Below are 70,677 nucleotides of genomic sequence, written 5' to 3'. Positions count from 1 at the left end.
AACTGATTCAGGCTCCCTCAGAGCCAGTGCACTGGGTTTTGGGTGACTTCTTAGGATGAATAAAATTGGAGATGACGGGAGTTGGAATGCTTTTTCCTACATTTTTCTCAAATAAAAGAAGCTGATGTAATAACATGTTGGTTGAACCATCATTTGAACCAGCAACTTAGTTTTTTTCCAGGTTGTTCTGGAATGGGTTACAGTATTTGGACAAAATAATGAGTTGAAATGATCTTCAAGTTAAATTGTTTCCCTAGTTTGGAAATAGGTTCTGTATCATTTTTCCATTGTTGCATAGCAAACCTCTCCAAAATATGGTGACTTAAAAAAATTAGTTATTTGCTTATAATTTTTGTGGGTTGGTAGTTTGGATTAGACTGTGCTGGGATATCTCACATAATATTGGCTACACTTATTCATATGTCTGGGACCTCAGCTAGGATGGCCAGGTCTCTTTCTCCTTATGCTCTTTTATCCTCCAGAAACCACTTGTATTCCAAGAGGGTGATAGCAGAAACTGTAAGGCCACTTGAGACCCAAGCTCAGAATCATAATGTCACTTAGCCACATTCTATTGGGCAAAGGAAATCACAAAGGGAGGCCAGGTTCAAGTAGTGGAGAAATAGACTCAACCTCTCGTGAGGAAGAACTGCAAAGAATCTGTGGTTATTTTAAGTCTACCATGAACTTCCAACCTAAAGGCAACAAACACAGAGGAGTCAATAGAACTGAAAGCTTCATAAACTGATTTCCCAATCTCCAAGCCATGGCCTGTGCGAGCTGTGACTATTTCCTGGTAGGAGTTCCCTACATATCCCTTTCTATGTTCTAACAGAATGTCAATAAATTACTTGGCTACTAAGACATTAACCGAGCAATGTTGACTTCCTTAGATTTTTTTAGCTCTTAGAAATAAAACCCTGACTCAAGAAAGTTCCGAAGTAAAACTCAGGGGGGTAGTCAATTCATCAGCTTAGCAGTGTCATAAAAAACTCTAGATTCCTTCCATCTTTCCATCCTGCCATCCTTGATAGGTTTCATTTTTGGCTAGTATCCCTTATGTTTGGTTCCAAAGTGTCTGACACAGTTTTAGCCCTTATATAAAGATGTGACAATGTCTGTCTCTTCTTTGGGTCATTTATTTATCTTTTGAGTGAAGGAAACTTTCTTTGAAGCCTTGCCAGCAGGCTTTCCCTACATCTTACTGACACCAGATGTATTGCATGATCTTGTCTGGATCAGTCAGTGGCAGTGGGATTACCTGGGTTGGCTTAGATCAGTCAGAACCCACCTCATGGAGCAGGGAATGGGCCCAGACTTCCCTGAAGCCTAAGATCATATCTAAATAAAATTAGGGTTCTCTTGGGAAAGAGGAAGGATGAGGCTGTTGGGAGGCAGATAGAACAGTACCTGATAGCACAGTGTAAGCCTGATATGTTTGGGGAATTTGCTTTGTTCTTGGGCATTTTGAGGAATAAATCTGTCATGATAGAATTTCAGGTAATGTATTATGTACTTGCAATACTATAGGTGGTGAGGGGAAAAAAAGAAAACAAAGTCCTCATTCTCCAGAAGTTCATACTGAACTCTGCGTGGGGATGCCTGGGTGGCACAGTTGGTTGAGCGACCGACTCTTGGTTTTTGCTTGGGTCGTGATCCCAGGGTCATGAGATCGAGCCCAGTGTTGGGCTCTGCACTCAGTGGGGAATCTGCTGCAGATTCTCTCTTCTCTCCCTCTGCCCCTCCCACTTGTGCTCACTCTCTCTCAAATAAATAAATCAATCTTAAAAAATAATGGAGCCTCTGTGTGGATACATAGAAAAGCCAACCAGCATTACTGGTCTTGAAATGAGGGGTACAGGGAAGACATTCTGTAACTCAGGTCCAAGTGAAGTCACCTTTCTTAGGGAGTTAAACACAATTAGGTCCAGCCTCCAACTTGTGGAAAATCCAAAGCACTTCTATTCCCATCATCAATTTCTGTGAATTCTGTCCTGGACAGGGTACAGGGGTTTATGGCCTATGGACATGTCTGGCTCTGGATTCTTGCTTCCTCTGAACTCCGTTGCATGGTGTCTTAATCTTCTGGCTGTTTCCTTTTGTGCAGCACTGACCCAGATGTATGACCCAGTCCTTTCCTTTGGTTTTCCTTCTCACCTTTCAAACTAGTCAAAAAAAAACATCTGTGTGTGTGGAAGACTCAACCTTAGATTGAGTCTTGGGGGACCATGAAGGGGGGTTGATATAAGGCAAAGCAAACACTTTAATATTGAATAGACATTCTTGTTCTTAAAAGTAATTCATCTTCTAAGGATTATCTCACTGGTTCTAGTCCTCCCTAAGCCCCAGCCTCTGCCCTCATGCCTCACCGTTTCCATAATCTTTTCTGTTTCCCCTTGCCAATACCTATTCATCCCATGAAGAGCAGTTTGGCCTTTACTGGTTTGTTTCTTAGTTTCATTGTAAGCCTGACCTTAGGATCCCAAGTATTTTCCTCCATGAAGAGGGTTACCTCCCTAAGAGAAACTCTGGGGCCAGCTGTTAGAAAAGTAAAGATTTCACCTTGGTTCAGGTGATTATAATAGGGAAATCAGAGAAGATTCATGGAGTGGAGATGATCTTGGCCTCAAAAAGAGGGGGCACAGGTGAGAGGAGCATCATGTGTACCAGGACCAGGGAAGGCTGAGTGGTTGAAGCTGACCATTTGTATTTGCAAACAGTGGGAGATGAATTTGGAATTGAGGATGTGATGGGCCATTACAGAGAGCTTCAGAAGCTTGGCTCTGTAGGTAATAAGAGCTTCTGAAAGATTCGGGCAGATGAGTGACATGAGAGCTTATGGTTCAGAGAGAGCATTTACCAATGGTGTTTGGATGGGCTCTGTGGCAGAAGTCAAGCTGTCCATCAATGTCCATTCTCCCTTTTTAAACTAACACTGCTTCTGAGCTTTCATTGGACACATGACCACTTACCTGAAGATATGCCAGGCTCTCTGGCAGCTGTGTGTGATCATGTGACCAAATTATGCCCAAAGGGATGCTATGGAAAAAATGTGTGCCCCTCCAGGCTATGCCCTTATCCAAAAATGTACATCATTCTCCATTAGAAGGAAACAGGGCTTTTTGGAAAAATAAATGATTCTAAGTTTGGGGCAGGAGAAGTGCAAGGTGAGCCTGACCCTTTTGCTATCCAGAAAGTAAGGAAATGCTCTAAGAGTGGCAGGGGTATGTTAAAAGGACACAGGAATCAGCTGAAAGGGCTCTCCTTGGTCAAATCTGGAATAATTTGAGCAATAAAATAAATAATGAGAGTATAGGAAATATAACACATAGAATAAAAAGAATACATGAACCAGTTTGAATATAGATAAATAAAATAATAAAGTGGGAGGAGGGGAAGGAAAATCCCTATAGTAGTATTCCATCTATCAACACGGAAGGAGTGATGGAATTAGAAAAATCACCATTTGACAGCCACCATTGTAGTAAGTGTTTTAGGCAAGATTCAACAATGGGTGCTCAACTAGTGGGTGAAAGTAGAAAACCAAGCAGGATATATACATGGTCTCAAAACATCTTCCCACAAGACACCTATCAATTACAAAGGGGACACCTATTTCAGTGGAGAAACCTGGCAGACCCCACCTTAACCAAATGATCAAAGGTCACATCACCGACATTGGGGCAGTTGGATATCAAGTGCCTCCTGATAAGATATGATGAGGACACACCACTTCTGCTGTATTCCTGCCCAGAATGCATATCCTAAGTCTAGTTGTGTAGAAGCATCAGACAAACCCAAACTGAGGATGTTCTACAAAATAACTGACCTTCATTCTTCAAAAATGTCAGGGTCATGAAAGACAAAGACTGAAGAAGTGTCCCAGGTTTAAAGAGACTCAAAAGGCAGGACAATTAGATGCAATGAGTTATACTGGATTGGATCCTGGATCAAGAAAACAATTTTTATTTTGCTATAAATGACATTAGAGAGATAAATGATGGACTTCGAATACAGTCCACAAATTAGACAGTAGTATTATACCATGTTAATTTCCTTATTTTGATCATTGTATTGAGCTTATATAAGAATATATCCCAGTTTGGGGGAAATGTGGAAGTTAGGGGAGACAAAGTGGTAAGGGGGTAAAGAGGTAAATCGTGTCTTTGACTCTCAAATGTTTTAGAAAAAAAATATATAGGGAGAATGAGTGATTAAACCAAAATGGTTAAATGTTAACATTTGGAAAATGTGGGTGAAAGTTTATTGTAGATTCTTTGTAATACTTTTGCAATTTTTCAGCAAGTCTGAAACAATTATAGAATAAAAAGGTTTTGTTTTTGTTTTTAAGGAATGCGCATGCACTTCTTCTGTCTTTATTTCTTTACTCTTCCCTCTGGCTGGGAGATAGTCCTGGAGAGAGGTGGCCTGCACTATGGATGGTGGTGCTGCCCTACCAGGCCCAGGTGGCCTCTGTTATGTGAGAGGGAAATCATCTTCCATCTTGTTGAGCTATTTGCATTGGGTGGGAGAGCTCTTTGTTATAGCTACTCATCCTGCATCTAACTCATACAAGCTAGAGGAGGGAAAGGCTGAGGAAGGTGGCCTCTTAGGAGCCTGTTGCATTGGTTTAGTTATTCCTATTTAAGGCATGGAAGATGGGGTAATGGAGAGAGTTGGTGAAGATCACTCATTTGAGAATTAACAAAAGGAAATTAAGAGACTAGGAGAGCAATGTGAGCAGACTGCAGGGTCTTAGGAGCCTCTAGGGGATACTTCGCTATTTAAGAAGCAGAGAAAAAATATCCAGGGGAGAAGAGAAGTGTTTGGGGGCAAGGGGATTTTCTGGTGACCCCTAACTCACACCACAATGAATATACCACCTCTGTGTATTGCTGGTCTCGATTCCAGGGGCAGAGAGTAGGGCTACTTATGGTTTTGAGTAAAGAAGTTCAGAGAACTCTGAACCCATCTAGACTGAGGTGGGGATTATCAAAGACTACTTAGTGAGGTATGCAAGAAGAATCTTTAAAATGATAATAACGACAACAATAATAACAACTAACATTTATTGAGTCCTCATTTTGTCCCTGGGACTTAGTCAAAATTCTCTACACATATTCATTCCTTTAATCCTCACCATAACCATATTCTTCTTCTTTTAGAGATGAGTAAACCCAGGCAGGAAGAGGTTAAGTCAAAGGTCACTTGCAAGTAGCAGACACAAACTTCAGATACAGGCAACCTGATTCTGGACACACCCTCACACTTCTGAGGCAACTCCTCCATCCCGTCTCTCCTGTTCTCCTTCTTTCCTTCCAGCAACATTCAATGCCAACACAGGTAAGCGGAAACATATCAGCTCCTTCCACTGTGTTGTAGATCTGCATTCTAGAACCTTCTTCAGGCAGGGCAGAAGTGGGGTAGAGGGTAGAAAGGACAGTGAGTGTCAGCCATGAACCCATTGGAATAGCTCTGGTTCACAGAATTAAGATCTGTCCATCTGATGGCAGAAGAGGAAGGGGCGGCAGGAAAGGACCACCACTTTGCCTTCCTGGTGATGGAGCTCTTCTGTGGCTGGTGTGGGAGAGGCTTCTGGAAAGGGGTAGGCCAGAGCCGGCAGTGGAGTTGAATGCCCTGGACCTACTGTTCTTGCTCCTGGAGTCCTCAGAGCCCTGCCATTCAGAGCTGTGAATTGATGGAAGGAGGAGATAGGAGGTTGCAAGAGGTTCCACTGCTGAGGGTCTCTGCTCATTTCTTTCAGTGCCGAAAGTCTTCTCCTATTTAAAAAATGGTAGGCAATTAAGCCCCAGGGTGCTTGAGACAGAAAAAAGAGAAAGAGACTTTATAAAATCTCTTTCAAACCCAAAGACCCAGCTCCTGGCCAGGAGACATGCAAACTCTTTTAATAACCTTATTCTGGATCCACTTAAATGGAAACAGTCTCCAGTATTTTTAGCTGCTGCGTAATGGATGTAAAAAAGAAGGGGGAAATGTGTATGGTTTTTCTTCCCTAGTTAGAATAAGAAGGAATTGCTCATTATCTCTTAACTGAGTCTCTGCCGGGAAGAAGGAAACACCCAAGAGTCCCCATTGGCTCCTCCTCTGGCCTGGACTGGATTTAAACCCAGGGAGGGAAGCTGAGGAGAGGAGAGAAGGCTGGACAGAGCAGCACCGTGTTCTGCAGCCCAAGGGGCCCAGTTCCTGGGTGACAGAAGTGTTGGAAGTGCTGCCCAGCAGCCTCTGAGGTAAGAGCACCAGTCTCTGAAGGCTTTACCTGCGACAGGGAGGAAGGTGGACAGGTGGGAATAAGCTCCTGAGCCTGAAAATCCAGGCAGTGTAACCGGTGTCCTATCACCTCCAGCAGGAGGGAAAACCTAATTAGGAAATATTTCCCAGGACCCAAGTAACATGTCCTTAGCTAGCAATATCCTTGACACTCCGACGGGACTGAGTGCAATCATCTTCTTACTTGGCCACACTCAGTCTGTGTTGTAGGAAAGTTCTGCCTGGAGTAAAAATAGATTTTTACATACGATGTTTCCTTTAAGTTTGGCATGTCCTTCAGTGCTATTTCTTTGTTGGCTTTTAAAAATTATTATTACAATGTCAAAGTCCTCCTTTTTTTTTTTTTTGGTAATTTTTCTTACATCTCACTTTAAAAAAAATCCTAAAATGAAACTTTGATTTTAGATGTGATCAGGAAACTGTTCTAACTTTCCCCTTTTCTGGATTTTGCATATGCCAAGTCAGATAATGTTTGCAAATGCACTTAAAGAGCTTTGAAGTTTTTTCAAACATTTAATTTCATAGGTTCTGTCTTTTACTTGTAAGAGAACAACTTCTTTCCCCAAAACTCCCAGCCACGACCCTTGTAATGCCTCAAGAACACCCACTGGGAAACATTTCAAGAAACGATGTTGTGGACTAGTTCTTGGGCGTCTTTTTATTTACTTATCTATTTATTTTTGTGGTCGGGAGAGAGCTGAGGGAATGGAGAGAGAAAGAATGAGTGAGAACAGTCACCTAAAAACACGAAACAGGAGTTGCTGATATAAGCATTAAAAAAAGAACAAATCCTAGTGTGAAAATAACAAACTAGGCTAGCCGCAGTGCCTAATGTCCATGGGCTCTTTGAGGAGCCAGAGTATCACCGAGGCAACACCGCTCAGCAAGGACTACAGACTGATGACCAGCTGAGCACAGGATCTGCATGGGAAGAATCAGTGTTTTTTGGCATTTAGATGTGTGTTGGAGACTCAGAGTCAAGGTGATGATTCTGGGCAGACTCTGGAGAGAATAGAAAGTATTAACAGCAGTTACCATTTTTCCCAGGGGAGGAGGGAACTCCCCTTCTCCCCCAAACCAGACATTCTTTCATGCAACTTGGAGTCCTGCTATGTCCCCAAGTTTGTGGCGATAGCTGAGTCTTTAAGGAGGGAAAATTGGGCAGGATGACTTCAAATCACCTTGTGGCTTCTGGTTTCTATTCCAGCACTGTTCTGTGGTTTGAAATGTAGGGTAGACTGAGAAGATGCCTGTAGAAATCATGCCAGTGGAAACTCTTGTCCATCCACTGCTCATTCCAGAGCCTTGGCTCCTGTAGGGTCTGGATACAGACATGAGATTGTGGTTTAGGTTCTGGAGCAGCATCTGGAGCCCCCAGTCTCTGAACTGATGACTCTAAGATGTCAAGCCTGGCCCCTGAATGGGTAGGGGCTTTGTAGGGTTTCACCACAGTTAGACTCACTGCTAATGTCAACCAGCCACCATCTGAGTATGTACTGTTGGTCTCAAGGAGAGACCCAGAGAGTGCGGATGGGACCCAGCCTCTTTGGAAGAAGGCTGGAACTTTAAAATTATTTCAATATGTGGAAAACCACACATTAAACTAAGGAAAGGAAATGCAACATTTTCATCATATGCCTCTCTTCATTATCATTCAGCTGAAACAGAGGTTGTCATCAGAAGCCCCTCACACCTGTGTGTCTAAAGTGATGCTTTAAAGTCATTCTGGAGATTGGGTATGTGGTTGGATGTGGGGGAGGCAGGTCCCGAATTTATGCCCTGTGCCTGTTTTATCTTCTTACGGTGCATGAGCCCATGTATTCCCATGAAAGCAAAAGGAAGGGCTTTTTGTGAGAAGGGGTTTCATTCCCATGGTGTAAACAGACATCTTTGCCTGATGCTCAGGAAAATCTTTAAAAGAGCTTAGCACAGAGCCTGGCACATCATAAGAGCTGAGAAAATGGGAACTACCATCGTCATCGCCCATTTGAGCCCCCATAAGGTAGATCAATATTTGGTTGACGGGACAAAACAGCCACACCAGCTTGTGACCACCCATGAAAAGGTGATTGAGTGCTGAGGCTGGACCAGAGACACCATGTGTTAGCGCTTCTAGCTTGTGGTGCATGGGCGGATGTGGTAGAAAGAGCTCTTCCGGAAAAGGGGTCTTGCATGGCGGTGTGAGTCATCTATAAGGTCTTCTTGGGTACTCACTGGGTGTGGTCCGCTAGACCTAGAAGAGGAGGGGACTGAATGATGCCTGGGATGCCCCTGTATTAAGTCTTATCACATGAAGCCAATTTTTCATTCTCACCCACCCTTGGTATCTCATATCCTGTATGGTATACCTGTGCGGAGGGTTCAGTGCCACAGGGACCAGAAATAAAAGTCTTCCTATGTATTTGGTTTGTCTGGAGTGTGACCTAGCTGAAAGACGACTGGTTTCTGCATCTCCCATACAAGAGAAAGAGATCCAGAGGCAAAATCAGCAGGCTGAGGTGTCCAACCCAGGAAGAGTTGAGCCAGGCACCCAAGAACTTGCTCTCCTGGACCAAGTACTTGGGTCAGAAAACCTTGGGGTCACCCAGGGCCTAGGTTGTAGACCACTGACAGAATATGCCCAAGAGAGTTTGGGGAAGGAGTGACAAGTTTGCCAGGTGATATTTGTGACATCATTGCATCCCTAGCCACCATCTGCCTCACTTCCCTTCATAGCTCAGTGATGTCCACCATGTCATTTAGGGGCAGAATATTAAAAAATATTTTTTTAACTGTACTGGAAATGGATGATACATTTTTTCTAAAACCCAAAGCAGTGTTCTCATTTGCTTGTGGTTAATTGTAAAGGCAGGATGAGGTAATGAGGGAACCAAAGAAAGCCCTGAATTTAAGTAGAAAGATCTGTAATGGTGGCTAGAAATTGGCTGCCACTCTCTTTGTTGTAAGTGGTGTTTTTTATTTCTGACCAGGGTGTGTGTCCTTCTTTGGGGAAAATGAGGTGACGTGGAGACCATCTGCCCTAGGATAGGAGAGGACTATCTGGGACTCAGGGTCCACCCTTCTCCTCTGGCCCAGCCTTGGTTGACATCTGCCCCTCCAGACAGAAGTCTTGGTCTGCTTTGTGTCTCTTGGGAAGGCACTTCTCCACATCTCATGAGAAGCGAGCAGGATTTAACCTCCTTGTTGGGGGAAAACTAATTATCTTTCTAGGAGATCATACTTGGCACTGCTCAGAGGAAGTATAGGCATAGGATTTAGTTATAGAGCAATTCAGATTGAATTGAGCACCCAGTAAGCCTTGAGTTTCTTTTATTTTCAGGAGAACCCCTCTCTTAAATATGATAGGCAAGAAGACGTTGGTTTCTTATTCACATGTTGTAATCTCACTGGCTTTTTGAAATCTGGGGCAGTACATATAGTAGAGAGATGAAGAACACAGATAAGGAGAGTGGACAGACCTGGTGTTTGGTCTCAGCTCTGCTGCTTATTAACTGTGTGCCCTTGGGCAAGCTCCTTAACCTCTCTGAACACCTGTAACAACTAATGATATCAATGGACTCTCAGGATTGTGAGGACTAAGGGAGAATAACATTTATAAAGTGCCTAGCACAGTCCCCATCATCTGATAAACACACGCGAAAAACTTAGGTGCTATTATTAATGTCCCAAATATTACCTTGGCCAGGATTGTGCTATGAGACTGGAGACACAGAGGGGATCCACATATTCACGGCCGCTGCCATGCCTGAGATGACAGGGATGTCTGGGTGAGGAACCCACAGATAAATTCTGGGGCTATCAGTGTGTGGCTGGAAATTGAAGCTACAAGGGTGGATGTGGCCATCAAGAGAGAATGAATGGAGCACCGATGTAGAGCCCTGTGACATCAGTGTGTCTTTCAGGGCAGAACTAGGGGGACCAGCCGTCCAGCTGATGATCAGGAGCACACACCTCAAAGAGCCTTTCTCGAAAAGGCCATGCCAGGCAGCCTTTGTCCTGAGTCCTAATATGCCTCTGCCCCCCACCTCCCCACATCCCCTTCCTGCAGTCAGAATTAAAGACAAGATCGGAGTTAATGAGACTGCTTCTGGGGGACACCTGGTTTCCTGTGGCTTCCCACAGGCACATTCCACGCAAGTAAATACCCTTTGTCTCAAACATTCCCACAGCATTTACTAAGTGATTCCTCAACAGAAAAATCATGCCCACTTGGGAAGTTCTCCTGCATTTTCCTGGGTGACATTTATTGCCCTGTCCGCCCCCTCTGTGACGGACTCTGTCTGCGGTCAGACGGCTATGTGTCCCAGTGGCGTTGCTGAGGTCATCCCTTCCCTATGCTCTTCCACCAGGCAAGTCTCTCCTGCCACGTGTTGGAAGGAAAGCCAGCAGGCTTCTCCTCTCGCTCATTACACTTGACAGAAGTGCTAGGTCGAGGATGCCTCCCTCCCATCTTCTTTCGAACAATCACCCTGCCCAGGGAAATCTGAGCTCAACTCAGGTAATCCAAGAGGCTGCAATTAGCGAGGACATCTTGTTACGAGCGACAGGCGGCAGAAGGACGGGTGGCCCTGAGGGCTCCTACGAGGGCTTCTGGGGTTTCTCATATTCTAGGCTTCCAAAAACAAACACAGTGAGACTGGGCTTCGTGCAGCCTTGCTGCAGTTTATGGCAGGAGTCTGCAGCTGTTTTGCATTCGTGCAGAACTTCTTCAAAAAGCCATCTGTACTCCATTTGCATCTCAGAAGAGAGGGAGCCATAGGGTGGGGGCGGGGTTTGGATGGCAGGAATGGGCAGAGAAGTCCGAGCCCATTTTCCTAGCTCCACTGTTGCCTGGGAAGGGGATTTGGGACAGTGAAAACTCCATACAAAGAAGTTGCCTTTGAGATCAGTGTGTGTGGCTATTGGGGGTGACAGAAGTGCTGGAGTGGGGGAGGTTAAGGGCTCAGTTAGTGGACACTGTGCAGACTGAGTTTGCAGCTTTGTACTTTTGCTGCATAACCAAGGACATATTGCTTGATGCCCCTGAGTCTCAGTTCCCGCTTTGGGGAAGGAACAGAGCTATGTGTGACTGTGTTATCATGGGGTTGAACTTCTGAGGACAGCAACTGTGAACTATCATTATTTTTACCCTATATCTGTCTTCCAACTCGCTGTACTGGCCCTCCTCAATCTCCCCCTCCAGCTGCCCCCCCTCCTTTGACAAAAATCCCAAGCAGATTCTAGAGCTTCCTGGTCACTTTTAGTATTGGAAGAGAACCCTTCTGTGAAGGGCATTTCTATCCCAATAGGAGAGCCTCGGTCTTCTATCCCGGCCCCATGTTTTCTTCCTATCCAGCTCAGACCTGATCTGGGATCAGGGATCTGCAGGTGAGCAGGAGGGCAGGGGCCCTAGTGGGCCTGGTGCCTTCCTTCCCCCACTACCTCCCTCAACTTGCCTGGCTGCTTCTGGCTTCCCCAGGTTGTTGACTGAGGCAGGGAGGGGAGTCAGAAGGGAAGGGAAAAGGGATTTTTTTCTAGTTAGAGCTATTACAGTTCCTTCTAGTTATCGGATACCCTTGTTTCGTTAGCTGCTCCCATTGCTGGCTCCACACATCCCCTCTTGTGGGAATCTGTTGTGGGTTTTTCAGACAGTCTGCTTTCTACCCCCTGGGCACTTCCTCCCGTGGGTTGCCCACTGGGGAAGCACACTCCTGCGGAGCCACGGGGCTGCACCTCAGCTCTGGCCCCCAGCTGCCCTATATATGTGGCATTGACCTATGGCAGGACTTCCATATTCTCGTCTCCCCAAACTCTGGGGTGCACCATACCCTCCCTCCAATCTCTGCTATGCAGGCTGTTCCAGGCAAACTCCCACATCTGAATTCCTCTGGGCAAGAGGCAGGTACTGGTCTCTTTGCCCTCCACCTTCTATTCAAACCAACATCCTCCCAGAAAAGCTTCAGTAAAGCATCTCTCTTTAGAATGTGTGGGCCCTTATTACCCACTATCCAAATCCCATGACAAGAAATGGCTCACTGACCATTCCATTATATCTGCAAGATGTTGAGTCCAGTTCCTGGGGCATAGTAAGTGCTCAGAAAAGGTGAGATATTATAATTTTTTAAAAAAAGATTGATTTATTGATCTATCTATCTATTGTACATGAACGGTGGGGAGGAACAGGGGGGAGGGAGAAGGAAAGAACCTCAAGCCGACTCCACACTGAGTGTGGAGGCTGACCTGGGGCTCCTTCTCATGACTCTGAGATCATGACCTGACCCAAAATTAAGGCTCAGCTGCTTAACAGACTGAGCCACCCAGGAGCCCCAGTTATTATCATCAATAATGCATGCTTTGGATTATAGGAAGAACTAAGAAGGAGTGAGCAAAGGGGTAACCTGAAGAAGAATTCTCCTTAGGTGCTGCATGGTTTAGTTCAGAGTGGTAGCACATCCCTTGGGTAAAACACCCAGGGCGTCTGCCCAAAGGAAGGAATGACATAGAAAAGGTATATATACTGTGCTCATGTGTTATTTGTATCAGAAGGTCATATGGATGCAGAGCCAGCACAGGTTTGCAATCAGTCGGACCTAGTTTTAAATCCCGACTGTGACACTTACTAGTTGGACAGCCCCTGGTAAGTGACTTTGCCTTGCACATCTGTTTGCTCACCCAGGATAAGCAAAGTAGCACTAATCTATCTCACTTGGCAGTGATGAAGATTAAGTATGAGGGTTAACGCCCCTGGGCAATGCCTGGCACAAAGCAGCAACTTGATAAATAACAGGTAATGTTATAATAATATTATTATTGTTATCTTTAATGATAATTCTGCCAGGGACCTTCATCCTCTACTTCTTCATACTAAATAAATCTTGACTCTTAGAAATCAAAGATTTTACAAAATATTAAAACTGGGTTTAATGATGCTTTCTTCCTTTTCATGACCAACAGAGTTATTTGCTCCGGTCCACTCCTTTTGATGGTGTTCTGCTGACTCTGACTACCGAGTTGGAAAAGAGGCAGCATCAGATGAGGGCCTGTGGAGGCTTCTAGGATGTTGGCAACATTCTAGTTCTGAAGCTGGGTGGTGGTTCCATGGTGGTTGCCTTTATAACAATTCATTAAAATGATACCATTTTTGTCATGTGCTCTTTTCAGGATAAATGTCATCCTTCACAATAAAAAAAATGAGAAGGAAAAGGAAAGCATACTCAGTAGTTGATTAAAACCAAAACCTCAAGCATTTAGTGAGCACCTCCTGTGTCCCTGGCATGGTATGAAGTGCTGTCCACATATAATGCGGTGAAACAGGTGTGACCATTCCCACTTGACGAGAGGAGGCTAACGCCAGGATAAGCAGCCTTCACAAGGCTAGACACCTAGGACCTGACTTGTCTTTCCAGCACATTGTCGCTGCCTCTCACAGTGGAGAGGTCTCTATGTGCAGTTGTTCTCTAGGTGGTCTTGATGGGATAATATTAGGAGTGTGGTATAGATTAGGGATGGGGGGATTGAAGCCTGGTCACAGTAGGCCTTTCATAGGAGACAGTTGTTTTTATTAGTCAGGTGAGTATAGAATAAGAGGTGAAGAGGCAGGTCTCCCAGGTACCGAACAGTATAAGCAAAGACAGGAGGCAGGAATGGGCAATGTGTGAGAAGGAACAAAACATTTGGTTTGGATCCTCAGGACCTACAGGATGAAATATTTCTGCTGGTTTCTCAGCCTCCTGTGGGCTCCTAGAATCCATTCAAAAGGCCAGCTTCCATCAGCAAGTCTCCATGGCTTGTCTTTTGCATCTTTTCTGGATACAGGTCTCCTACAGGTTCTGCTCCCTGTCTCTCCGAGATGGGTCTCCAGGGGACATTGTGCTTCCCCCTGGGGCTCCTATTGGGCTCTGTGCTTTTGGTGGCATCAGCCCCAGCCACCCTTGAACCTCACGGCTGCAGTGACAAGGAGCAACAGGTCACTGTCAGCCACACCTACAAGATTGACGTGCCCAAGTCTGCCCTGGTCCAGGTGGAGACTGACCCTCAGCCCCTTAGTGATGATGGGGCCTCACTCCTGGCCCCAGGGGAGGCTGAGGAACAGAACATCATCTTCAGGCACAACATCCGCCTGCAGACGCCACAGAAGGACTGTGAACTAACAAGCAGCGTCCAAGAGCTCCTGGCCCGGGTGAAGAAGCTGGAGGAGGAGATGGTGGAGATGAAGGACAAGTGTGATGTCCAGCGCTGCTGCCAAGGGGCTGCTGGTGAGTTTGCCACTCATTCAACAAACCATGCTACGTGCCAGGCGCTCTCTGTGAGTCTGGTGCGCTCCCACCTCACTCTTGGGGCGGGTGGGGGGTCTTGTCCTTGGCACTAGCTCCAGGCAGTATCTGCAAGCCTCGGTAGACAGGGCCCGGCAACGCTTACCGTGAGTCTGGACTCCTGGGTTTACGCTCCTGGGTGCTCTTTGACCTGTGAATCCAATCTCCACCAGAAGAGGGAGCAGTGGGAAGGAGAGGAAAGATGGTCGGCCTTGGAGCTAGACGAGACGGGGTACAAATGCCCCAGTTTCGTCACTATTTAGTGGTGTGACTCTGGGTAAAATCCTGAAGTTTTCTAAACCGCCCAATTAGGATAATTCTATCAACTTGTCCAGGTCTGAGGACTACAGGTGCTATACAGAAGTTTCCAGGCCCATAGTAGATATTTAGCAAAGCGGATCCAAATCATAATGAGGGGTATGTTGGCATACCTGTTTATGCTGGAGGAAGTGCTACCGTTGAGAGCATTTCCTGTACACCAGAGGGACAACTGGGCACCAGGGCCACAGCCATGAATGACACAGCACGGACTGCTGCGGAGGAGCCTCCAGGGCAAAAATGTCTAGGAAGGAAAGAGGGTGTTCTGAGAAGCAGGAGCTGGGCTGCTGACGGCCAGGGGGTTAGAGAGGGGAGCCTGGGGGATCCCTTTTCCCACCCCTCCCCATAGTGTGACTGGGCTATTGGGTAGCTTCTGCAGGCCCACTTTTCCAGGATCCAGTTTGGGCTCATTTCCCAAGGACCCAGCCTTGCTAAGGTCCAGCCTGCTCCCAGAGAGCCTGGATCTCACCTGCCAGCCGGCCCCCCACCCCCACCCCCGGAACCCTGCCCCTCAGCACAAGCTGGCGCGCTGACCCCGAGCTGCAGCAGTCCAGGCGTCTTCATTGTTAGGTCCTAAATACTTAACCACCATTTAGAACGGAGGGAACCAGAATTCACCTGAGCGCTTGGATGAGATGGGAAAGGGGAGAGACTTCACGTGGCGTTTGGGGGCGTAAAAGCAGGACACGTTTGTAGCTGTCACAGGTCAGAGTCTGGCCCAGGTTGGAAAGGGCAGACCTCCATCTTCGTCCTGGGCCCTGCCCTCCGAAGAACGCGCTGTGCGGGGCCCAGGCCGGGCCAGCCCGCTCGCCGGCCCTGCCCCCAGCCTGCTTTCCTCTTGCTGGTAGGTGGGAGCCTCCACTGCAGCGGCCACGGGACCTTCTCGCCGGAGACCTGCACCTGCCGCTGCGAGCAGGGCTGGGAGGGTGCCGCGTGCGAGCGGCCCGCCTGCCCCGGGGCGTGCAGTGGCCACGGGCGTTGCGCCGCCGGCCTCTGCGAGTGCGAGCCGCCCTACGTGGGCGCCGACTGCGCCTACACCGCCTGCCCCGACGACTGCAGCGGGCACGGCGCGTGCGTGCGCGGCGTCTGCCGGTGCCACGAGGACTTCACGTCCGAGGACTGCAGCGAGCGCCGCTGCCCGGGTGACTGCAGCGGCCACGGCTTCTGCGACGCGGGCGAGTGTTACTGCGAGGAGGGCTTCCGAGGCTTCGACTGCGCCCAGGGTGAGAGCCGAGAGGCCCGACTCCCTCCTTTCCCTGCCCCGCGCGGGCGCCATTTAGCCATCATGACACCCGGTCCTGCGCGGGGCCGCGGCCTCTAGTCCACCTCGGAAGCCCTGGGGGGGCTTGTGAAACACAGATTGCTGGGTCAGCCGAAGTTTCTGAGGCAGGGGGTCTGGGGTGAGGCCCGAGGATTTGCATCAATAACCAGTTCCAGATGATCCTGATGCTGCTGGTTTGAGAACCGGTGGTCTTCTGTGATCTGCTGGCGCTGTGTGTGTGTGTGTGAGTGTGTGTGTCTGGGGGTGTGTGAGTCGGTGTTAACTCCCAACCACATAACTTCCCGCGGGGGTGGGGGGGGGGTGTCCAGAGTGGTGCTCTACGCAGGCGCTGTGTGCTCTAACCTGCCGCCAGTGTTAAGGATATAGTAGGTGCTCGGTGACCACACGTTGGTTATGCATTTCCACCCGTTTCCTCACCCTCTCCTCTCCTCTTCCTGTTCTGCATAGTGGTGGCTCCCCAGGGCCTACAGCTGCTCAAGAGCAGGGAGGATTCCCTGCTGGTGAGCTGGGAGCCCTCTAGCGAGGTGGACCACTACCTCCTCAGCTACTACCCTCTGGGGACGGAGCTCTCTGGGAAGCAGATCCAAGTGCCCAAGGAGCAGCACACCTATGACATCGCTGGTTTGCAGCCTGGAACCAAGTACATAGTTACCCTGCGCAACGTGAAGAAAGCGGTTTCCAGCGGCCCACAGCATCTACTTGCTACCACGGGTGAGGAAGCAGTGGGGTGCCTCGGTTTCCCAGGAAAGGCCCCATCTTAAATGTTTTCTTCCATTGTTCCCACAAATACCCTTCGACTACTCAGAACATTGCCCTCATTTGGCAGTTGAAAAACGTAGCTGTTGCAATCCTGGTTTCTGGAGAAAAATCTCAGTTCTTGCTCCCTTTTCTCGGCTCCTGCAAGTCAGTAATAGAGCCTGCTGGACTGGGGCTCAAGGGGTCTCTCCGCGCCTAAGATTAGTAAGGTCTGATTGCCCTGCAGCCACACACAAGCAGCCAAGGAGTATACCTGTACACCCAGGCCCTCACTGACGCTTTGAGGCCATTAAGCAAGTTGGAGGTGGGATGATGGCTGGAGATTTGCTGAAGCCGCCTGTATCAGATTCATCTTAGCAGGAAAGAGAGAGAGTAAACAGCGTAATTGAAGACAGTTTAGTGAAGAGGCATGGATGGGTAGGATTTGGCTGGTGAAGTACTCTAGGACTAGCATCAGTGGGGATCCACCCCATTCTGAAGGGGGAGGGATGGAAATTGGTAGTGGGACCCAAAAAGAGCTGTAGGAGAGGGTTGCCTGCAGAGGCACTTTGGGTAGAGATGCAGGCGGTCCACCATGGCCTCACTGGGAGGGAGGGAAGCAGATCAGTTGCTAAATTCTCTATCCTGCCCTCTGATATTCTGGTAACTTACTGGCTGAACGTAACAAGAAGCCAGAGGGCAAGGGGATCTGATTTAACACAATTCATACAGGTCATAATCTGGGATACACAGCAGGACAAAAGATGGATCTGGAGGGACAGAGTCTCCAGTGTACCACCAAATGTTACCAAAATGTTTGGAGAGACAAGCCTCACTGCTTACTGTTTAGAAATTCTTGTTTTCTCATGAAAGTTCTTCAAGCAACTTAGATCTTCAAGAGCTTGGAAAAACCTAGTTATTTGAGTGATTCTGATCCCTTCATTCACTCATCTTATTTTACTGAACATCTCCTGTGTACCAGGCACTATTCTAGATGCTGATAAAAATCAGCTGCCTCCACCCTTCACTAAACTCCTGGGGAGAGATCCAGGGACACCCAGATAGCTGGGCTTTTGGGCACATGGTTGTCTCTGCAGAAACATCAGGCTGCCTGTCCTGTTCAGTGGTGAGGATAGGGATGGCTCCATGTTGGAAAGGGCCATGAGAGACCTGTCATCCTGGGAGTATAATTTGTGATTGCCTTTATCGATCCCCTCCAGCCATAGACCCCTCAGGACACTGCTGGAGTCAAGCAGGTTGGGTTTATTGACTGTTGGCATGTGGGACAACACAGCACAGGGGTTGTGGGTATCTCAGTAAGAGCATTAGGAAGGACTGGGATAGAATTGGGGCTTGTGTTGGGTGATTTGGGGGAAGTTGAAGGCAGCAGGGGTTTGCTTTGGCTTGCATGCTGTCATCAAGGGGAGTTAACTCCATGACTGGTAACTTAGTGAACCTTATCTAGAAAGAGCAGACTAGAGAGAGGCTAAAGCCATCATCAGTGAAGAAGGGTAGTCACTCATATTAGGGGAGAGAATATTGGGTAGTTTTTGTGGTTTGGACAGTGTTCTTGTTTTTGCCTGTATTCAGACATGATTATGGAATGGCCTTGTTTTGTCGTCAGCTATCATGGCCACTCAGTGGCTTGCCTGATGTTGATGTTCTGTGAAATTGTTTATGCTCAATGGGAGCACACCCAAGCTTACCTGTGAGAACCAGGCCAGCTCCCCCTTTTTGTCTGTGGCTGCCTCTGTCTCTAGACAGGCCAGTGCCCACAGCCTCCCACTGAAGAGCAGAGACAGCTGTTTTGAAAGTCTTAGTAACCCCTCTTGGCTTCTGCGCTAGGGGCTTGGAAAATCTTGCAACTGTAAAGCTTGTCTTTCTATCTAATCTGATTCATGTTAAACCCATTCTGTTTGCTCCTCAGGGGAGCCTGGGTCCAAGAGACACTTATCCCCACAATAATCTTGAATATTTTCATTAAGTCTCTGCTTTTTCACTTGTGAGCTGTAGAGGACCCTTCTATGGTCCTTGAGTCACTTTCCTTACTGACCTCTTGACCTGTTCCCTTAAGGAATTCCCATCTTTGAAGGAAGAACCTGGAGGCTGGCAGATGGAAGCCAGTAGGTGGGAGGAAATTCTTCAGAGAAAAGGCTCTGTGAGGTTCTCTGTTCATAAGAGAGTGAATCAGAGACATTCAGACCCGAGGGACCTTAAGAGCACCAAGTTCACCCCCTGCCTGATACATAAATTCTCTGTCCCATGTCCTTGACAAGTGGTCAGCCCGCCTAGGGAGCATCTAGGGAGCACCACCAAGGTGGCGAAGGTGGGCACGTGACCAAGGAAGGGGCAAGGCTGAGAGCCTGGTGGCTTCAGACTTCAGGTCGGATGACATCCAGTGGGTATGGCCGTTAGATATGGCCCTTGGAACTCACGGTGCTCTCAAAAAAGCAGTCCCCTCCCCAGCCACCACCCAAAAGTTCTTCCCTTGGATCCATTCCTTCGCGTGAATCATTATAATTTCATTGTTTTCCAAGTGGAGGGATAAACATTTAGCCATTATTACTTGACTATGAATAGAGGGGTACAATAACTCTCCTCTGCAGGTTGGACAGGTTGGACAGCTGAGGTCACCAGGTCTAAACTGTGGTGGAAGGCGCAGGAAAGATACTCAGAAGGACCAAGTTAAAATTCACCTATTTTATAGTTTTCCCTAGGGTTAGTCTTCGTAGGAGAATTTGAGTGGCAAGGAAGGAGCTGTAATTTGGGAGATGGAGGAAGACACTGGTTGTATTATCAGTATTATACTCCAGAAAATTTCAAATGCATTCCCCACACTTTACATGGGAGAAGCTGAGCTTCTCCTCCTGGGATTGAGTCTTTGAGGGCAGGGTTCTGCAGCGAAAGGGTGTGTTTCATTCAGGGCAGCCTGACCCGTGGGTCCGGCGGTTTGGATGGCTGGTTGGAGAAGTGTGGTCCAGGGCTTGGCCCATGGCGGCTGGGATAGGGAAGGCAGCATGGCATCTGATGGGATGGGAGAGAGGAGGCTTTCCCAGTAGATAGTCTGTCCTCCATGGATAATGTGAGAGCCAACAGTTTATTTGCTACTTTGGTGGTTTTAAGATACCTGTTAAGGATTATGTCCTGGGCTGAAGCATGCTCTCAGTGTGTCAAGGAAGGGCACTGACCCGGTAGCAAATGTTCTGCTCCAGACCTGCCCGAGCTCTGCTCTTCACTGTTCTCTCCTGCCTTCCCTGACCCCTGCCCTAGATCTTGCCGTTCTTGGCACTGCGTGGGTGACAGATGAGACTGAGAACTCGCTTGATGTGGAGTGGGAGAACCCCCCGACCGAGGTGGACTACTACAAGCTGCAGTATGGCCCCCTGACAGGGCAGGAGGTGGCTGAGGTCACTGTGCCCAAGAGCAGTGACCCCAAGAGCCGATATGACATCACGGGTAAGAGCCAACACTGGGGATGTGGGACATTTGCTGTGGATGATGAGGTGGGGACAGTGTGCACAGAGGGCCCTGGGGCCCTAGGAATCACTTTGAATTCTGACCCTGGAAACTCCAGATAAGAGCCCAGTCTGTAGGTCTGCAGACCTGTGCTCTAGGGTCCCAGAGCTGACTCTGGAATCTCAGAGCACCTGGTTGACAGATTATAGGCCCAATGTCCTCTTGAAAACCCTGTCTGTGTCTCAGGGTGGATATGCTGGTACAGACATTCCTTTTGGAAGAACTGTGTGTATGTGTGTTTGTGTGTCTGTGTGTGTGAATGTGTGAGTGTGTGTGTCTGAGAGAGAGAGAGAGAGGAAGTGAGAGAGAGAGAGAGAGAGAGAGATTGGTTTATTAGGCATGCTGCATGGAAGGAGTGATGCTGGGAGGCCTGGGTGGGGAGGTCCTTGTCCCAACTGACCTAGTTTATCTGCTGAGAGCTGGAAATCTGATGGCCACTAAGGAAACAGGGCCATGCAGGGCTGGATCACATTTTGTGACTCCTGAAGCTTAGAGAATTTTCAGGGCTCTCTTTAAGGAAAATAATACACAATCATGAATACCCAAGTGAATATCCTTGGAGGTGGCCCGTGCAGGGAAGGGGGGCCTTGAGCCTTATTAGCTCCATGGGTAAGTCCTCCTCCACTGTCCACTCTGTGAGCTCCATCTTGGAAGGACATCTTGGGGTTCCCAGGGTCCGCGGAGCGGAGAGCAGTGTGTGTGCCTCCCACACGCTGCTCTCTGCCCGTACTTTGCCACAGTCTGGATTTCTGTGCCACAGAGAACAGTTACTCAAACCACTGCTGCAGAGAAATAACAAACAAAAAAGGGCCAAGCAAAGAAGAAAATAATGGAATACAGTTAGGCTAATTATTGCAATGAGGCGGAAAGAAACTTTTGAGGGAATAGGATTGTTGAGGGCAGAAAACCACTTGGGCTATAAATAAAATTGGGAAATCAGTGCTTGGCAGCCCAAGAAAGGAGCTCTGTTACCTTCACCTCATCCACTCTGGCCCCCTGCACCCCCGTAAGCCCCTCGACGACGCCTTGTATTCCACTGGCCCCACCACTCTTCCTCTGCCTTAGATTTATCTTCGGGTGAGAAGAATAGCCCCTCACCTCCCCTCATGAGGGAAATCCTGGGGGAGAGCAGCGTTGGGGGCAAGGGTCTGGAGCCCGAACTCACCGAGCCCTGGCTGCTTGTTGGCAGGTCTGCAGCCCGGGACAGAATATAAGATCACCGTTGTTCCCATGAAAGGAGAACTGGAGGGCAAACCGATTCTCCTGAATGGCAAGACAGGTAGGAGCTATTTAGAAGCACTATGAATATTTCTCCAGTTTGCTTTCTGATATTTTTCTTGGCTGACTCCTCTCTGGATAAAAACTCTGGGATTTGTATGTAGAGAGATTCTCTTTGTGTACTGACATCTATGTTGTAGGGCTGGGGAAGGGAAGGAAACTTTTCCTATTTGAAATGTGTTTTACCATTGAAAATTTCCCCTAGGATCTCGGAGTCAAGGGGAAAGGCCATTTCTGACATCTTTCTTCTTATTTTATTAGCTCTTATCACTGTATTATTTTTATTCATTATTTTGGACCTAGGCACACAACTCCCTATTACCTAAGACAGGTGATCTGTAATTTTTTCCCCATTATTCTTGTGTTTTTTCCCTGATGATCACACTCAAGCACTCTGCTTTAAAATGTCAGAAGATTTTAAAGACTCTCACATGGGAGCAGTGGTATTTTGAACATCTGTGGACTGTGAAAACATATATAATGACAGACATTATAAATCAGTAACACTTGACGATAGATTTGTAATTTATGAATCAGAAAATAATTTGAAATCCCTGTAGTCATATGTGCAAGCTAGTCCACGTAGCTTTGAGTTTTGAGCCAATGCTTGAGTCCATGTGGAATGGTGCATCATCCTGCAATGGTGGAGATCTTGCCAACCCAAGTCGGGAACCGGTGAGCTAGACTATCATGCCACTGGGGGAAGGCTAGTCCTTGAAGCTGGCCAAGAAGGGATCTTTGAATTTCGAGACTTCCTTGAAACGTGTTTTAGTTCTTTACACGATTCTGTCCTGGCAGGAGCTAGCCAGGGTGGTGAGATGGTGCAGGAATGGAATTCGCTATTTCGGTTGCCTAACAGATCGCATTATCTGTAGTGTGAAAGTTAGAGTCAGACAGTTGTAAAAGTAAAGCTATAACTTCATTTAGGAATGAGACAATACAGACTGTGCAGCCTGCCTGAGTGGTGGACTGGTAAAAACTTTTAGTGGGGTGGAAGATGGCAAGGACTTCCTTGTTTCCGGTGGCTTTCTTGTTAGCTGTGAATTCATTGAGAGCCTCCTATGCATCAGGCATTATGCTAACTGAGTACTTCTCATAAATGATCTCATTTAGTTTTCACCGTAACTGTGTGGTAGGTCCTAGTATTATTTCTAAGTCACTTAAAAAAAAAAGCAACAACAAAAAAACCTGGGAAGTTAAACTCAGAATTGCCTAGCTAAGAAATGACAGAGCTGGGCTTTGAACCTAGGATATCCGCTTTGGTGGACACAAAACTAAAGTTCCTCCCACTTTTACCTTTTCACTCATTGTTTCTGGCTAATTCTCCTACTGTTTACCTCCTAACTAGAAAAATTTCTGTGACTCCTCATTGATTTCGGACTGGATCTGACCATCCTGGGCTGTTGTTCTCCTCACTCCTACTTCCCAATGGAAAACCTCCCTGATGCTGGACTGTTCTTGGGGTTTCTTTTCTTTTCTTTTTTTTTTTTAGTAGACTCCACACTCAGCATGGAGCCCAACACAGGGTTTGACCTCACAACCTTGAGATCGAGACCTGAGCTGAGATCAAGAGTCGGGTGCTTAACCAACTGAGCCACCCAGGTGTCTCTGTTTCGGGGTTTCTTAACACAGAAGGCTTATCTCTGCATTATGGGTTTTTCATGTTATGCCAGCCTAGGAAACCCTCTACGGTTATCTCTAGCTATCCATTAATTCAATCAGGAATTCAGTTAATTCAAGCTATCAATTAATTAAACAAAAACTAATTGCAGAGTACTGCTGGGCACTAGAGACATCGTCCCTTTAGATTCTTCCAAAGATGAAAAGTCCTGGTCCTTGCCCTTCAGAGGCTCATAGCAATAAGATCACTCATCCTTCCAGGCTCAGCTCCAACCTTAGCCTCTCCACCGAGGCCTTGTGGGACCACATTAAAGAGCAACTGTTTTTGCCTCTGAGTTTTTAGAGCATTTAATCACACATGGCCTTGAATTGCTAGTTAACCTTTCAAATATGTTATCCCAACTAGAATGTGAGCACTCAAGAAGCATTTTTATTGTCAGTTATATTCTAAAAGTGGGATGGGATATTTTATTGGGTAGCAAATAAATTTGTGTCATGTGTCCAACGAACATAAAAAAAAAAGACACAATCATTTCTGAGGTCAGGAAACACTCTCAAACCTGGCTAGACTGTTCATTCATTTAAGGGGGGGGGAAGAATCTCTCTTTTCTCCAAATATTTTGCATTGCCTGAGATGGAAAAAGACATTGGAATCTAAGAACAGCATAACCATGTGCAGGGAAGAAATGACACAGTTCAGGTATTTTCCATTTAACAAGTCACTCAGTGGAACTAATCCACGAAAGGGAAGCGGTCAATTGAAAATTCTCACCCTTTAAGACACTCAGAGTGCACTGAAGCGACTTCCAGAAGCAGGTCAACTTCAGAGCAGCGAGCATCTGCCAGGCCAGTGTCTTCGGGGGAAAGGGCCCTGAACTTCGCTGCCAGACCCTCCCAACCACCCCACATCCAACGACAGGAGGGGCAGGCCACTAAGAGGTGATGCTACCCCTTTGTCCTCAGTTTCTTCATCTGTAAAAGGAAAGGTTGGACTAAATGAGCTTAAAGTCCCTCTTTTTTTTTTTTATATTATTATAAGTGTTTTCATAACTTCCATGATTCATGCATTTCTGTGGTGAGTCCAGAACAAAGGCCTGCTTGCTTTGTTATAATCCCACCAGCTCCCATGCCCAGCGGAACGTACAGCCTCGCATAGTCACGTGTTAACAATTTTCTTAGAATTTTTCCCTTTGACAGTGCCGTGAAATAGCAGTTTTGCCTCTCTTTGGATCTTTTTCTCTTTTTACTGCCTTCCAAACATACTGCTGCATTTGCAATGGCCCAGCCCCTAAAACTTTCCTTCTTAAACTCCTTCATGTTGCAAGATGAACTCCTGTCAACATTCAGAGCTCCTGCCTCCCACACAGCCACCCACGTACACCCAGTGGCTGAAAAATAATAATAATCTTCATCATTTGAGTATCCCCTATATTCTAGGTACTCAGGGCTCCGTACACATTATCTTTGTCATTATAATAGCATTACAGGCATTATTATTCCCATTTTACAGGTGAGAAAAATGGAAGCCCACACAGCTTAGGAGATCAGGGTGAACTAGTGAACGGTGGCGTTTGAACGGAGGGTTGCTTGAGGTCAAATCACAACCTTTCCAGAAGCAAAGCTAGAGGAGAGCAGGAAGAGAGGTTGATCTCTGAGCACATTCTCTACAAGTGAGGTCTTTGGGATAATTTTATTGCCACAGTGAAAGCAGTATAGGGGAGGCCTGAGGAAGCAAGGTGAGGGGACGCCTGGCTGCTGTAGTCCGAAGGAAGGCCTCACCTTCCAGGAACTCACTTTCAAACTAGGGGCATAAGGCCCTAACCTCCGTCTTTGCCCCCAAGCCCATATCCCTGTAGATTTTAGATCCTGGCTGTGCCATTTTCCACTATGCCAACTGGGTGATTCAGAAGTAGCCACTGGGAATGGAGAAAGCTATTCTGAATGCCTGAGGCCATGGGCTGGAACAGGGACATGTGAGGCTGGTGTTCCAGCAGACCTAGGACAGCAGTGCCCTACCCAGCCCGGTGGCAAATCTCATTATAAAGTGGAATAAACTTTCCCGATGTGCCCAGAGCCCTTAATTAGCCTCTTCTGTCCACTCAGTTTTGTAAAGTAGATCTTCTGAAGTGGGGAGGCCCTTTATTCTAACACATGCAACTCAAAGGTCTACTTACCAAGTCTTGTCTTAAGTCTTTGACCTTGAATGGCCCCGAGAAAGGTCCCATCAGGGCTGCTAGTGTCCAGCAGGTGGGAAGGAAGTTGAGGACTGGGAAGGAGAGCCTGTCTCCTCATTGAGGTTCCCGCTGTGACTCATCTGTGATTCAGCCAGCCGTCTGCAGCTACTGCTGTGTTCCTTGGAAAAACTGTTTATGATCCCCGCACCCCTTCTTGGCAGACAGAGAGGCTTTGGTCTTGCTCAGCTGGCTTCTTCCAGCCATGTGGCCCATCATCAGGATCCCATCACTGAGGCTCTCCTGCTTCTGTGTCTTGGTGTCTGGTTCCCATCCTTAGATTTATCACAGAGAGGAGTGCTTCACGAAGACCCTCCTTCTGGCTCAGGGTGGTGTGGTTAGGGGATTGATTGAGGGAAAGGGCAGAGTCCTGAGTTCCAGGCTAGCCAGGCCTCTAACTGGCTTTATGACCTTGGAGAAGTCATATCTCTCTGGGCTAGGTCTCTAGAACCCTGGCATGGGAGGATTCTGTTTTTCCTTCCTACTTTCTTACTCTTCATGGCCAAGATGCCTTTCCTGGCTGTCCATCCCTCAAGTGCTCTGGGACTGTTGAGGGAACAAGATGCATCAGGGCTGGTTACACTCACGTGGGCATGGTGGATCCTGAGAGGGCTGCACACACAGAGGTCCCTGACCCCACAAGGCAGAGGCTTATGCTGGGGGTCCTGCAGCTACGGTGCCAAGCGCTGATCTGGGCCAGGGAGGGGTGGTGAGGGGCACTGCTGGGACCATGGGTTGTACAAATGTGGTTCACTTTGGAGAGGATGAGGACCAGGGACTTTTTTTTTTTTTTAATTCTTATGTTAATCCCCATACATTACATCATTAGTTTTAGATGAAGTGTTCCATGATTCATTGTTTGTGCATAACACCCAGTGCTCCATGCAGAATGTGCCCTCCTCAATACCCACCACCAGGCTAACCCATCCTCCCACCCCCCTCCCCTCTAGAACCCTCAGTTTGTTTTTCAGAGTCCATCGTCTCTCATGGTTCATCTACCCCTCCGATTTCCCCCCCTTCATCCTTCCCCTCCTGCTACCTTCTTCTTTTTCTTCTTCTTTTTTTTTTCTTAACATATATTGCATTATTTGTTTCAGAGGTACAGATCTGAGATTCAACAGTCTTGCACAATTCACAGCGCTTACCAGAGCACATACCCTCCCCAGTGTCTATCACCCAGTCACCCCATCCCTCCCACCCCCCCCCCACTCCAGCAACTCTCAGTTTGTTTCCTGCGATTAAAAATTCCTCATATCAGTGAGATCATATGATACATGTCTTTCTCTGTTTGACTTATTTCGCTCAGCATAATACCCTCCAGTTCCATCCACGTCGTTGCAAATGAGGACCAGGGACTTTAAGAGGCAGGACTGTGGGGTGTTCTTGCCCTCTTTTTCCCCATCCTCACTTTCCATTCTAAATGTCCCCATTCCCAAGTCAGCACTGGTTTCCCAGATTGACATTGTTACCTTTGGAGGCTGTCTTCATTCCCTCCCTGTCCTCTGCAGAATCATGCTTTGCACAGAAAGGGGAGCAGGGTGGGGAAAGAGTTCTTTCTCCTGTGTACACCGGCCCCTGAGCATCCTCTGAGAGCCTGCTCCAGCCTCCAGAGGCCCAGGACGTGGCCCTGTTGTTGTTTGCTCCCGATTGTACTGCTCACTCAGCCCAGCCTGTCTCCCAAAGGCAACAGTGTAAGACTGTTTCCCTGTTCCAGTTGTCACGACAAGCTCCAGTTCCCTGCTGCTGCTGGATTCAGATTGCAGGAAGCTTTCAGATCACACTTGATTTTATTTATTTATAGTTCTTATTTCCATAAGAAAAGGCTGGTGATAGTGCTGCTCGGGGGACATAGAAAGTGGAGGTGCATTGACAGATAGGAATGGTTCACATCTTGGCTCTAGCACTTTTAAGTGTCCAGGTGCAAATTCTTGGTCCCATTCTCCCCACCTTCTTTTGCAAACTCTGCCCTCCCTCAGATCTCTCCATCATCTCTGTAAAGGGTCACCCCCTTCTGCAAATCGCTCAGGCCTCAAAATAACATGGATGGATGGAAGGATGGATTTGTGTCCCACATGAACTCCATCAGCAGATTCTGACAAGTATACATTTGAAATCTCCCCAATCCAACCTTTCTCATGACTTTCATCCCTGACACACTGGTCCACATTCCTGTCTTCTCCCACTGTTGGGGCAGCCTCCCAGGTGACCTCTACTCTCGACCCACTACACCCCTACTCTCTCTGGCAGCCAGAGGGGTCTTTTGATAGCGCAGGTCATGCCATTCTTCTGTGCCAACCCCTAGAAGCTTCTTATCTCATTCAGGGCAAAAGCCACAGTTGTTGGAGGCCGCCCACAGTCCACTCACCCCTCACCTCCCTGGCCTCACCTCCAGCACTCAGCTCCCTCACTGACTCTGTCCAGATGTTTTGGCCTCTTGCTGTTCCCTGAATATGTGGAGCAGGGCCTTTACATATGCTGCTCCTTCTGTCTGGAATGAGGTTCCCAGACTGTATGTGGTCCACTGCCTCATTTCATTTCAGTCTCTGTTCAGATGTTCCCTTCCTGGTGAGCCAGTTCTTTCCTGACCTCCCTGTCTAAGCTCACAGATGTCTTTTGTTCAGCATTTTCTATTCCTCTATCTTGCCTTATTGAGCTTCCTAATACCATCACTACTTGTTTATCGTCTGTCTCCTTCAGGAAAATGTAAATTCTATAGCAGAGAGTCTATTCTGTTCATGGCTTATACAGTTAACCCTTACACAACATTGGTTGGAACTGCCAGGTCCACTCATGTGCAGATTGTTCTCAATAAATACACTGGAATTTTTTTGAGATTCGTGACAATTGGGAAAAACTCACAGACAAACCACATAGCCTAGAAATCCTGAAAACACTAAGAAAAAGGAGGTATTATTGTAAGAATACAGTCTGTGACACATATAACATACAAGATATGTGTCACTCGAATGTTTATTATTGGTGAGGCTTCTGGTCGACGGTAGGTTATCAGTCAAGTTTTTAGCGAGTCAAAGTTACAGGTGGATTTTCAACTGAGCAAAATTGAGGGGCCTAATTCCTGCATTGTTCAGGGGTCAACTGTATTAGTGTCCTAGGGCTGCTGTAGCAAAGTACCAAAAACTGGGTGGTTTAAAACTGTAGAAATTTATTGTCTCCCAGTTGTGGAGGCTGGAAGCCTGAAATCAAGGTGTCTGCAGAGCTGTGCTCTCTCTGATGGTTTTAGGGGAAAATCATTCCTCACCTCTTCTAGCTTCTGCGATTTGTTGGCAATCCTTGGATTCTTTGCCCTATAGATGCAGCATTCCAGCCACATGGCTGGCTTCTCCCCGTGTGTCTTCATATCTTCTTCCCTGTGTGTGTGTCTGGCTCTGTGTCCAAATTCCCTCTTCCATCAGGACACCAGGCATATTGGATTAAGCTCACTCTAATGACCTCATTTTAACCTGCTCATCTCTAGAAAGACCCTATTTCCAAATAAGGTCACATTCTGAGATACTGAGGGTTAGCATTTTGACATATCTTTTTTTGGGGGGGGGCACACTTTAATTTATAACTGAGTTAAACTAAATTCCCAGCTCCAACTAGGCATTCAGGGAAGGTGTGTAGAATGTGTAAGTGACTATCATTTACTAGCAAAGTGACCTTGGCTAAGTCATCTAACCTCTCCGAGCCTGGTATACAATTAGTGCTCAAAAAATGATCACTATTGTTAATTTTCCAAACTAGTACGTGGGGAATCTGATAAATGCCTTGAGTTATTACTACGAGGTTTGATAAAGTAATGTGTGAAAAGCACCTTGAATTTAGTATATGCTCAATCAATGACAGTTGATTTATTAAATAAAACATGCACAGCCTCTGGTGATGGAACATATTTCTTTGCACACACATAAGACACTGCCATTGTGCTCCAGGAAAGTGATTCTAGTTGATGTGAAAAAACGCAGCTATGTAAAGTTGTATCTTCTCTGCTGGAGAATCCTGGGCCAGGAGAACTAGAACAGGATGGTGAGAAGCAAAACTGCTTGAATTTCTGAGAGTAAGAAGCTGTTTTGTGTGTCTTTACCCAAAAGGATATAGATCTGCACGTAGGCAGGGTTCTCGGGGTGTGCCTCAGCTTTGTTCCGTGAGGCACGTTCGTCGGTGACCTTGATGGCTGCTGAGCTCAGATGGCTTACTTATTAGGTTTGTAAATGATAAGCTAGAAAGGAAAATCAGCATGTTAAGTGAAAGACTAAATTATGAATGAAGTCCATAAGATAAAATATAACAAGAATAAACATTGGGTTCAGGAAATATATTTTATATGCAGAAGTGGGAAAGATGTGGTTTAACGTGGAGTTTCTCAACCTTTGATGTACATCAGAATCACCTGCTGAGTTTGCATATTTTTTTTTTTTTTTAGCAGAGATGCCAGCACATATCTGAGACCTTCTGAAATGAACTCTCTGGAGGTGGTACCTAGTAGGTGCCCAGTGTTGACAAAGGTCGAGAACCCCTGGGTTAACAGGGACACGTGTGAAAAAGCATAGGGATTTTCCCAGGCTGTGGTCTGAGGATATGTTATTGAGGAGCACGGTGTCCAGGACACAGAGGACGTGTTGTTCTGGGTTGGTCCTTCTAGAACATCAGTCTTGCATAGGCAGGGATTTCTGCTGGTTTTGTTCATTGGTGACTCCTGAGTGCCATTATATTCCCTGGCATGGAATGGATGCTCAGCGAATTGCTGAATGAATGGACTGAGTTTTGGGTTTTTTTTTCCCTGATCAGGGAAAGAAAGGAGGCCAATCTAAATGTGCCAGTTCTAGAAACTGCAATTTGGAAGTATAATATGATACGATACGGTATGCCAGGATATGATAGAACAATGTAAAAACTAGTAACTTGCAAGTGCCTACTTGGAGAGATGAAGGTGTTTTGATCATAGGAGAATTAGGAAGGAGAGTGGTAGCTATTCTTGAACACCTGCTCGAGGGTCTCCCAGAAGAGCATGAGGTGTATTCTATGTGCCTCCGGAAGGACTTCCACTTAAGTGGCTACATTTGTGGGAACTAATGTCTACTGTGCTCAGCGGTCTCAAAATGGAGGGGATTGTTTGGTCCCTCAGGGTGGGGGTGGTTCCTCAGCCGAGGGTTCAAGCAGAGGCCAGTTGTCCACCTGTCACAGAGGATGGAGAGACCCTCTTGTACTGTGTGGACTGTGGAACTAGGTCACCTGGATGAACTGGAGCTTGAAGCTGCTGTGATCTTGACCAACCAAATGTCTCTCTCTAATTTTTATTCTCATATTTTCATGAAGAAATTGATAGCCCAACCAACGTGGTCACTGATCGAGTGACAGAAGACACAGCAGTGGTCTCCTGGATCCCCGTCCAGGCTGTCATAGATAAGTACGTGGTGCGCTACACCTCCGCTGATGGGGACACAAAGGACACGGCGGTCCCCAGGGAGCAGAGCAGCACCGTCCTGACGGGCCTAAAGCCAGGAGAGGTGTACAAAGTCTATGTGTGGGCCGAAAGGGGCAACCAGGAGAGCAAGAAGGCCGACACCAACGCCCTCACAGGTAACGGAGGGATGGGAGCCTAAACGGGTTTCCTCATGGCAGGGAGAAGGCGGATTCGTGAATCAGGAGGCTGATGCCACCCAACATCAGCTCTTCTGCTTGCAGAGGTGGGGAAGGGGGTTGCAAAAGCAATTTAAAATTTCACAATTATGTAAAATTTCCCATTTTAACCTTGAGCAAAAGAAACCGGCCTTTTTATTTTACACACAAAGTCATACTTGTTTGGGTTAGAATTCCAGGTGCAACTCTCTCAGAGCAGAGTAACACTTCCTAATTTTCATTTTTTTTGGACGTTAAAACTCAAAACATTTGGCTGACAGTGAATTTGAATGCTTTTCTCCATTTGCAGAGGCTGTACAGGCACTTGGCTTATAATCAGGAACTCTCTTTCAGACCACAGAAATGGTCTGCATCCTGAGTCAACAGTCATCAAATGTACCGATTCTGCCTCGAAGCTTCCAGAAACCAGAAGGGTCCGTCCCCAGACTTCACCTAGCTGTTCTGCTCAGCTTGGGCTTGTAGATGTCCTGAGATGGCAGGGGGGTGGGGGGCTGGGAGGGGCACATCCCAGACATTGTTTCTGCTTAAAGCTTCCTCTGCTCCTGTCCCTGAATTCAGAGCAATCTCATCCCGGAGAGCACTTGAAGTTCCAGACACTTGACAGGAAATCATAGAAAAGGATTCACTTATAGATTGGTCTCTGTTCTGGACAGTCAGTTAGTATAGAGACACTCAGAGAAGCTGATAATTAGTTAGGAATGTGGTTTCAGAAGCTTGACTGTCCACGTTTTAATCCCAGCTCGGCCGTTTACTAGCGGAGTGGCTTTGGGTAAGTCACTTCGCCTCTGTTCCTCAGTCTATAAAAGAGGTTATATGAGTATTTGATTCATAGGGTTATTGGGAGGGTTACATGAGTTAATTCATGGAAGCGCCTGACACATAGCCAAGCACTATGTAGGTGACAGTCGTGATTATTTCTTACAAGGTGTCTCAGGCAGCTTGGGCTGCTCTAACAGAATACCATAGACTAGGGGCCTTCAACAAAAGAAATTTAGTTCTCACAATTCTGGAGGCTGGAAAGCCCCACGATCTGGGCGCTGGCTATTTGGTTCCTGGTGAGAGCCCTCTTCCTGGCTTTTAGGTGGCCACCTTCTTCCTACACCCTTATGTGGCATGGATGCCATCATGGAGACCTACCCTCATGACCTCATCAAACCTAATTATCTCCCAAAGGTCTCACCTCCAAATACCATCAAATTGGGAGTTAGGGCTCCAACATAGGAGTTGGGGGGTGGGGGGTGGGACACACAAACATTCAGTCAATAGCAAATGTTAATCCGCATTCAGCCCTTGATGAATTTCACAGCATGGAGCTTCCTGGGTCAGGGTGGGCCTTATCTCCTCCAGGGGAAGGAGAAGCTACCAGTAAGGATGGTGAGATCTAGATTGGTTTAAAGGCAGGGTCAGCACTTTCTGTGAGGGGCCAGAGAGTGCATATTTTCAGTTTTCCAGCCATGTAGTCTGTGTTGCAACTATTCAGGTCTGCCATTGATATGTGAAAACAGCCACAGATAATATGTAAATGAACCGGGGCGCCTGGGTGGCTCAGTCGTTAACCGTCTGCCTTCGGCTCAGGTCATGGTCCTGGGATCGAGCCCCGCATGGGGCTCCCTGCTCGGCTGGAAGCCTGCTTCTCCCTCTCACACTCCCCCTGCTTGTGTTCCCTCTCTCGCTGTGTCTCTGTCAAATAAATAAATAAAATCTTTAAAAAAAAAATATGTAAATGAACCGGTAGGACTGTGTTCAATAAAACTTTATAAAAGAAGGCAGCAGGTCAGATTTGGCCCATGGGCTGTAGGTTGCCACCTCCTGGTTTATATTACACAAGGCTTTCTGTTTAGTAGGATTTTGAGTGTTGTGAAAAGGAAGCACGTGGGTCAGTCTTTTTAAGATGGTAGAGGTTGGAATAGAGAAGAATCTTCCCCTCTGCCAGGTAGGGGTGGTGTGAGTTAGCACCCCAGAATTACTGGGGGCCACTGGGATGTGGCATTGCTGGTGCTGTCAGGCACAGAGCTAGGCCCTGGGGGTACAGAGATGGAAGACATAGTCCGTGCTCATGGCATTCACACCCGTGTGGGTAGAGAAGACAAGGAAAAAAGATAAAGTGCAGTGAGTTATGTTATTTTTAGAGTCAACAAATGTCCCTGGAAACTGTGGGAACCAGAAAAAAGGGTACTTAGCACAGACTGGGATGGGAGAGGGGGTCATGGCAGGCTGTAGGAGGAGGTGACAACGGAGCAGAGTCTAGACCCTTGGGTGGGCATTAGCTGTGGGAGCAGCATATGCAAAGGCGTGGGGTATAAGAATAGGACAGGGGTTTTTTTCTGTCTTATCTTAATATGCAATTATCTTAATAATCTTAAGTGGTGTTGATGGTGGCCAGGTCTGTGAGAATGGAGTAGTGAGGGATGAGAATCCCAGAGCAAAACTCCTCCTTCTATGTCCCCTGTCCCTAGTGCTTTCGGAACTCTGTGCTCCCCTAGGCGAGCTGTCTCCCTTGGGTGCGTGTTCCGCCCACCTGGCCTGGCTGTGATGTCCGGCAGTGGTGCCTAGGTTGGAAATGCAGTTGCTGTCACAGAAAGCTCAGACGTTTGAGGACTTGGTTTTTGAAACAGGAATATAAAGGCATATTAGTCATGCACCACCACTACTTGGATTTCCGACTCGAGGGGTTCACATTTTAAGGAGAAAGGGGTATTTCATGCCTCAAATGGCACTTGTGATAACAAAGAGCTTATATTTAAGCATTTACCATATGAATATCTCACTTGTGATTTGCCCTAACCTGTGAGGTAGGTACCACTCTTTCCTCCTTCCTGGAGGTGAGGGGACCTAGAGTTAAGGTTTACAGTCTGCCCAAGTTAGCAACTAGGAGACAGTGGAACCCAGATTCCAACCCAATTTAACTGCATAGAAACTCAGACAGATTATGCAAGGCGGATTATTTTTATCTGCCCAGACCTCAAGTACCATCAATTTAAGTCTTCTGGTTCTCTGGCCGCAGACATAATGTTTTATGTGGAAAGAACTGACAGCTCCCTACTTCCAGGATATTTTTCTTCCCAAAGAAAATATTAGAGCTGATGCAGAGATTTATTGAAGTATAATTGCTTTCAGGACAAGGAGACAGGAACTGAAAGAGTATATTGTATAAATACAGGGTAAAGGAGAAATTTGCGTATGAAAACCAAATCCAAAGACTACTTTTGGGTAAAGTTTATAGAGCTGAGACTATTTTCGCTTGTCTGAAAACCCTACATCTCATTAAATGCTGTTAGCTCATTCTTGGAATTTCAGACCACTTGCTTAATTAAACCCTTAAGTTATCCCAATCCCTGGCATAGAACAGACTCTGAAATTTGTCAAGATCATCATTTTGTCTGTGTATGTGCTGGCCTTTCAGGAACTAGAGAGTTAGTAAATGCTACATTCTTTCATCTCTCTTAAAGAAATTGACAGCCCAACAAACCTGGCCACCGACCGGGTGACAGAGGACACGGCCACCGTCTCCTGGGACCTGGTGCAAGCTGTCATCGACAAGTACATGGTGCGCTACACCTCTGCTGATGGGGACACCAGGGAGGTATCTGTGGGGAAGCAGCAGAACAGCACCGTCCTGACGGGCCTGAGGCCAGGCGTGGAGTACACGGTCCAGGTGTGGGCCCAGAAGGGGGCCCGGGAGAGCAAGAAGGCCGACACCAAGGCCCCAACAGGTAACAAGAGAAAGATGGTCAATCGGAATTGAATTTTGAACATGTGGGTTTGAGTGTGCATGGTCCCAAAGATGTGGTCTGGGATGAGAGACTTTGTAAAGAAAGTCCTAAAGATCAAAAAAGACAGTGAGTTCTAGTAGTGATCTCAGTGGGCTCATAGCTGGTAGCCATCACTCTGCCTGATAGTGATGAGCTGCTCACAAAACCACTCAACCCACTAGAAGGGAGAAGTAAAGTTGTGCAGTGGCCATGTTTTCAGCAGACTCAGCAAAGATGTTATAGGCCCTGACCATTGCAATGCTGGTGATAACGCTTTTAGAATGATTGCCCCTGAAGTAGCCCTTGAGAAAATGATAAATTGGGTACCCTGAACATCGTGGCAGGTGTTTAATGATTGTTTTGATGTGCCATAGTGTTGCTAAGAAGATGTCATTTCTCCCACATTCCAGAGAGCTCAAAGCCAAGAAAATATGTTAAGTTTGCAATGAGTAGTCTTTTGAAATTGGGAGCCAGGGGTCACTTTCTCCCTTGATTCCCAGCAGACTCTGGATGGGAAGACCATTGCCTTGTGCAGAGAGAGTCCTAGAAGATGAAAATGACAGTGATGGGGTGGTGGGTATCTCTCCACGGCTTCAAAGCTTAGGCTTTTCCAAATTTTTTTTTTTTAAAGAAATTGACAGCCCCAAAAACCTGGTGACCGACCAGGTGACAGAGGACACGGCCACCATCTCGTGGGACCCGGTGCAAGCTGTCATCGACAAGTACATGGTGCGCTACACCTCTGCTGATGGGGACACCAGGGAAGTGTCTGTGGGGAAGGAGCAGAGCAGCGCCATCCTGACGGGCCTGAGGCCAGGTGTGGAGTACACAGTCCAGGTGTGGGCCCAGAAGGGGGCCCGGGAGAGCAAGAAGGCCGACACCAAGGCCCCGACAGGTAAGGGAGCATGCGTCATCACTGTGTCACTCCTGAACTCATGGTCTGTTTCAGTTGGTTTTCCTTCTGTGACCTTGGCAGAAAGGGAGGTTTTCTAGAACTGCAGGTTGGTGTCCTTGCAGAGTCCACTGTGTACCCCTTACTTTGACTTCATGGCTTCTCTTAGAATGCGTAGTTTGTCTTGTCTTCAAACTTTGGTCTTTAAAGATTGATATTATTACTCGCAGTTCTTTGTTGTCTGTTTGTGCATCTTCTGTGTTGTTAAACTACTAAATGCTTCCCCTGATAAGGAATAAATGTGATTGAAAGCCCAAGAGCCCATCCTGTGGAGGGAGCCTGACTGTGATCCCAAACCTGCTTTGTTTTCCCTCCTTACTTGTTCAAACCCTTTCTGTGGAGCTTGTTCTTTCTTTCCACCCTTTGGATGACTGTTTTAGGCAGAAATAATAAAATGTTTTATTAGCTAAAAATAAGCAAATAACTGATCACTTTTATTCCCCAACATGTATCATTTTAGTAATTATCCATACTTCATTTAAATTTAAAGCTTCTCCCCACCATCCACTTGGGCCGTTGGCAGGCTAACTGCCTGCCCTGGGAAGGAGACGTGCTCAGCTTCTCTTGTATTTCCCTCCTAGTACTTCAGACCCCCTCCTTCTAGCACGCTAACTGGGATTTCTGATGCATGTATGTTTGGCACAGCTTGGAGAGAGGGCAGGGCGTCAGGAGGAGGAGAAATAAGGAATCTTACTTGATGGTAACAGTCACAGCTGCCCCGGGCCTGTTTAAAGCTAACATTTTCCCTCATGGAGCACTTCTGCATGTTCTTAAGCCACCTTCCTACACTCCAATCTTTCATCATAGTGATCCTGTTGGCAGATGCATCTCTCCTGCTGGTCACCCGCTCCCTTTCTTCCATCTGCACATGTGGGTGCACTCCAGTGCCTTTCTGGTTGGGGTCACCTCCTCTATCTGGGTGAGCCTCTTGGACAGCTTCTAAAACCATCCCAAGTGGGCCTTTCCTTCCTTTCCTTGGGTCCACGGGGAAGAGCATGCACCCTTTGTCCATTCAACCAGATATATGGTCCTTTTGCCATGCTGCAGCCTCTGATCATTCTGCATCAGAGCAATCAGCTGTTTTCTCGCCTCTTAGGTATTTTAGGCCCATTTCAGACACCAGCCCACAGTGTTCCCCAAGCCATGGGCAGAGTTTCTCAACCTTGACACTATTGAAATTTTTGGCTGGATAATTCTTTATTGCCAGGGTCGGTCTTATGTACCATAGGCTGTTTAACAGGATTCCTGGCCTCTACCCATTAGACACCAGGAGCCTCCCCATCTTACACTGAATTGTGACAACCACGTTGGTCTCAAGACCTTGCCAATCCTGGTTGAGAACACTTGCTCCAGGGTATGCATAACTAGCTCTGTAAGGGATCCCATTGCAAGTGCTTATTTGAGGTTAGGATCTCACCCATGAAGCTCACAGTGTAGTTCTGCCCAAAGAAATCCATTCTTGAAGTACCATCTCTTTGGCCTCTCGAACCTTTTTTTTTTTTTTTTTTAAGATTTTATTTATTTATTTCCCAGAGAGAGAGGGAGAGCGAGCACAAGCAGGGGGAGTAGAAGGCAGAGGGAGAAGCAGGCTCCCCGCTAAGCAAGGATCCCGATTCGGGATTCCATCCCAGGACCTTGGGATCATGACCTGAGCCAAAGGCAGATGCTTAACCAACTGAGCCACACAGGTGTCCCTCCAACCTCTTTCATAGTCTGTAGATGGTAGTCAGCCAAGGGTCATAAGACTGTTGGTCCTGCCTTGGCTGTGGGCTTTCAGGTTGGAATGTAGATACCAGTTTTCTTGGGGTCACAGCCCAAACCAGGGTAAGAGAGTCCTGCTTGATCATACCATTGCACATCTGTGACAGAATCTAGAAGCAAGGACTTTAGGGGAATGACTTTTGCAATGAACTATTTGGAACAAAGACATGCTATTATTTTCTTGGTGACTCCATTTTTGAATACCTTCTGCGTGCATAGTATGGAGGAGCATAATTTTCTTCATTCACAAAATATCAACAAGGTGATATCATTAATAATAGCTTATGGTCATTGGGCATCTAGTCTGTGCCAAGAATTGTCATAAGGGGCATATTATTATTAAGTCATTTAATAAGGCGAGTATCCAGGATATACACTAATATTATCTTGCTCTGCCTTTTTTTTTCTATAGACACTAATATTCAGTATTTTCAAGGCCCCTTTTTACATGATATTTTTTGTCTTGGTTTTCAGAGCCACCCAGCAAGGTATGTACAATAGCTATTAAACCTATTTTATAAATGTAGAGAAGTGAGGTGACTTACCCAAGGTCATGAAACATATTAGTAATTTATGAAATTAGATGTGTGTATGGAACATTGGCACTCAAAGGAACTTTAAAGTCTGTCCAACCTAAACCCCAGGTTTATAGATGATAAGGCTGAGGCCCAGCCAGAGGCAGCTGAGATGTGCAGGGCCATAGATTTTCTGACTCTGGATCTAGCGCTCGTTCTACTGTCCTGTGCTGCCTCCTTGAGGATCCAAGAGTCCAACCATGGAGAGAAGGTCTACGTCCATGAAACAACTGAAAACTGACATAAGAGATGGGAAAAACATAAGAACAGGAAACTCCTTCCCTCCAAGCAGCATGGCCTAACTCTTTGGTGCTTGTTAATAGTGCACTTTAACTTTCCTTTCAGACATTGACAGCCCATCAAATTTGGTGACTGACCGGGTGACAGAGAACACGGCCACCATCTCGTGGGACCTGGTGCAAGCTGTTATCGACAAGTACATGGTGCGCTACACCTCTGCTGATGGGGACACCAGGGAGGTGTCCATGGGGAAGCAGCAGAACAGCACCGTCCTGACAGGCCTGAGGCCAGGTGTGGAGTACACAGTCCAGGTGTGGGCCCAGAAGGGGGCCCGGGAGAGCAAGAAGGCTGACACTAAGGCCCCGACAGGTAATGGAGCATTGTTCTTTGAGAATGTAAAACCTAAGTCTATGGCTAGTCCAGTTTTGTTTTCTTGCTTTGACACTGTCAGACTAGATGATCTATGAAAGGGCAGGATGGTGTCTCTTCAAAAGAGACTGCACACACCATCCTTCATCTCCCTTTTACACATGATCTTAAACTAAGGAGCTCACCCTTGGCCTCATACTTTGGTCTCAGAAAGATAAATGGTGATTGGTCCCATCTACTCACCATTCCTCTGATTTGTGTTCAATCATTGAAATATTTCTTTTTGAAAAGGAAAAGATAGGAAGAAACCATATATGTTAGGATCTGTGAGCCTAGTACTTTAGGGAAATGGTTTTTGCTCTGATCTCTTTGGGACAAGGAAGGGTTATTGTTTTGTTAGTGGATAAATCCTCTCAGGAGCACTGTGTGCTCCATTCTGAAAATCCTAAGGTTGCACTTACATACTGTATTAGTTTATAATTTTTAAAGCTCTTTCATCTCACTTTACTCATTTTTAAAAAAGATTTTATTTATTTTAGAGAGGGAGGTGGTGGGGAGGGACAGAGGGAGAGGGAGAGAATCTCAAGTAGACTCCACGCTTAGCACGGAGCCTGATGCGGGGCTCCATCTCACAAGACTGAGATAAGGATCTGAGCCAAAATCAAGAGTTGGACACTTAACCAACTGAGCCACCCAGGTGCCCCTTCTCATTTTTTAAAGAACAGATTTATTGAGATATAATTTATTTTCCATAAAATGTAGTCTTTTAAAGCATATAATTCAGTGGTTTTTAGTATATTTACAGTTATGCAACTATCACTAGTATATCACTAGTATCTAATTCAGAAGATTTTCATTACTCTGAAAAGAAACTCCTTGCCCATTAGCAGTCCCTCCCCATCCTAACTTCCCCCAGCCTTAGGAAACTACTACTTTCTGTCTCTATATATAGAGTTCCTTATTTTGGATGTTTCATATAAATGTATCCATACAACCTATGGCCTTTCATTACTGGCTTTATTCACTACACATAATATTTCCAAGGTTCATCCATGTTGTAGCATGTGTCAGTACTTTATTTTCTTGCCAAGTAATATTCCTTTGTATGGATGTAACACATTGTGTTTATCCATTTGTCCCTGATGAGCTTTTTGGGTTGTTTCCACTTTTTGGCTATTGTGAATAGGGATACTATGAGCATTTGTGTACAGATTTTTGTGTGGACGTGTTTTCAGTTCTTTGCGGTTTATACCTAGGAGTGGAATTGCTGGGTCACATGGTAACTCTATGTTTAACCTTTTTAGGAATGGCTAAATTGTTTCCAGAGTGGTGGCATTATTTTATATACCCACCAGCAACAAATGAGGGTTGTATTCCTCATTTACTTGGTCCTCAGAGGCATTTGGTGAGATGACTAGCTCGGGGATCAATATCCCCATTTTATAGTTCAGAAATCTCATACACAGAGAAGTGAATAATTTTTATAAGTCATGAAATTAGCTGATGATTCATGGAGTCAGATTTGTGGAATATTCATGGAATATTATGGTACCTATTTAGATAGCAAGGCCCACATTGTACAAAGAAAGAACTGAGGCTCAGCTAGAGGCAGCAGAGCTAGCTGTCCAGGGCCACAGCTGGCTGATGACAGAGCTGGGCCTAGATCCCTGGTCTGTGGCTCTGCTCTGGGCTTTTCCTGCCCGTCTGCTCTGCATCTCTGGGCTGGAACAGAACCTCGCTCTTCTGACTCTGGATCTAGCACTCATTCTACTGTCCTGTGCTGCCTCCTTGAGGATCCAAGCGTCCAACCATGGAGAGAAGGTCTACGTCCATGAAACAACTGAAAACTGACATAAGAGATGGGAAAAACATAAGAACAAGAAACTGCCTCCCTCTAAGCAACATGGTCTAACTCTTTAGTGCTTGTTAATAGTGCACTTTAACTTTCCTTTCAGACATTGACAGCCCAACAAATCTGGTGACTGACTGGGTGACAGAGGACACAGCCACCATTTCCTGGAATCCTGTGCAGGCTGTTATCGACAAGTACATAGTACGCTATACCTCTGCTGATGGAGACACCAGGGAGGTTCCTGTGGGGAAGGAGCAGAGCAGCGCCATCCTGATGGGCCTGAGGCCAGGTGTGGAGTACACGGTCCAGGTGTGGGCCCAGAAGGGGGCCCGGGAGAGCAAGAAGGCCGACACCAAGGCCCCAACAGGTAACAAGAGAAAGATGGTCAATCGGAATTGAATTTTGAACATGTGGATTTGAGTGTGCATGGTCCCAAAGATGTGGTCTGGGATGAGAGACTTTGTAAAGAAAGTCCTAAAGATCAAAAAAGACAGTGAGTTCTAGTAGTGATCTCAGTGGGCTCATAGCTGGTAGCCATCACTCTGCCTGTAGTAATGAGCTGTTCACGAAACCACTCAACCCACTAGAAGGGAGAAGTAAAGTTGTGCAGTGGCCATGTTTTCAGCAGACTCAGCAAAGATGTTATAGGCCCTGACCATTGCAATGCTGGTGATAATGCTTTCAGAATGATTGCCCCTGAAGTAGCCCTTGAGAAAACGATAAATTGGGTACCCTGAACATCGTGGCAGGTGTTTAATGATTGTTTTGATGTGCCATAGTGTTGCTAAGAAGATGTCATTTCTCCCACATTCCAGAGAGCTAAAAGCCAAGAAAATATGTTAAGTTTGCAATGAGTAGTCTTTTGAAATTGGGAGCCAGGGGTCACTTTCTCCCTTGATTCCCAGCAGACTCTGGATGGGAAGACCATTGCCTTGTGCAGAGAGAGTCCTAGAAGATGAAAATGACAGTGATGGGGTGGTGGGTATCTCTCCACGGCTTCAAAGCTTAGGCTTTTCCAAAATTTTTTTTTTAAAGAAATTGACAGCCCCCAAAACCTGGTGACCGACCAGGTGACAGAGGACACGGCCACCATCTCCTGGGACCCGGTGCAAGCTGTCATCGACAAGTACATGGTGCACTACACCTCTGCCGATGGGGACACCAGGGAGGTGTCCGTGGGGAAGGAGCAGAGCAGCGCCATCCTGACGGGCCTGAGGCCAGGCGTGGAGTACACGGTCCAGGTGTGGGCCCAGAAGGGGGCCCGGGAGAGCAAGAAAGCTGACACCAAGTCCCCGACAGGTAAGGGAGCATTGTTCTTTGAGAATGTAAACCTAAGCCTATGGCTGGTCCAGTTTGTTTTCTTGCTCTGACACTGGCAGACTAGATGAGCTCTGGAGGAGCATGATAGTGTCCCTTCATAAGAGACTGCACACACTGTCCCTCACCTCCCTTTAGCTCATTTCCTTACAAATCAGGTCCAAGTGGCAGTTCCAAGCTACAATTTTGCCATGATTGCATGGTTATGCCCAGCGACTCCTTCTCTGAGTGCATGAATATTTCATTGTGGACAGTATTAAGGGTCTCTCATTGTGTTTTGAGTGGGAACAGAAAATGAAAATCAAATGTTGTTAATAATAACATGTTGAAAATTCAGCTTTGAAAAATAGACTTTACATCTCCAGAGCAAGTAGATATATGTGGTGTGCTTTAGCATGTATGAATCATGGTAATTCTGGTTTTAAGGATAAGGATAACTTTTATGTTCTATTCTAGTTTGATTGTGAAAGAGCTGTATGGCCATATTTCTCTAGTGATTTAACCAGCTAACCAGCATTATAAGTGCATCTACAGTATGTAAAGCATACTAAAACTGTATTTTTAAAAAATTTTATTTTGTTATGTTACATTAATCACCATACATTACAACATTAGTTTTTGATGTAGTGTTCCATGATTCATTGTTTGCGTATAACACCCAGTGCTCCATTCAATACGTGCACTCTTTAATATCCATCACCAGGCTAGCCCATCCCCCCACTCCCTCCCCTCTAGAACCCTCAGTTTGTTTCTCAGAGTCCATAGTCTCTCATGGTTCGTCTCCCTCTCTGATTCCCCCCCTTCATTTTTCCCTTCCTACTATCTTCTTTTTTTTTTTTTTTAACATATACTGTATTATTTGTTAAAACTGGTTTTTAATTGGCTGATTCATTTAACAAGGTATGTTCAGCATTTACCATGTGCTCTGTTCTCTACGAGGCTGTGGGAACCCTGGAGGGTTAGGAGGTAGCCCTCTGCCTCTAGGAGCTGACATCTGCATCTGGCTATTAGAATCATCTTGCATGTAATCAGAGGTCTTTGTTGACATGATGCTAGAAACAAAATTATTACTGCTTGTGAGCATGGGCTGTGTCTTCAACTGGGCCCCGCGTGCTACCTAACACCATGCCTTGTACCTAGTGGGAGTTTGACATTCGCTTACTAAGTAAAGAATGAGATTTGTTTTATTAAACTCTTAGTGGAGGTAATAGTGTAGATTTGTAGCTTTTGGTCTACTGTGCTTTCTTCTTGGGGAGTCAAAGTCTGTCTGGGGAGAGAAGATGCATCTCAATGAAGCAGTTAGAGCATAGGTGAGGGAGGAACCACGAAACATGAAAGGATCTCACCCCAAGCAAAATGACCCTGAGATTCTGTACTCTGAGGCCTATAAATAGTGTATGTTGAGCAGTACTTTTCCTCCTAGATATTGACAGCCCCAAAAACCTGGTGACCGACCAGGTGACAGAGGACACGGCCACCATCTCGTGGGACCCGGTGCAAGCTGTCATCGACAGGTACATGGTGCGCTACACCTCTGCTGATGGGGACACCAGGGAGGTATCTGTGGGGAAGCAGCAGAACAGCACCGTCCTGACGGGCCTGAGGCCAGGCGTGGAGTACACGGTCCAGGTGTGGGCCCAGAAGGGGGCCCGGGAGAGCAAGAAGGCCGACACCAAGGCCCCAACAGGTAACAAGAGAAAGATGGTCAATCGGAATTGAATTTTGAACATGTGGATTTGAGTGTGCATGGTCCCAAAGATGTGGTCTGGGATGAGAGACTTTGTAAAGAAAGTCCTAAAGATCAAAAAAGACAGTGAGTTCTAGTAGTGATCTCAGTGGGCTCATAGCTGGTAGCCATCACTCTGCCTGATAGTGATGAGCTGCTCACGAAACCACTCAACCCATTAGAAGGGAGAAGTAAAGTTGTGCAGTGGCCATGTTTTCAGCAGACTCAGCAAAGATGTTATAGGCCCTGACCATTGCAATGCTGGTGATAATGCTTTCAGAATGATTGCCCCTGAAGTAGCCCTTGAGAAAACGATAAATTGGGTACCCTGAACATCGTGGCAGGTGTTTAATGATTGTTTTGATGTGCCATAGTGTTGCTAAGAAGATGTCATTTCTCCCACATTCCAGAGAGCTGAAAGCCAAGAAAATATGTTAAGTTTGCAATGAGTAGTCTTTTGAAATTGGGAGCCAGGGGTCACTTTCTCCCTTGATTCCCAGCAGACTCTGGATGGGAAGACCATTGCCTTGTGCAGAGAGAGTCCTAGAAGATGAAAATGACAGTGATGGGGGTGGTGGGTATCTCTCCACGGCTTTAAAGCTTAGGCTTTTCCAAATTTTTTTTAAAAAGAAATTGACAGCCCCCAAAACCTGGTGACTGACCGGGTGACAGAGGACACGGCCACCATCTCGTGGGACCTGGTGCAAGCTGTCATCGACAAGTACATGGTGCGCTACACCTCTGCTGATGGGGACACCAGGGAGGTGTCCGTGGGGAAGGAGCAGAGCAGCGCCATCCTGACGGGCCTGAGGCCAGGTGTGGAGTACACGGTCCAGGTATGGGCCCAAAAGGGGGCCCGGGAGAGCAAGAAGGCCGACACCAAGGCCCCAACAGGTAACAGGAGGGAGGAGAAAAGAAACTCAGGTCATCACTGTGGGCTGACCTGTTGCTGAATTATACCACTGCTGCTTTTGGGGTCTGTGACCAGGGACTGTGTTAGGAAAGTTTGCTGTAAAAAACTTGATTTACTTAAAGAAAAATCAAAGTGTAGTCATGGACTCAGTACTGAGCAGTCCTGTGACGGTCTTAAAACCCTTTCCCCAAGCCTGTGCGGTTTTAACCGCTCTGCCTCTCAGTGAAAAACCGTGGGTTAGGGAACTGTTTTGTGACAGGGTGTTTTACGTAGGTTTAACTTAATAAGTGGTGTGTAGTTTAAAGAAGCAAGTGTTACCTTGGCAGGTTGCAGCTCTGTGTTCATTTCAACACACAGTTAAGTTTTGATGAGCATCTTCTAAAGGCCAGGCCTGGGATACAGTGGCAAAAACAAATATGATTCCTGCTCTCTTAAAGTCCGGTGGGAAAGATAGACAATCAACGAGCAAACAAATTATAACTGTAAACTATGGTCAGTTCTATGAAGGAGATGAACATGGTGCAGGTATAAAGAATAACAGGGTAGGGATGTTTCTTAGAAGGGATAGGATGAGTAATAGTTAAGATCCACATTGACAGAAACATCCACATAGCACTTGCTTACACAAGAAAGTTTATTCTTGTCTTGTGGGATGGTCAGAGGGTAGGTGGGCCAGGCTGGTACGGTCATTCCATGGCACAGGAGAGCCAGGCTCCTTCTGTATTGTTGTTCAGTCATCCCTAGGGAGTTGCCTCCATCTCTATAGTCATCCTCCACCCTCATTCCAGCAGTGCAAAGGGCAGGGCAGGGCTGGAACATTGCACACGTTCTTCACTTCTCCCGTTCCACTGGCTAGATCCAAGACACAGTGCCAGACCTCACGGCAGGAAAGGCTGGGCAATGAAGTCTTCAGCTGGATGATCACATGCCCAGCCAACACTTCTGATCTACTGTCCCATCCAACAGAGTGGCCACTGGCTGCATGGGACTCCTTAAATGTTAACTAATTAGAAGTAATTAAATGATTTTCAAAGTTGTGCATTTCAAGCGGTCAACAGCCACATTGGTTAGTGACTACTGTATTGGACACTGTAGAATGTTAGCATCATTACAGAGAGATCCATTGGACAATATGCTCATGGAAGAAGGGGAGAATGGTTGGTGGGGAAAACTCGCCATTTGTGGCAGAGGGAAGGGTATGCATGATGGCCCTCAGATGGCACAGCTAAGATGGTTGCCGAACTGTGAGGGGGCCTGGTGTGGCTGGAGCACAGAGGGGGAGAGAGGGAAGTGGCGTGGGGTGAGGTGGGAAGGAGGCAGGGTCACTCACACAGGGCCACACGGCGCCTGCAAGAGGGAGCATGTTACATTTATCAGAAGAGCAACGTGATGTGGTGTTTGTTTAAAAAAGGTAGTTCAGGACACAGTGAGAAGGATCCACGGAGGACATGACAGGAGTAGCATTCGGAGGGTTAGTGAAGAGTCTAGTGTAAAATCCGGGAGAGAGGGGGCGACGGCCATTGGGAAAGGGGGGGAGCAACGTGGAAGGTTGGGGCAGCATTGTCTGAGAGGGGAGACTGAGAGATAAACAGCCTCAGGGAGGAAGGTGAAGACTTTTAGACATTTAAACTGGAGAACCTTGTGAGATTCCTTGGTTGATTGAGTGATTAACTTACTGATTCCACAAATATAGGTCGAGTGTCAAGTGCATGCGAGGCGCCGTGGTAGATATGCGGCTGTAGGTGCAAGCAGGGGGGCTCACACCTGTTGGGGAGCAGAGAGCATTGGTTGGTATTCAAAGCCATGGACATGGATGAGGTCACTAAGGGAGGAGCATAGAGAGAGGAAAAGGGGGAGCCTCCGGTGCCCCAACATTTCCAGGTTGCTGACAGAGGAGACTGAGGAAGGGTCAGGCCATTAGGAAAAAACCAGGGGAGGGTGTGGTCATGGAAGTTAAGAGCTGAGATTGTTTTAAGACAGAGGGAGCGGATCAGCTCTGCCAAATGCTGCTCAAAAGTCCAGTAAGGTGAGGATGGCTAGTGTCTATCGGATTTGGCGAAGTTGGGGGTGCCGTATCCTAGTGGTTTTAGTGGCATGCTAATTAATGGAAAAGTGCCAAACTTCATTGAATCGAGGAGTGAATGGGAGGGGAGGAGTGAAGTGAAGGTGAACCCTGTTCTCTTGAGAAGTCTGTCAGCTAAGGGGTGCAGAGAGGCAGGAGGTCCTAGAGCTTGTAGTCTGGGAACAATGACGGTAGAGAAGGAGAGACCAGGGGTGTCAGAGAGAGCACAGACGAAAAGGAGACAAGTCCTTTAGAAGGTGGGAGACTTCACAACTCAGAGCAAAGAGGGGCCCGTCTGGGTTTTAACACAAGAAAACGGCAGGATCTTGGGCAAGACTTTTCATTTTTCTGGGCCTCCATGCTCCCCTTTGATAAAAGACTAGAAGGTTGGAAGATCTGACTTCTCAGCTCTGAGATTCTGTGAACAAAATAACCAGATACCACAGAGATAATGAAGAGGTCATTTCAACAGCCAGTGGGGCGGCTTATCTTGTTGCTCAGGAGACTTTTTTTTGTTACTTCTGTGGAAACTAGAGAGACAGAAATTTTCCATATTGATGAGCTTGCAGAAGATCTAATTCCTCCCAGTTGTAATATCCAGTGGTTTGTTTCCCTGGAAAATGGAAACCAGGGACCTTTCACTCTTGTGTTCAACGGAATTATATCATTATTAAAGATAACTTGAAGGGAAGGCTTCTGGTGGTGGGGTGGTGGGATGGCCTCCCTTAGCTCTAAAATTTGGCCTTTCCTTTTTAAAAAGAAATTGACAGCCCCCAAAACCTGGTGACCAACCGGGTGACAGAGGACACGGCCACCATCTCTTGGGACCCGGTGCAAGCTGTCATCGACAGGTACATGGTGCGCTACACCTCTGCTGATGGGGACACCAGGGAGGTGTCCGTGGGGAAGGAGCAGAGCAGCGCCATCCTGACGGGCCTGAGGCCAGGCGTGGAGTACACGGTCCAGGTGTGGGCCCAGAAGGGGGCCCGGGAGAGCAAGAAGGCCGACACCAAGGCCCCAACAGGTAACAAGAGAAAGATGGTCAATCGGAATTGAATTTTGAACATGTGGATTTGAGTGTGCATGGTCCCAAGGATGTGGTCTGGGATGAGAGACTTTGTAAAGAAAGTCCTAAAGATCAAAAAAGACAGTGAGTTCTAGTAGTGATCTCAGTGGGCTCATAGCTGGTAGCCATCACTCTGCCTGATAGTGATGAGCTGCTCACGAAACCACTCAACCCACTAAAAGGGAGAAGTAAAGTTGTGCAGTGGCCATGTTTTCAGCAGACTCAGTGAAGATGTTATAGGCCCTGACCATTGCAATGCTGGTGATAACGCTTTCAGAATGATTGCCCCTGAAGTAGCCCTTGAGAAAACGATAAATTGGGTACCCTGAACATCGTGGCAGGTGTTTAATGATTGTTTTGATGTGCCATAGTGTTGCTAAGAAGATGTCATTTCTCCCACATTCCAGAGAGCTAAAAGCCAAGAAAATATGTTAAGTTTGCAATGAGTAGTCTTTTGAAATTGGGAGCCAGGGGTCACTTTCTCCCTTGATTCCCAGCAGACTCTGGATGGGAAGACCATTGCCTTGTGCAGAGAGAGTCCTAGAAGATGAAAATGACAGTGATGGGGTGGTGGGTATCTCTCCACGGCTTCAAAGCTTAGGCTTTTCCAAATTTTTTTTAAAAAGAAATTGACAGCCCCCAAAACCTGGTGACCGACCGGGTGACAGAGGACACGGCCACCATCTCGTGGGACCCGGTGCAAGCTGTCATCGACAAGTACATGGTGCGCTACACCTCTGCTGATGGGGACACCAGGGAGGTGTCCGTGGGGAAGGAGCAGAGCAGCGCCATCCTGACGGGCCTGAGGCCAGGTGTGGAGTACACAGTCCAGGTGTGGGCCCAGAAGGGGGCCCGGGAGAGCAAGAAGGCCGACACCAAGGCCCTGACAGGTACTGTGAGGGCCTGGGACAAGGAATCATGTACATCCATCAGGACAATCTTCCTCCATACCTGGGGGTGCACAGGGGGGCAGGGAGGGCAGCTGTTTCGCCTGAGGCCATTCCTCAGAGGGGTTCCCTCTTTCCCTTTCTGAGGTACTATGCAGGCATGACTGCTCTGCTTAGGAAGAGTGTAGAGGAGACAGTGTGAAAGTAAACCCGTGGGCTCTTCCAGGTGCTTGTGCAAACATAGCCTCCCTCACCGTCCACCCGCTCAGCTCCCAGGCTCTCCGCCTGGGTGTTCGAACCTGCTTGGGCTCAGCTCCAGTTCGGAGAAGAGAGAGGCAAGGAAGCCCTTCTGTCTCCATCTCCCTCACTGGGACCTGGGAAGGCCACTGGGTTCTCTGACGTCCTCGAGCCTCTGTGGACAGTCTGGGGAAGGCCTGGCCGTCCCCTCTGTGGCCAGTACACCGTATGTGGCCCCTGGACTTAGAGGTGCCTTGAATTTCTTTATCAGTTACAAATAGCAGGGGTTTTTATTTTTTATCTTTTTTAAAGATTTTATTTATTTACTTGACGGAGAGAGACACAGCGAGAGAGGGATCACAAGCAGGGGGAGTGGGAGAGGGAGAATCAGGCTTCCTGCCGAGTGGGGTTTTTAAATAAAAAAAGTAAAGTATACTTACAGTAAAAATTTTCAGACTAAACAAAAGTATATAGAAAGAAAAACTCCGTAATGCCCAGTGAGTTTCTCCAGAGACAACCAGTCCCTCGTTCCCTCCCTCTCTCTGTTTGTCTCCCTTGTTCCTTTCTTCCTCTGTTCCTTCATTATCTTCTCTTTGCTTCACTCTTGCCATTTTTAAAGACAACTGTATTACCACCTTTTTGCTTCGCAGAAATGCGGCAGTAACCAAGACAGACCTCTCAAGCCTGTAACCAGGGGATTGGTGGGCAGAGAAGTAGCAGAGACCAGCTTAAGATATTTAAATCGTTAAGGTTTTTGCTTTAATTTCTGAAAGCAGGAAATTCAGTTTTGCAGCGGATGGAAAGAATAAAATCCGTACCAGATGTTACACTTTAGAGAGTCAGACCAAGCTGATATTACCGAAACTCAAAATTTGTCAAAACATCCTAATTCAAAACAACAGCTGCCTGATTTCTATTAAAATATCGCAATTCCATTCTCAGCTGAAATGCTACTGGGGAGAAAATAGCCTGGAGACATCTTTTTTGGGAACCTCTAAATTAAAATCATCTTCTGTGATGATTTTTCAAAATGGAAATTTTCATTCAATATCTTATTTGGTTTAAAAAAAATGAGCCATCTGACCAATTAATATGGCGTTGACTGGAATTTTTGCTGAGATTGAGTTTCCCTAGTCTCCCGTGTGCATGTACACAGCCCCGTGTTCAGAGTCAGAGGAGATGTTCTGCTTTCCCTCCACCTCTTCTTCCCTTTCTTTCTTTCTCTCCTTCACACAAGCACCCCCCTGCTTTCCCAGGCTTTCTGTACAGGGTAAGCATCTAAGGCCACATATTTCGTGATGTAAGAGATAGAACTTTATATTTCTATGCCAACTTAATGTTTATCACATTCTGCTTCTTGGTCAGAATCTCAGTAAATTTAGGGTCACACTCCCTCTCCCGGGCTGTATGTGATGTCTTGGTTAATTTCCCAGTTGCTGGGCAGGGGAAGATGGGCATCCAGGGCTTCGGTCATCTTTCTAGGTAGGTGTTTGCTGAGCCCCTGGTTTCTGCACATAGGGCCTTCTCAGATCTGCACTGTCTCAGCATCCCATGCCACCTTGGGAGCCCTGCCATCCCTGAGGACCCATCTGCTAATCTAGATTGCTTATACCCACCACTCTTGGAGAATCTGTGAAGGGGGGCGGGTGTGGGAGCACAGATTCACTCTGTCTGCCACCCACTCAACCCCCAACTTCCTTAGTCCCCTTGTCCTCGGTAGGTGGGTGCTTTTGGAAACAGAGGTCATAAGGAGCTGGTGTCAAGGAAGAGCAGAGACTGCTACTTGCTGGAAGGGAGGAAAAGAAATGGGAGGAGAAGTAGGAAGAAATATGTTAACACGTCAAAAATTATCTTGCCCCGGTTGCAATAATACTTAGTAATCATAATTACTTGACTTTATATACAGACATCGACCCTCCCAGAAACCTTCGTCCATCTGCTGTCACCCAGTCCGGAGGGGTGTTGACCTGGACAGCCCCCTCTGCTCAGATTGATGGCTACATTCTCACCTACCCGTTCCCAGATGGCACTGTTAAGGTATTGGAAACTTCTTGTTTGTTCTCTTGGTGCCCATGCCCCCCCTCCATATGAAGCACCTGACTTGGGCCCACCAGCTTGATTGCTGGTATGATGGTGACCTGCTGAGAAATGAGTTGATCCTTAGTGATCATCTGCTGTGGTAAGGAAAGTGCTACGCAAGGTTATTTGTCGACATCATCCTACATGTGGCCTCATTTCATAGGACTCACTTGTATGTCTGTTCCTAGCTGACCACTGTGTATTCGCTGGCCACACATCTGTCCCATGTTATTGTGTTTATTGTTTGTCTTTCCCAATTTATGCTAGCCCCATGAGGACAGGGACTTTTTGTCTGTGTTACTATCACTGTATCTAAAGTGCTTAGAACCTGGCACATGAGGGGCGCTCAGTAAATATTTATTGAATGAATCGATTAACCCTGACTTCAAGAGTTATACCTCCCACCTGGAATCTGAGGACCAACAAATTTGGTAACTTGTTATGATGGAATTCTTGGCAAGAAAGAGGGAGGAAGGGGAAAAGGGAGGGCACTTTGATTTATTCATGATCTCAATGATTGCTTACGATAGCCCTTCAAGGGAAGTTAGCCCTCCGTTCATAGAGGAAATAAGATCGGTTCAGAAGGAAGTATTGAAAGGCCAACTATGGCTCCACCTCACAGATATCAGTGGTCACTTTTTTCCCCCTTATTAGCTTGTCAGCTCAGTGTCGCCAGCCTCGGTGGCTGTAGTTGGTGTCCTGGCATACGTCTAGAGGCCGAGTTGACCAGGAGACCTGGAGGATGTTCCCCCAGGGGCAGGACTGGTGCCGGCTCTCTGCGAGGGCTCCCAGCAGGGCTGAGTCTCCATGGCACCACCCTCCAGGGAAGCTGCTGGGACCCACCGGGACTCTGGGGGCCACCAAGCCCTCAAAGAAACCAAACATTGTCTTCTCAGAGAACTCCTGTCACTAGCACCAGGGAATGCTGTTGACACCTCAGGCATGGGGGGGTGACACACAGACTGACTGTCTCCTGTCTCTTGTCTCCTTTGTTTGGTAGGAGGTACAGCTTGGAAGAGGGGATGAGAGGCTTGAGTTGCGAGGCCTTGAGCAGGGCATCACCTACCCTGTCTCCTTGGTCGCCTTTAAGGGTGATCGCCGGAGCAGGAATGTATCTACTACCCTTTCCACAGGTAATGTGGACTCCTGCACGCTGAACGAGAACATGGTAGAGGACAAGCGTCGGAGAGCTCAGAAGAGGTGTCCGAGGAGGAGCGAGTGGACAGAGTGATGGATTTCTCTGGAAATGGGGCAATTGAAATACGGTTATAGGTTCAGATGAAATCCATCTTGTGGTAGAAAGACTAAAGAGGGAAGCAGAACAGAATGTTATTTTGTGGGACTTAGGGCAGGAGGTGATGTGAACTTGACCTTATTTCTAGTACATTTGAAGGGTTTGATGAGAGCAGGTGCATGAGAAAAATAAGATCTAAGTGAAGAGTTGGAAGAAGCAACATAGTAGGAGGTTATGAAATAGTTTCGAAACAAAATAAATTATCTTAAATAGCCCCCCTCCTTCTTCCTTGCCCTTCTCCTAACGACACCATCTCTCTGCTTGACTCCTAGTTGGTGTGCGTTTTCCACACCCTTCGGACTGCAGTCAAGTTCAGCAGAACAGCAATGTCGCCAGTGGTCTGTACACCATCTACCTGAACGGTGACAGCAGCCTGCCCCTGCAGGTGTACTGTGACATGAACACCGACGGAGGCGGCTGGATTGTGAGTCTAGGAGCATTGGTGGCTCATACTTGTTTTCAGAGAGATCCCAGCCCCAGCCCTAGCCCCACCCCCACCCCACCCTCGCTGGAAGTACTTCACACCTGGGATAGAGCAGGCTCCGTGGAACGAAGGTTAATGATTTGTGGAGGCTCTGGGTTAATCAGCATCTAATAATGCCCTCTGTGTATGCATTACCTCCATTTTCTTCTCTTCCAAGCCCTGTCATAAACATGACTCTCCCACAGAAGCTTTCAAGTAAGTGACAGAGGTTATTCTTTCGCTTTTATAGATAGGTAAATTGAGGCCCACGAGGGAGAAGTGCCTTGGCACGTTACAAGAGTTAATGACAAAAGGTGGGACCAGATTGCAGGACCCCCGCCTCGCAGATCATTGGTTTTCCCTGTGGGTCTTCTCTGGCCATCCAAGGTGGCAACGCATGATGTCTTTGGGCCTCGGGCCTCTGAGCTGAAGTCCTTTGTCCAGGTTCTTCATCCTGCTCTGAGGATCAGAAGCAAAACTTTGGTTTGAAGGGCTGAAGCCTGAAAGAGGGAAACTTGGCAATGTGCCAATGGCCCCCGCTTCCACGTGGAGGTTTTATTCCCTTGGGCCATTGTCTGCTTACAGCCTGTGGCACCTGCTTTGATTGCTGTGGCCTGATCCAGTTACATGATGAGCTGCCTTTGAGGGTTGCCATCTGATGCCCCCGCCCCCCGCCCTTCCTTCCCACGCCTGAACAGATAGAGGCTCTCACCACCCCAAACCAGCACGAGACCTTACTGCTGTGCATCTGCAGCTCACTGTCGCGAGGAGAAATCATGAGCCCCTCGTGCTCAAACTACATTCATTTACACGAAAGCAAAGACACTTGAGCAGCGCGGATAAAATGATCCCATCAGAGAAGCAGCAGTGAAGAAAACTTATTATCCGCACAGCTGCATCTGGTGGCTGAAAGGCAGTAACCGGATTGGATGGGTGGAGGGAAGTTCCTGATTGATTTATACAAATAACCAAACAGAATGGAACGTGGGAGGGTCTTGCACCTGAGCAGACCCACAGGGCTATACCTGCTGCTTTTCATCAGCACCGTTGTAAGCGTTCAGTCTCTGCAGGCTCAAAGTCAGTTTCCTGCCTTGTGCCCATAACTGACCACTGGCAGAATGTTTGTACTGTCTCCTGTGGCCTTTTTGAAAACCAGCCTTCCCTGGGGAAGGAGACATTTGTCCAGGGCAACCTCTAGAAAGATACCTGCCAGTCTGTCTTCCTGGGAATACCCCCGATTTTTTCCACAAGTATTTATTGATTGCCTACTATGTGTCAAGCACTGTTTTATATACTCAGGAACCAGCCGTGAACCAAACAGACCCAAATCCCTGCCCTCAAGGAGGTTGCCTTCTACAGTCTGCTCATGCAAATGACCCTTACTTACCAGGATGCCGAGGTCAGTTCCAGAAATAATCGAATCACTATGCATTCTAACCAACACCAGCCCCTCACCCCCTCCAAGTCTTGTTTTCTGACCCAAACTCCTGAAGGTAATACAGGAACTGAGATTCTATAGGGGTCTCCTCAAAGCTACCACAGTCCCCAAAACATCTGAGTCCTGAAAACTTCTACACCAGATCTTTTACTGACAGTTTCCATGGTTTTGGGCTCGAGAATCTTTTGTCACTGAGAGATGACCTTAGTACACTACTCTTTTCTTTTTTTTTTTTTTTAAGATTTTATTTATTTATTTGAGAGAGAGAGAATGAGAGACAGAGAGCACGAGAGGGAAGAAGGTCAGAGGGAGAACCAGACCCCCCCGCTGAGCAGGGAGCCCGATGCGGGACTCGATCCAGGGACTCCAGGATCGTGACCTGAGCCGAAGGCAGTCGCTTAACCAACTGAGCCACCCAGGCGCCCCTCTTTTATTTTCTAAAAAGATTTTATTTATTTAAAGAGAGAGAGAGAGAGAGAGCACATGAGTGGGGGGAGGGGCAGAGGGGGAGAATCTTAAGCAGACACCCCGCTGAGCACTGAGTCCCACGAGAGGGGCTCAGTCTCACAACCCTGAGATCATGACCTGAGCTGAAACCAAGAGTCAGACACTTGACTGAGTCACCCAGGCGCCCCAGTACATTGCTCTTTTAAATGGAGCTTCCAAAATCCTTTTAAGGAAATTTTTCTCCATGGGGTGGCAGGAGCCCAATGTGATTAAGAGGCCAGGAAAACCCTACCCTGAGGTAATTGGTCTCACAGGAGGCAGGCTGGATTGAGGACCAGACGGGAACACTTCTGTGCCTCAAGCATTTCCATCTTTGTTTTCCGCCTTGCAAGCCTTAAGGACTGCATTAGAAGTTCTTTTCACAGGCATTTAAATGACATTTTCATTTTTTTTCTCCCCAGGGAATCAGTCAGACCACTGAGTAAGTTCTAGAGTGCAGTGACAGCTCTGGAGTGTAGAACTCTGCCCTCCTTCAGACGGACCTGCTAAGGGGCTTCTGTTACCCCAAACAATTCATTATAAGGTGTTTTCACCCCATAGAATGGGAATGGGCTAGATTCCGAGGTAGTCAAATGAGGCTCCCTGATCGAGAGGTACAGATGGTCACGGTGGGTCAGTTCATTTGGAATCTGACATAATAAAATGCAAACTAACATTTATTGAGATATAATAATAACTTATTATATATGAATGTGCCAGTCTCTGGCCTTCACACTTTTATGATTTATCATGATTAATGATCTTGCTAAAGCCTGGATTTAAGAGCATGACAAATGGGCTATTAACCTCTTGATCTCATAGTTTAGAAAAGCAAGGCTTGTCAAGGTTAACTAACTTGCCCAAGGACACAGCTAGTAAGTGTGGAGCTGGGTCTCAGTAGTGATGCAGAGAGCATCAGAACCATTGTTCAGAGTTTTCCTAGCTGAGCTGAAGCATTTAAAAAAAAATCAGGGAGTGGCACCTGGGTGGCTCATTCAGTTAAGCTTCAGACTCTTGGTTTCAGCTCAGGTCATGATCTGGGGGTCCTGGGATCGAGCCTCATGTCAGGCTCTGTGCTCAGCGGGGAGTCTGCTTCTCCCTCTCCCTCTGCCCCTCACCCTGCTTGTGCTCTCTCTCCAAAATAAATAAATAAATCTTTAAAAAAAAAATCAGGTGGACAAACCCCTACCATGCTTGGGCACTCTGTTCATTGATTGGAGAATGCCTTTGTAATGCGCCTGTCCCAGGAGGAAGGATCAGATTTGAGGCTGACCTTGTACCGTAACTAATTATGTTAGTGCGAATGTAACTGGACTTGATGTATGAGGAACACTGGTACGGCGTCTGCCCTGGGATCCCACTGTCCGCGGCACAGGAAGAGTCCCGGGGAAGGGACCGGAATGGGCAGTATGCTAGGAAATGAACAGTTAACCCTAGAATCTAAAGAAATGGGTTTTGGAAAATAAACTCAGTGTAACTGGTATTTTCAAACTTTCTGATGAAAAGGTGAAGAGATCTGTGTTTTATCCTTGCATCCGCCACTAGATAATCAGCGGACTATGATTTAATCTGGCTAATCAAGTGATTACTTGAACTTTCCCGTCTGTAAAATGGCATCATAAGTCCTTGCCCTGTAGCTGGCACTGAACACGCTGCTCAATTAACAGTGGTTACGTGAGTGGATAAGCCAACGAAGAAATGAAGGAAGCCAAGAGAGGAGTGAGAGTCTCTGAAACGAAGGACAAAGGGGAAAGAAACCACAATGTTAATGCAGTGTGGAATGATTTGCCTGATCATTCCCTCAGTTCTGCTTGGCAGCTCGGTAGCTTTGGAGAACATTTTTACACTTACCCTCTCCGTGAGTTCTCCTAGCGCCTCTGAGATGGACGCTTCCTTCCTGCTTCTAACCCCGTGTGTCACGCAGCTGACAGAGGCTCAGTAACAGAGATGACTGGCTCACCAGCCACTGGCCAGGCAAGTGGCCCCGGTCGGCCTTAGAGCCCCGGGCTCTCCCCACCCGCTGTAGATCGATGCCCCAGTCCAGGGCTTCCTGGGCCAGCAAAGGTGGGTTGGTGCTTCAGAAGGAGTGACATGTGAGCTCCCACGTGAGGCTCTCAGCACCGTTGCAGGCAACCTGTTCTCCCCTCCCTCCCTGTCTCTTCCCAGAAAAAATAGAAAGAACGCACAAATATTGGGAGGTTTACCTTACCAAATTTGAGATAACGTGTTTTACTTCAAGGCACCTGTGGTGAAGCACGGTAGAAAGGAGGGAGATGGGGTTTTGTGGTGGGCCTTCTGCATTGAACGAGTACCAAGGAAAGTAGAGACAAAGATGCCATCCCAGCCTTCCAGAATCCCAGAGTAATTTCTGTGATTAGCCAGGACGGCGTTTAGTGTGGCTTTCAAGGTCATGGGGAATGACAGCCATTACTATCCATTCCAGTAGTATACACAGGTGTGTTTAGCTTGTAGGTGCTCTTCGGGTTTACTTCATGTGAAAGAATCCAATTTACTCTGACTGGCACTGCCTTCCTTCCCCAGATGGGGGAGCTTTTGAAAAGGAAGCAGCACATACTTTCATGAAATAGTGGTACCCAAGTCTGTGTCTGTTTTCTCACTTCTCACTCACTCTTCAGGCCATTCCATGTTGGCTTCTGCCCCCGTCTCTCTCCAACGCAGCCTTTACTGGAGTCACTCGTGACTTCCGTGTCACTAAATTCTGTGGACACAATCCTTACACCTCGTGTTCCTTGATGCTGACCTGTCTTTGACGCTTTTGGCCACACCTTTCTCTTTATGGGCTTTTCCTGGTTGTCCTCCTACATGCCCGGGTCCTCCTCTTTCTCCCTCATGAGCACATCCTTCTGTGCCTGGCTGGTCCCTGAGTCTTGATTCTAGGCCATTTTCTCTTTTTAGTTCCCACTTTCTTCCCAGGTGGTCTCATCCTCTCCAGTGGCTTCGCTTTACTCTCTGTGTCCCAGTGGCTTTCTACATTCCTTAGGATGGAGCGGGCTACGCGGTGGTAACACGCCAACACCAAGCCCCAAAATGACTGAAGACATGAACAGTCTCTTCTCATGTGTGCAAAGCCTTCTGTGGGTTTGGCATCACTTCTCAGTGGTGACTCAGGGATTCGGCCTGATTCCAATTCGTGGCTGTGCCCTGTGGATACGTGGCCTTCACCAAGGCCCCGAGGCACAGGGCAGTGGAAGACAAAGCATGGAGAGAGAGAGCCCCCCGGCCCTCCTGCACTCCCACTTACAGCCCTTTGGCTCCAGCTTAACTGCCAGGGAGCCCGAAAAAGAAGCATTCCTGCCTGTGTTCCTGGGGACAGGAGACTGAAATGGGCAAACACTGAGCATCATCTCAGACACACCCTTACCTTTGCAAGTCTGGCCCAGATCTCTCTTCAGAACCCTAGCCCTTATGCTCAGCTGCTGCTATGGCATCTTCATTGGCCAGGGGACCTCAGGAGTGACTCACACTTCCCTTGTCCCAGGTGAGCTCACACCGGCAGCCCCTGTCTTCTCTCAGAGCCCCCGTCTCAGTGAAGAGCCGAGTGAACAGCCATCCAGCGCCGCAAACCCAAATCACAAGAATCGCTCCCGACCTCGCCCTCTCTTTCAGTCCCACTTTCAGTCTGTCACCACATCGGTCAGTTTGACCTTCTCTCTGCTTCTGTCTAACCTCAGAGCAGCCCCCAGTCCAGGCTACTGTGCTCTTTCACTCAGTCATGTCTGTTCAAGTGTGTCAGAGTGAAAGGTCCATCTCCTTTGCAGGTCTTCCAGAGACGCAACACTGGGCAGCTGGACTTCTTCAAGCGCTGGCGGACCTACGTGGAAGGCTTTGGGGATCCCATGAAGGAGTTCTGGCTTGGTATGATCTCTGAGATTCCAGGAGGGCTGTGGGAGAGGGGCTATTTCATCCTCAGAGGCTGCCTGGGCAGCTTGAGAAGGCTCCCCACATTCAGGAAGACGTCCCAGTGGCAGGGACAGGACACTCGGAGGAGCCAGCCCACCAGGGTGTTGGTGGGGCCATGTTGCTGGGAAGGTTCTCATGGGGGCCATGTGCCGGGCTTGTGACAGGGTGGGCCCATCACAGGGGGTCTTCATGCTGTATGTGTGCCCCACAGGATCCACCTGGAGCTGGCACGTCTTAGAAAAGTAGTTGACCCATTGGGGTTCAGGGCTCTTCCTAGGAGGTCATGTCCGGAATCCCTTTGCAGCTCTTCTAGTAATGCCAGCCATCATGGGGATGGTGTTTTCCTTTTCCTTCTGTTCTAATCGGGAGCAGATATTCATGAAGAGTAAAAGAGCCAAAAGCATCCATAGGGAAATGAAAAATTAAAAAAGCATAATCTGGAGACTCATTGTCTGATAGAGTGGATGGTGGTTGTGGTCTGCGCACGGTGCAGAATTCCTTCAGAGACCTCGGAGTGGTGGCTGATGTCCTCTTCTCCTTGGCGAGATATGGGGGTGAGAGGGGGAGGGGCTTCCGCTTTGGACAGAAGGAGTCGAGGGCAGGTTCACTGCCCCATTGCCCTGCATGGCCCCTTCCCAGAGGACACAGTTTCCACACTCATAAACATGGCCGTGCCAAAGAAATAATAGGATGAGAAAACGGGCACCCCCCCCAACAGAGACAGTGTGAGGAGAGCCCCCATTAGCAGAGGAGGCAAAGGCCACGGTGACTTTCGGTGCTGGAAGTCGCAGATGCTAGTGGCGTGTGCCTACACACACCAGTCGACGGGTTATTGGAATTCCCTTCCTTATTTCAGGACTTGACAAGCTACACAATCTCACTGCTGGCACCCCTACCCGCTACGAGGTGAGAGTGGACCTGCAGACTGCGAACGAATCTGCCTATGCTGTGTATGATTCCTTCCAGGTGGCCTCCAGCAAGGAGCGGTACAGGCTCACGGTTGGGAAATACAGAGGCACAGCAGGTAGGAGAATGAGAACACATTTCCTCCCGGCTGGGGTCTCCGGCTCCCTGTGTGTCTGCGGATCGGACTGCCGCGTGCCGCGGACTGGGGGTGAGGGGGGCGGGGGATGGCCTGTTGCTCCGTGGAGGGGACCTGTCCTCACTGATGGCCCAGGCCCTGCTCCCTGCAGGGGGCGGGGGCCCACCAGAAGTGTGAAAGCAGCCCTTGACAGTGTTCAAGTTGGAACTTTTGTACGTTATGCGTTGATCCCCACCCCCCACCAGTAAAAATGCTCTTCTTACGCTTCCCTGGTTCCGGCTGTTGTGCATCAGCCAAGGAGCCTGCATCCGGAGTGATTCATGGTGCCTGCCCACCTGTCGCTGGGCTCCAGCCACGTGCCTGCAGGCCTTGCCCAGGAGTGTGTGTGTGTGTGTGTGATTATTTAAATATTTTGCAGCGCTTTGCCATAAGTAAAGGGAAAAATGAAAGTTCTGATTCAAACAACAAGCAGTGTAGGTCTCATTAACTCTGTGCAGAGTGTGAGGACCCAGAGATGAGCCGTTCAGCTGAAAGCAGAGAATATCTAACCTCGATTAGCGGCTCAGTGCACTCAAGCTGGTTGACGGTGTGTTCGGTTGTGAAGGAAGAGAACAAAACAAAGCAACGTGACTGAAACACTGGGATTATACCATTGGATATTCTGTTTCAGACGGACGGGGTAGTTACTGTTTTAATATCATATCTTACGCCTGGATTTATAGTTTTTAAACCCTAACAAGTAAGTGTGTTGTTTGATTCTGCGTGTTTTTGACTTGGGGGTAACTATGCAGGAATGTGTTACCAGCCGGATCCGCTGACTGTATGGGCCGTGGTCTCTCCCCTTGTCTGCCATGTAAGCAGATAAGTCATAATAGAGAGTGACTTTTGCAAAGAGCCACATAAGGGGTGAGGAGAATGAAGAGCTATAGGGTGTGAGAAGGTGGCGACATTGAGGCCCGAGGCTGTTGAAGGAAGCTCCCCGCAGGGCAGTGGGCTGGAGCTGGGTCTGCAAGGGTGAGCCTCAGATGGGAAACAAGGAAGGGGTCCCCAGGCCTGGGGGAGTCCACGGTGAGCAAGGACTGAGCAGAGGCAAGGAAAGTGGGGTGGGCTCATGAAGCCTGAGGCCACTCTAGGACCCCCTAATGGCAGAGGACTATGAACAGATGCCTCTTAGTGTCTGGGGCCATGATCCGAAGTGGCCAACTGCTAAGGCAGTTTCTTGTAGGTCTTTTAATTTAGTTGTTTTAAAAAAAATTACATGAATTTTGCATTTGCTCGTTTAACAGTGCTTAGCATGGAGCCCGGCAGGGTAGGTGTGTTTCACACATGATGTTGCTAGCAAGAGCTTTCTGTGCAGTCTTACAGATGTTCTATATTGTAAAGGATAGTCCCTGAGACCCAGATAGCTTGCATCGGGGTCAGTGAAGGCGTGAGCTTGGTGACATGGGGACAAGAGACAATGTCCTGCCTCTCTCCCTGAAGCCCAGGGACCTCCCGGCCTGCTGGCGGGGGACCCGCTAGGGCCACCCATCCTCCTCTCTTCTCTCGTGCGCATGTACCTGTTCTGAGGCCAGTCTTAAAATAACCGGGAAATGAACTGATGCTAATGGGAAAATGAGGGAAAAGAAGTCAATGTATTCACTGATTAATGGGATTCTCCTCCCAGGGACTCTATTTGCATTTTAACCGTGATTAGGGGATAATTCCCATTCTGAGGTTGTTCAGGCCCGCAGTGCTGGTCAGTGGAGCATGTGTTTTTTCATAGGAAGCCTCGGGAGACCTTCAGATCACACCACATCTAGCCAGCGATCTGGTCTCCCCGTATGTGCCGGTGTTCCTACTGGGAAACTCTGACATTGCATGGTGGGCTTCGTGGCGTTTTAGCTTTCCTTATATATGCTGATTGGTCCCCAGGAGGGTTTTGCAATTTAGGAAGCTTCTGGTTCCTCACGAAGAAACCCCAGCAAGGCAGTGCTGGGTAAATTTAGTTTCTGATTCTGAATCTTGGAGTGGGGCAGGGAGGACATCAAATGAGCTCTACCTTCAAGATGCTATTCATCTCTTGAGAAGTTATCATGAAAACATAAACAGCTATTTGGAGTGGTGCAGAGTGGCTTCTATGGGCTAACCGACCATTTACAGCTGGTTTCAAGGCCCACCTCCAGGAGACTCAGTGACGCCCAACCAGGGCTGGATCCACACCCTGGGGACACTTGGAAGCGCAACTGGGGAACTCCACCAGCGTTTGGTGGGCTGGGGCCAGGGAGGCCAAATATCCACAGCGAAGGACTGCTCTACGCAAAAGTGCCTTTCTCGCTTTGAAATGGATTTTTAAATACTGGTGCTTAAAAGGAAGGGGAAAAAAATTGTTGGGTCCGTGGACAAGAGGGAAAGCCCCAAATGGCGCACATCACTCTTCCATTGGCCCGTTCCTGGTCCCAGGGTTCACGGTCCAGACACATGGTCCTTTGTGACTCCTGGGGGATATGATGTGGATGGCTCCCTCGGGTCTGAGGTGGCTCAGCCACCTGGGCCTGCCTTCCTGCCTCAGGAGGTGATGGTGGAGTAGTGGTAGATGAAATAGGAGATGAGCAGCTCAGTGGCCCCACCCTGGGCTTTTCTGGGCCTGCCGCCAACCCCTCCAACCCACTAGCCGAGGAGAGCCAGTTGCCCACCCAAAGCCGTTATACCAGAAGTTAGGGGTGCTCATTTCTCATCCAGGGTTTTCTCCTACAACCCTGAGAAAAGAGAGAGGGTCTGACCACCACCGGCTTTTCTACTCTATCTTACTTAGGGAGATAAGCTTAATAAATCAGAATGCCGAGTTGGCTGGGGGCCTGACAACCAGAGAAAAGTGATTTTTTGATTCATGGGTACACCCACTGTCTGTGCTCTGAACGTCAGCACGCCTTCAGTTTCTGGAAGCGAGAAAATCCGTCTGTGGAATAAACTGCCACACTTAGCCCGGCACCTGCTTCACTTCTCGTGATCCCAGCGCCCAAGGTTAGAGAACCACAGACAAATCGTTAAAGAAAGAGCCTTTGCACACACTCTTAGAAAACAGCTCTGGGAACTTTAGATGCAAGTTAGGTAAGCTGTGCTCATTAGAAGGGTCACCAGGGGGCCATGGTGTGTTATTTTAAACTGTAGTTAACTGCCAGAAAGCTGAAGGGGAGAGGAGATGCCTGTGAGAGCCACCGTATGCCTTTCCTCGACTGGAGGAAACGAATGGGGGTGGAGCCCGTCGGCTGTCTCAGCAGGAGTGGCTGCCTTGCCTCCCCCCACCTGCTGCCCTGCCTCCCCCCCCATTTGCTGGGTAAGGCAGGGCAGGACCCATTGTTTGAGCTGCCAGGTCAGAGGGACAATCTGGGGCCTTCCCTTTTCGCAACATGTTAACTCTTTCCATACCACCCCCAGCGAAGTCCTTGAGAGCAGGGGCCCCCTCTGTCTGTATTCCCAGAGCCTAGCCTAGTGCTGGGCCCTGGCGGGCAGGGGGAGGGGGGTCTGAGGTTTCCTGAATAAATGAAGTTGCAGACTACAGTTCTCCGACTTCAGCTTGCACCTCAGGGGCTTGTCATCCCAAGGACTTGTGAAAACACAGATTGCAGGTGGGTACTACCTTGGGGGTTTCTGCTTCTGTAGATCCGGGGTGGGGCCCGAGAACGTGCATTCCTCACAAGTTCTCAGCTGCTGCTGCTGCTGCTGGTCCAGGGACCACACTTGTAGAACCAGAGCTGGCTTGCTCTTGTTAGCATAACTCACCTGTGGAAAGGGGGAAGCCACCGGAGGGAAGAGCCCTGGACTTGGAATCTGAGGCCTGAGGTTTGAGTCCCCTGGCCCTGCTGTTTGTGGCCAGTGGGGCATTGACAAGTCCCCAGAGTCTAACCTTTGTGAGTCCGTTTCCTCCTGGGACTGAGAGCTGCCTGCCCCACCTCGCAGGCTATCATGAGGGAGTCAGAGGAGGGTACCCAGGGCGAAGAGAGTCGGTAGCTCAGAGATCCGAAGAAAACTAAGTGTTATTGTAGGAACATGACTTGATTTAGCTTGGGATTATCGCCTCTTATGAGTGAATTAAGAAATAAACTGATAAAAAGATGACAAGGACAGTGGGGAAATAGGAGAGATACAGGTCAAATGATGTGAGTGGATTTCCAGACAGGATGTCATGAAGCTCAAACCGTACCTATGTGCCAGGAAGGCTCAGGAAACTCAAGTGTGTGTGCGAGGAGTGTGTGTGCGAGGATTATTAAGGAGACCGGTGCTTCCTCAGGACTGGGGCCCAGCTGGCCTTTGAGGAACGGTTAGGATTTGGACCGAGGCGGGCAGAGAGACTCCAGGAGCAGAAGCATGGGGGCAGACCCGTCCACTGCACAAGCAGCGCGTGCCTGTGGGGACAGTGGGCTCAGAGATTGTGCGAAGGCTACAGCCAAGCTCTAGGCCTGCAGAGCCAAGCAAGGAGGACCAGCTCCCTCCAGGTGCTGGGAAGGAGGACATTGAGTCTGAGAGCGTGGAGGTGGGTGCATGTGCTTCAGGGAAGGCCGGGAGGGCTGTTGTGTTGAGACAGGCGCAGAGAGGAGCATAGGCTGGGGTGAGGGCATCTGTGAGTGATCTGCAGGAGGAAGGGCTCCATAAAGGGGTACAACGGGTTTGTCAGATGTGTCTCGGGGTTCCAGGCGGGGTGGCTGGGAGGATGGTTGAGCAAAGACAGGGAAGATGGGCAAGGGGTTACCTCGTGCGAGGGGCGGTCAGGTACTGTGAGGAGAGCCGATGGGTTTGGTTTTGGATATTTGGTTACTTCACATGACTGCAAGGCCTCAAAGTGAGAATGCTGTCAAGGCTTTTCAGGCTATTGGAGAGACAGGCCCGAAGTTTGGGTGACAGGCCGGGAAGGAGAATCTGTTCATCTGTATCATGTTCTCATCTTGGCTGTTTTGAGAGACGAGTGATTCCCTGTGACGTAACTGGCCAGATCCTTGGCATTTTCATGCCCAAAGATTGTCCTGCTGAGTCCAGAGCACAATCACCATCTCAGTGGTAAAACTTAGACGCTCACCTCTCATCTTTCCTCTCCCGCAGGGGATGCTCTTACTTACCACAATGGATGGAAGTTCACAACTTTTGACAGAGACAATGATATTGCCCTTAGCAACTGTGCCCTGACCCATCATGGTGGCTGGTGGTACAAGAACTGCCACTTGGCCAACCCCAATGGCAGATACGGGGAGACCAAACACAGTGAGGTACGTGACAGGTGAACTTTTCTGTCCCACGTCTGCTCAAAGCTTTCAGGGGACACTCTCCAAGCTGGTTTGGCTACCCCTCTCCTTCTGATGCCTCCAGTCAGGACAGGAGGGCTTCTTCTCCAGGTTCTATGGCCTTGAGGTCAAGGTCTTCCCTGCCCATCTGCTGCAGCCCCATTCCCCCGCCTGCATTCCCACCAGGACTGCACATTTTCTTAGCTTAGGTGGGTGGGAACTCAGGCTGTCCACTGCTGGATAGAGACAGATAACATAGATTATGCACCATCTCCGTTTACTGGTTCACATATGGACACTGTCTTAGTAACGAAATACCGTAGATTGGCTGACTTGAACAACACACATTTATTTCTCATAGTTCTGGAGGCTAGGAGGTCCAGAATCAAGTTATCAGCAGATTCAGTTCCTGGTGGAAGCTCTCTTTCTGTCTTGTGGATGGCGGCCTTTTCACTGTGTCCTCATGTAGTGGAGAGAGAGAGAGAGCTCTGGTCTCTTTTCCTTTTCTTATAATGGTACCGATCCCGGGGCGCCTGGGTGGCTCAGTTAGTTGTGTGTCCGACTCTTGGTTTCAGCTCAGGTCATAATCTCGGGGTCGTGAGATTGAACCCCGTGTCGGGCTCTGTGCACTCAGCACGGAGTATGCTTGAGATTCTCCCTCTCCCTCTGCTCCTCCTCCTGCTCATTCTTCCTCTCTCTCAATGAATAAATAAATAAATAATTAATAAACAAATTAAATAAAATCTTTAAAAAAAAGGCACTAATCCCATCTTGGGGGACCCACCCTTATGATCTCACTAACCCTAATTACCTCCCCAAGGTCCCACCCCAGCTGCTATCACACTGGGGGTTAGGGTTTCAACATATACATTGGGGACGGTGTGCAAACATTCCATTCATAACAGACACTTCATAATTCCTTCTGGTTGATCTCCCAATGAAACCAGAGCTATTTCTCTCAAAGCCTTTGATCACCAGGAAAACAAAGTCTTTTCTGCCTTTGATCAGACCCACCTTTGGATCCACTTTCTCCAAAGCCGCTCAGGGTCTACCCAGAGTGTTATGCTAAGCCCTATTTCAGGAGGTACACACAGGGCTGAGAGTTCTCGATGGCTCCTCTCCCCTTCCTTGCTCTGAAACTTTGCTACCGATGGCTTCTCAAACCTCTCTGACCTATGGGCATCATTTTGACTCCTTGCCAGCTGTGGGGCATCTCCTGGCTGCTCCCACACAGCTCCTTGAACGTGGCATCTTTATTCCTGCTCATCATGAATCCATCCCCTCCACCAGCTCCTCCCCATCTTGGGTTTCTGATTTCCCATCCTGGGTCTATTCTAGCCTTCAGGAAGCCACCGCTCCCCAGAACTCATCTCATCACTGATAGTACCAGAAATATTAGCACATCTCAAGTCCGGGTACAGTTTGATTACTTTGGCCCTGACCAGGCAGCGGGGACTCCCAGTCCTTATGTGATGTTTCAAAGGGAAGAAGAAATTTCCCCCCCGGGAGGCCAAGGAGGGTGGGTCCATGAATCATGGTGGCAGCATGTGGGCTGACGCAGGGAAGCCTGTGATCAGAGATCAAATATTTGAAATGAGCAGCCAGCATGCCCTAAACCATCCCCATATTTGCTAATAAAAGACATTCATCTGGTTAATGTGCTTTTCACAGTCTGCAAGGCATTTAGCTTCTTGTTTATTATTTACCTCACAAATTAAAATATATAAAATTGGTCACTTGGGCTCTTTATTGCAGGTTGCAAGGTTATTAAGTGAATTAAATATTATTGCGCTCACCAGTCAAAAGACATAAAATGAAATTTAGTTTTCAGCAGGCTATTCGTTACCCCAGAGCTAGTATCTAAACAGTCTAAATTGAAAATGATTTTACACGATTGACCAATTAATATGTTTATTTTTGCCTTTAATTTTTCGGAAAGGAAAAAAGCGAGGCAAGGATAACGTGCGTGTTGCTGGCCAGGTTGACCGTGTGTTAGCTTTGCTGCTGCTGTGGTCTCCCCTGTTGCCCTGGGCTCACACCCCATCCTTCCAACCACTGGGGTGGGGATGGGGGTGGGGGGGTGTGTCTTCCAAGTCACCAGCCTGTCAAACCTCAGATGCCCAGCAGAGGGCGCATGTTTCTAGCTTCGGCCCTACTTCCCTTATCATAAGGACCCGGGTCACCACTGGTCTCACTTTTTCTCTCCCCTAAGCAGAGAGGGAGTGATTTTCCTGGCAAAGAAGCATTCCTTTGTACCATAGCCCACCACTCCTTCCTCCCAAGTTGCCTCTTCTTGATGCTGGCTTTTTTTTGGTAGGGGGTGAACTGGGAGCCGTGGAAAGGACATGAATTCTCCATTCCTTATGTGGAGTTGAAAATCCGCCCTCATGGCTACAGTGGGGAGCATGTCCTGGACAGAAGTGGACCCTAGGAGAAAATTCGAGAATGTTCTGATGGCCTATCGGAGCAGTCATCACACGAGACAAGACCGGCCCAGAGTTGGGGCTGTGTAGGCTTGGGGCAGGGTGGGTTGTGGTGACTGGTTCATGGAAGTTTGGGGGATGCTCCTGGCCTCTGGTTTCTGAGATGGCTGGATAACCTTCAGGACAAAGCACGTGACCAAGCTTCAGACCATACAGGTTATTTCCCTTGGTTACCTGCGTTTTTGCCCATCTATATACTGGGGTCCCGAAAATCAACCAATGGTAGAATATGAGAAAGACGACTCCTGACTGCAAGGTTTTTCAGTCTATCTTCAGTAACAAATATACAGGATTGGGCGGGGGGGGGGGGGGGAATAATCATTTAGCACTTCACCAATTGGAAATCTCTGGAAATTGGTATATATATATATATATATGTATGTATGTAAAGCTCTGCTACTAGAAATCTTTTCCTTAGAAAGAAGCACCAAGGAAGGGTTCGCTTTGATGGCCAAGGGGCTAAAGTCTGATGCTTGTTATCTCCCATAACCACTGGGTTTTGAGAAAAAAAGCTATAAATCTTTCCCCGTTTAAAAAATGCTAGTGTTAGGAGGAAGAACAAAGGAAGAACCATGAGGGACCAAGATGGATTACCATCTAGCTAAGTTAGGACCAGTGTCCAGCATGCTGGAAACCAAGCTTCTGTGTTAAACTGCTCTTCTCGAGGGCCCCCTTCCCACCCATCTGCATATTCACTTGCATAGATCTGCATATGTTGTGAATAAATTCTCACTCATTTCAACTTTAAATAGTTTGACTGTTTTGATGATTGATTCCTCCCAAAGACTCTTCTGTGACTCCCGTTCATGCCCTCCAGTTCTCAGCCCCCCTCCCTTCCCTGGCCCCCCACATGGTCGGACCCTTAGGTTTCCTGAAGCTGCTCCGAGATGGAGGTGTACTGTTTGAATGGGCACTTGGCCAGTCGGATCCCTGGGGCTTATTTTCCTGTGACTCTGGAAGGTTTTTCTGTAGTGAAGTCCGTGATCATTATTAAAGTAACTTAAATTCCTATTCAAGAAAGAAAAAATAATAAACCACCTGATTTAAAAAAAAAAACGTGCCTTGTGTTATTGAACTCACATGAGTGCACATGAATTCTGAATTTAACCTAAGTGCACTCGAAGGTACAGTTTGTGCATTGTAATGGAATTTGGTCGGCCTGGGGTCTCACACTTGGGAGACGGCGAACAATGGGGTTTGGAACCAGTAGAGAAGCTCATTTTTAAAGGGTATTTATCTGACTGAGGAGAACATTCCAGCCCTAAATGTCTGTGCCAGACCTCACTGTAAGGGGACCAGCTCTGGCAACCCCCACCCCGGTAGCTGAGTGTAGGCCCCGGGGATGGGTGTCTGGACAAACCTGCTTTTCAGAGGGCCACTTTCCTGGGAGTCAGATTATGAGCCATCGGGGGTTTGAAGCTGTGGGGGCAGTCCCTCCCTGTGAGGACAGACCAAAGAGAACAACAGGTGTCACAGAAGGGATGGGCTGTGAGCCAGGCAGGAGGGCAGAGGCAAGGACAGAAGCATCACAAGCAACTGCTGAAGGTTCTGAGCCATTTTCTGTTCCACGCAAGATGCTAGCCAAGCAGTCATGGACAGAGCACAGGCCCTGCCTTTGAGCGGCCTTGGATGCAGTGCGGACGGACAGCTGTGGGCACAAACTGTGACAGCAGGTAGCACGTCGGGGAAAGAGAATCAACCGGGGTGTGGACTGACACTGTGGGCAAGCGTCATGGACGTGATGGTCAGCACTAGGTCCGGAAGGAAGAGTCTGAGTCTGTCAGGGAGGGAGGGCACCTCGGGGAAAGGGCACGTGGTGGCAAAGATGGGAAAGGCCGGAGTGTGGCGTGGGTGAGGGAGGAACGTGGTTTATTGGTGGGATGAGGAATGCTTGGTGGGGAGCCATGACAGAGAGATGGGCAGGGACCGTTCTGGGCTCGCACGGTGCATCCGAATCAGCTCAGCTGTAGGTATATGGAACCTGCTTCACCTCCAGGGACTCTGCCTCAAGGGGTCTCAGCTGAGTCCTGTGCCTTGGAGCTTTTCAAAGCCAGCATGCAACCAGCCCTGAGGACCTCTGCCAGGATGGACGAGTTGGGCAGCAGAGGATGCTCACAGGTGTTTGAATCTTGCAGTAACACTGGCCGTCAGGCTTGCATTTTGGAAATCTCCGTCTGGTGGCAGGCTAGAGAATGGTGGGGAGCTGCTGAGGGGAGTTTTGGGGAGAGGGTGGAGATACCCAGACAGGTTAAGGGCTATTGCCGTAGACCACAGCTCCTGGGTCTGTGGCAGAAATGGTGGGAAAGGGGAGAGGGCACAGATTAAGGAGATATTTAGGAGGAAGGATCAGCAGGAATTGAGGGGGCTGGGTAGTAAAGGGAAGGGTCCTTTCATGGCACACTTTAAAGCTGGTTGTTCCTGACAGCAGCTTCCTCTGGGAATAGGGCCCCAGAGTTTATGTTTGTCACATGACATCACAAGCTCTGCTTTTCAACTTAGAATTCTCAGGGATTCAAGGATCATTAAAGCCGGAACATGCTGAATGAGCCAGGGAGAAAGAGTAAGAATGACTCAAGGGATTGTGAGCAAGGAGATGTCAGGAAGGACAAGCAGCAGGTGTGGTGTGGGAAAAGAGAATACGTGGCGGGGGAGACATGCAAACAGACCTACAGCAGGGCAGGAAGAAAAACAAGTCTAAGTAATGAAAAGCTCTGGGCAAAACATAGTCGTTTGCTGGAGGAGGTCCTCTGCTAACAAAATTTCCAAATCATTCCGGGGGCGGTGAAGAGGATCAGGAAGGAGTTTCTGTCAATAAAGAGTGCAGATCAATATGGTCAGGGCCAGCAGACCCCACGGAGTAGACATGCTGTACCCAGACAGGCCAGGAGATGGCAGTGTTGTCCCATTGGGAGCATCTCCTTTCAAGGCCACTTTCCAATCCTCTATGAAGGGGAGTTCTGGGGGCCCTCACTTTTCTCCCTTCCTGAGTAATGGCGTGGAGAATCAGCTTAGTAGGGATGGCTCAGCATCCAGCCCATACTTGGTGGTGGTGCAGGTAGTGTTGCTGCTGGACTAATGCACAAAACAGGAAACGGAAATACATTGAAGAGATTGCCTAGTGAAACCAGGACTCTAACCGCCCCCACTTGGTCTCCCGGGCTGGTGCTGAGACAGCAGATGGGTCCACTGGCATGATGAAAGGTGAAGGGGGCACCCCCAGAAGAGATTTTAGGCAGCTCCTAATGTGTAAATGAATCCACTTCCCGAAGTCCTTCTGTTAGTTGATTGTTTCTCCTGGGGGGTGGGGG

General features: G+C 47.9%; 2 protein-coding genes across 2 annotated transcripts; both read left to right on the top strand.

The window, feature by feature from the left end:
• The first annotated feature begins 13,919 nt into the window (after window positions 1-13,919).
• On the top strand, window positions 13,920-67,580 carry TNN (tenascin N). The gene is made up of 18 exons (XM_064594285.1): window positions 13,920-14,522; window positions 15,746-16,120; window positions 16,627-16,890; window positions 20,185-20,370; window positions 21,620-21,709; window positions 30,876-31,139; window positions 34,649-34,912; window positions 35,583-35,846; window positions 38,585-38,848; window positions 40,804-41,067; window positions 43,441-43,704; window positions 50,815-50,945; window positions 51,988-52,120; window positions 52,554-52,705; window positions 58,448-58,544; window positions 59,446-59,613; window positions 64,708-64,871; window positions 67,204-67,580. The coding sequence occupies exons 1-18, from the start codon at window positions 14,117-14,119 to the stop codon at window positions 67,315-67,317; spliced, it is 3,864 nt and encodes a 1,287-aa protein (XP_064450355.1). The 5' UTR covers window positions 13,920-14,116; the 3' UTR covers window positions 67,318-67,580.
• LOC135364669 (tenascin-N-like) lies at window positions 44,298-49,572 on the top strand. The gene is made up of 4 exons (XM_064593553.1): window positions 44,298-44,637; window positions 47,479-47,742; window positions 48,411-48,674; window positions 49,559-49,572. The coding sequence occupies exons 1-4, from the start codon at window positions 44,469-44,471 to the stop codon at window positions 49,570-49,572; spliced, it is 711 nt and encodes a 236-aa protein (XP_064449623.1). The 5' UTR covers window positions 44,298-44,468.
• Window positions 67,581-70,677: the final 3,097 nt, after the last annotated feature.

This window comes from Mirounga angustirostris, unplaced genomic scaffold (assembly GCF_029215605.1).
Source record: "Mirounga angustirostris isolate CCGP_5_RB_7025 unplaced genomic scaffold, mMirAng1.0.hap1 SCAF_6, whole genome shotgun sequence".
In the NCBI taxonomy this organism is placed as follows: Eukaryota; Metazoa; Chordata; class Mammalia; order Carnivora; family Phocidae; genus Mirounga; species Mirounga angustirostris.
Note: the sequence above shows the minus strand (reverse complement) of the source record. Positions and strands in the feature narration are given on the sequence as shown.

Excerpts from the sequence above, each read along its gene's own strand:
- TNN (XM_064594285.1), top strand. The coding sequence starts at position 14,117 with ATGGGTCTCCAGGGGACATTGTGCTTCCCCCTGGGGCTCCTATTGGGC. Across the intron at positions 43,705-50,814 it reads CGACACCAAGGCCCCAACAG|ACATCGACCCTCCCAGAAAC; the intron begins GTAACAAGAGAA and ends CTTTATATACAG. Across the intron at positions 50,946-51,987 it reads TCCCAGATGGCACTGTTAAG|GAGGTACAGCTTGGAAGAGG; the intron begins GTATTGGAAACT and ends TTTGTTTGGTAG.
- LOC135364669 (XM_064593553.1), top strand. The coding sequence starts at position 44,469 with ATGGTGCGCTACACCTCTGCTGATGGGGACACCAGGGAGGTGTCCGTG. Across the intron at positions 44,638-47,478 it reads CGACACCAAGGCCCCAACAG|AAATTGACAGCCCCCAAAAC; the intron begins GTAACAGGAGGG and ends CTTTTTAAAAAG. Across the intron at positions 47,743-48,410 it reads CGACACCAAGGCCCCAACAG|AAATTGACAGCCCCCAAAAC; the intron begins GTAACAAGAGAA and ends TTTTTTAAAAAG.